General features: G+C 42.0%; 1 long non-coding RNA gene across 1 annotated transcript; it reads right to left on the bottom strand.

Annotated features, from left to right (window-relative positions):
* Window positions 1–31,899: 31,899 nt before the first annotated feature.
* On the bottom strand, window positions 31,900–53,276 carry LOC122457839. The gene is made up of 3 exons (XR_006277514.1): window positions 53,267–53,276; window positions 48,013–48,022; window positions 31,900–32,123 (listed from the first exon to the last, which is right to left on the bottom strand). It is a non-coding gene; the product is annotated as an uncharacterized LOC122457839 (long non-coding RNA).
* Between the last annotated feature and the right edge of the window lie 18,813 nt (window positions 53,277–72,089).

Genomic DNA, 72,089 nt, shown 5'->3' with positions numbered 1-72,089 from the left:
GAGCATCTCAGAAATTTTGGCTTCTGATGCCTTTTTAAAAATTATAATTGTCTGCAGAGGGACAGCATTTTTAAAGAATAACTAGAGACCGGAAACTCAAGTTCTTACTTCTCCCTTATAGCCTGCAAGAGTGAAAAAAAGCACTTGCTGAACAACCAAAACATAACTTGTTTGTTGTTAATAATTTACTGAGCACCAGTGGCAAACTCAGCACAGTGCAAAGATGGATGTACAAATTGTATTCTTGGTTATCTGGATATAAATCTGGACTAACTCGGTTGGCTTCAGTGGAGTTATCTGGATTTACACTTAAGAGCTTTGCTGGATCAGGGCTGGAATGCTCAGCCCTTTGCAGGATTAAGTTTATAGAGTGCTTTTTATCTGTATATCTCAAAGTGCTTTATAAAAGAGGGAGAGTGTCATTACCTGCATTCAACAGAAAAAGCAAGTGCTGTGAATTGTCTTGCTGAAGACTACACAGCATGCCTGTAGCTGAGCCACAAACAGAATCCAGGTTTCCTGACTCCGACTCCCTTGGCCTCTCCATTGGCTTATGCTACCTTCATTTATGCCTGTACAGCCATATTGTCTCCAGATTTATCTTGAGTAATATTTGTGCATTCCATTGCTTTCAGTGTATTTACACAATTGGAACTGATAGAACTTGATTTATAGTTGTGTTTGATGAACAAGAAAGAATAGAATCCAACATCCTCTCCCCGAGTGTTGGGGCTCTGTGGGGCTAACAGGAGTAAAAAAAAAAATGAAAACATTTTTATTACTCAAGCCAGCAGACATGACTGAATACAAGCCAGAAGCAGATCCATTGAGTAATAATATTCTGGATGAAATTCTGGCCCATTGCAATCAACAGGAGCTTTACCATTGACTTCAATGGGGCCAAGATTTCACCCTCCATTTTTCACATAGTCACAATGCAGAGCAGAACTTTACTCAAAACAATGAGATACACTACCATGGGCATTGGCTGATTTGGCGTGTCGTGTAATCAGAACATTACCTTGCTATTTACCATCAGTGTTATCAGAGAGATTTCAAATATATCTATAATATTAATGGATTTATATACAAATGTGTACAAATCAAGTATTCACATCACCCCAACAGGTACTTTAAATTAGATTGTGAATTTAGCAGGAATGTGTAATGCAGAAGACAAAATAGTAAAAAAAAAAAATTCCAGCAAACCATTGATGCTGTGGCTTGGTTAAGCAGCATAACTATCTTAAAAATACATATACCAGCTGACAATAATTATGGAAAGACGAAAATGTGCAAGTACTGTTTGTATTTGGTAGCTCAGTAATATTAGGATCAGTTCTTCCAACTAGGTATCCAATTAGGATAGGTCTGAAGATAATTTTGTTGGTCCCAAGTGTTCCATACATGTAAAGGCTGAAAATTTCAAAGCTACCCAAGAGATTTGGTTATCTAATTTCTATCAAAATTAATGTGAACCAGGCATCCAAACCTCCTTGGAGACTTTGAATCTCTTAACCAAATGTTCATTTCTTAAGCCTATACTCAGGCAAAGCAGAGATGGGACAATATGACCTAGTGGATAGAGACTGAGACTGGCACTTAGGAGGCTTATCTTCTATTCCTGGCTCAGCAACTGGCCTGCTGGGTGACCTTGAGCAACTCGCATCCCCTCCCTGTGCCTCCATTCTTCCATCTGTAAAACTGGGATAATGATGCTTCTCTTCTTTGTAAAGCACTTTGAGACCTACTGATGAAAAGATAAGGGCTAATTATTATTATGATTTACACTTCTTCAGAAAAGGGACAAAATGATACAACCAATTGTCTTGAAAGTGAATTGTGTAACTGCTGCATTTTGTGTAAACAATGCCTTATGGACAGTTCAAAGTACAGAGACATCATTGTTAAAAAGTTATTACAGTACATACTGCAAATATCATGAGAATACCAGACCTTGAGAGGGAAAATAGCAGATATATGTGGCATTTGCAGTACACTTGATGGCTAGGGTGGTACAATTGCTACTTGTGAACCTTAAAGCAGGTACTATACAAGCACCGTTCAGAGATTCCACAGTCAGAAGGGACCACTGTGATCATCTAGTCTGATCTTGTATCTAACACAGGCCATAGAACTTCCCAAAAATAATTCCTAGAGCAAGATGGCCATATTTGTTAAATGTAATGGCAAACTTGTTAGATTGTTCCTTTGCAGCAACTTGAATATATCAGACAGTGGGAAAACACAAATATCTCAGTATTTCTATGTGTACTTATATTTTGACTGGGTATTTTTGGCTCATAAAGCTATTTATTAGGACAGAAGTAACACACGATCTGTTTTTTTCATGGTGTCCCACTATCCAAAAGTGAAGAGTCCCTGATATGCTAAAAAGTCTGTGAAAATTACAAACTAATAATGCAGCAGGACAACTGCAAGAATTTGCACACTCCCCTAAAGATTAATTATTGCTGCAATAATCACATGCTGTTTCTATTGAAACGAGTAAGAGTTAAACATATACATGAAAAGGAAACCGATTTGTGAATGATTAAGGTGAATCAGGCTCAAAGAACAATTTTCACCTACATTTCTGAACGTGATACATATCAATGGTAGAACAATGAAAAAAAGAAAAGAGGTGAATGATTAAATGAAACAGCTTCATTTTTACTGTTGGAAATAAAAGAGAAGACTCCTGTATCTTCCTTTCATATTTTTCTACTCAACAAGGGGTTTTGATGTAAAACTCATATTACAATGGTTTCTATCCAGCCAAAGATACACTACATACAAGAGGGACTATTATAAAACCATTAAGTCAGCAGTTGATGTTTCACATAGTAAGGACTGATGAAGTGTGGCAGAAGAATAACTTGCATAGTATCATAATAATTTTAGAGGTATTAGCTAACTCTGTTGAGTTATACAGTTGTAGTTCTCAGTGATGAAACTTTAAAAAGAAGCAATTTGTCATTTTCAGGAAGACAATGTAAGGGCATTTAAAGCATTTGGAAACAATGCTGTGGCCTGGATGCCAAAGGATATGAGCTCAGATCCCCAGAGAAGATGTCAGTGGAGCTATGCCAGTTTTCACCAGCTATTGGCCCCTCTGTATTACAGTCCCATTTCAGCAAAGCACTTTAAGCACATCTTAAAGTTAAGCATATGGTTCAGTGCCTTGCTGAACGTGCATAAACTTAATTTGATGAGTATGTGCTTAAGTGATTTGCTGGCTCAGGGTCTATAGTGAGAATATTCTGGGCAGGAAAAGTAAGAAAGTGTGACTAGGACATTTTATGAAATGGCCTTTTCTTCCTTTTTTTTTTCTATTGCTATTGCTGCAAGACTGAACTTTTCAAGTTTTTCTTACATAGATCTCAAAGCACTTTGGACATGTTGATGCACATTATTATCCACATTTTACTATATAAATATTCTTTGCTAAGGTATGAAAAATAGTGAGATATTCACTCAGTTTTTAAAACAAATCTATATTGATGGAGATGAATGACATCTATCTTATTAAAACGCACCACTTATAGAAAAAAGATACTGCATGAGCTAAGGATGGAGTGGTATCAAGCCTGAACTTTAATTTTTTACTTCTCTTGGTTTGTTTCACATCTAAAACACCATTTAAATTCAATGTATTTATCTTTCTCTTTGTGGATCAGCCAAATCTTGGACAGTGGTGGGCCAGTTCTTCTCAATTACACTAATATAAATGATGCAGTGATGTGTACGATATAAAGAAGCTATTTATACAACACAGAGACACACACATAGTAAAAGCACATCTCTGTGAAACCTCAGGGGAGATACATGGGTGTAAACTGATACCAGCAAAACAGAGTTCAGTCTAGGGTCTCTATTGTAAATCTGAAAATCTACAGGAGGCGATTTCAGTACTCTCCTTAATATCAGGATTTTTGTTAAGAGTAAACTCAGTAGTTAGACGTTTATGAGCAGATTTTGATCTTAGTTATACCAGATGACATCCAGAATAAGGACCCAATCCTGGTTCCTTTGAATCAATGAGAGATTTGCTTTGACTCCAGCATAAGCAGCATATGGTCATTACACCACTGACATTGGTGGAGTCACTCTGCATTTACACTCATGTAACTAAGACCATAATTTGGTTTTACCATTCCAGAGGTGAAAATCCCTAGAAAATCTGAATATCACAGAAAGATATAGAATCCTGAGCTACCTAAGAAATGGTTCCATTTGAATGAAAACTCAGGGTGAATTCCAAGAACTTTCAGTGAAATCATATTTTTTGAACTCTCAGAATTGCAAATTTAGAGCCCAATCCTGCTCTCACTGAAGTCAGTGGGAGTTTTGCCACTAAATACAAAGGGCCAGATTTACCAAAAGCTCGGTGTCTACACACTGCCACAAGAGCAGCACAGAGACCGAATCATGCCTTGGTGAGGCACGATTCCCTCCCTGTGCGTTTTGCTCCACAAGGGCAGTAGGGTGCTGCTGGTCAATACCTGTAATAAATGACTATAATTATTAGCTGCTTCAGGCTACAATCTACACCAGGCTGCTGCTCTAACCTTGTCACTTTGCACATTATAAATACTGGTAGAATTGCCAATTAAGGTTGCCTGACACTTCCCATTATAATACACTGTTTTCAGTTGCTTATAACTTCGTAGAACTCTAACCATAAAGAGAGTGGCACTTGTCCTCCATCCACCTTTTAAAAAATCACTCACAATGGGGCACCCTATTTCTGATCAATTGCTATATGCCAGGTTGAGGTATCACCAGGGGCAGCTGTCCATCACTGTCTCTTATGCTCCCACTGAGGAAGCTACAGATGCTCAAAAAGACTAATTCTATCAGCAGCTTGCAGAACAGACACAATCTGTTCTGCTGCACAACAAACTTACTATATTTGAAGATATGAATGCTGCAACTTGTCCCAGTTTGAAACTATTCTTGGGCCACTTTGCTTTGGAACAATAAATGACAGCCTTGTGAGATTGCTTTCCTTTTGTGCTTCTCACAACATTACCATCACTGGCAGTTGGTTTAGGTGCTTGGATATCAATCAGGAAACCTGGATATCTTACAATGGCTGGACGAGGAAGGAGCTAGACCATATATTGGTCCAGACTCATAGTATAGTAAGGTCATACTGAATGACATAGAGAATTAGGCATATATATTGTATTGCATATATATTGTATCATATTGTATATGTACAATATTGTATATGTATTGTATATATATATGTATCATACTGAATATACATAGAGAGTTAAGCATATATATTATATACTGAAAATATATTGTAAAGTCTGCATAAGGCAGAGTTGACAAAAATGGTTTCTGCCAGACAGAGGATGTTTATTCACCTATCCCTTTGTCAGCAGAGAGGACTGTAAGTCAACACAATGGGTGCACATCTATGTACAAAGCCAACAGAGACATGTGAATGCAATAAGGAAGAGCACAAAGGAAAAAACAAGCAATGGAGTGTGTGTGGGGGGGGGGTGGGGGGGGGGGTGATATTGCCTCTGAGTAGAGACAATGAACTTTGGGTGATTTAAGGAGCAGGCAAAGAGGACACACCCTTATCCTGCACCCAGTAAAAGGCAACACATTTACATTCTTGAAAATGGGGTCACAACCAACCTTGGCTGAAACACGGCACAGGACATTTGGTGTGAGATAGACTTCTTTGGACAGGTTAGCCTGTTACATTTAGTCTTAACAACTTTAGTCCTATGACTTCAGCAGGAGGATGTGAAGGCAGCACGGAGCCAGCACACCAGGTAATAAACCACAGGGGTTAGCCTGACTCTGGGGACAAAACAATGAACTTTGGGGATGTCAGAAGAAGGCAAAGGGACACGTCTTTATCCTTCACTGAGGAAGCCAGAAGGACAGCACTTTTTGCACAAAAGGAGGATCTCAGCCATGTTGGTTGGAAATACTGGGAGATTGCGCTAGGTGAGGTGAGCTACTTTAGACAAGGGTTTAGCCTGTTAATGTTAAGTTTAGATTCTAAGTAGGGTGTTATACTTTTTGTTTTATATGTAACCATTTTGTGTTTCCACTTGTCTTCCTTCTTTCTTCCTATCTTTAAATCTTAATTGTTTTCACTATAAATAGATCTCTGTGCTGTGATGTTAAATTAGAGCTGCTCCTCAGTTGAATGAAACAAACTGGTGTGTTTACACTGTTCCTTTGTAGACAGCTTACCTGGTAAGTTCTGCGATTGTCCCATGGATAAGGGGCTGGATGCTACAGGGGGATGCTTCAAAGGGGTTCAGGGGCTGGGGTGCATCTACTGTTTACCTGCAAGGCAAAGTGAGGACTAGCATAGCCCAGAGGAGATTGTTTGGGTAGCTAACAGACTGTCTCCCAGCTAGGCACAAGCAAGTCTCTCTTGTTGGAGGTAGGGGGGTAACAAGGTAGCTCACAGTCCTGGATACCCTGAGAACTGTCACATCTGAGCAGTGTTTGCCAGTGAAAAATGAGCTGCAGAGCTGATCACCAACTGGTCAGGGACTCCATGGAAAAGATAAAGCCCCAGGCTTTATTATCTTTTACAGTTAAGTTCTATAGGGCTAGAAGGGGACAATGTCTCTCTCCCTGGGTGCATCCCTGGCCTATCTATCTCTCTCCCATGCCCATTCAGCCTCTGCTCCCTCACTCTGCATCACTGTTACACCTGTGGTGCACTCTCTGAGGAGTCTGGGGGAAGGGACAGTACAATAAAGGTGGTTGATTCCTACTTCCATCTGAGCATGGGAAGTGTGTGAGTGGAGGGATCATTCCATATGTGGATATGAGAGGACGATGCAGGCCAGCAGGAGGATGAACCATCGCCACAGAGGTGAGCACCTTAGGGCTGGGGAATGCTCGGAATCCAGGGCTGAATGTTATGGCTTGAGCCCATCTCTGTGAATCGTGGCTGGCCCTTGAGTGATGGGAAGGATGCAAGCAACCTTTTGCACTTGTGCCCCTCATTCAGGGGCCAGCTACCATTGCACTCCTGAGCCCATAGATCACTGTTGTCTAGTGTCCTCCTGGGGCACAAAAACCACTCTCAAAAGGGAGAGGGAGGCAGGCTTATGGCCCCACTCTATTCTGCTCCACTCAGCAGAGCTGGCTGGCCAGGGAGGGGTACAAGTACAGCACTCTCCTTGGGGATGTGCTGTGGCTGCATTGCCCAAGAGTTGCAAGGGGCATTGTGCCTCCCTGGGTTACCCTGGGAGCAAGGAGGCTGCATTGGCACAGATTTATTGGTACAATCTGGCCTGTAGCTGATGACAGGAAATCAAGTCAGCCCTGCCAACTGCACTCAGTTATTGCTGTACTTCTTTTTTTTATAGATTGCTCCTGTAGAAGCCACCACGGTCCAGCCATTGCTCGCTAGATTTATTCTGTTTTCATTGTGCCTGTAAAACTTGAACTGGGAGTTCTGCCCTGCCAGCCCACTGGGCTCCCTGGGATCACCTGGAACGTGACCTAGGGCAGAATTTTGCTCTTTGTTTTAAGGGTCGGGTGAACCACCAGCTGTTAGGTTTCAGAGTAGCAGCCGTGTTAGTCTGTATTCGCAAAAAGAAAAGGAGTACCTGTGGCACCTTAGAGACTAACAAATTTATTAGAGCATAAGCTTTCGTGAGCTACAGCTCACTTCATCGGATGCATTTGGTGGAAAAAGCAGAGGAGAGATTTATATACACACACACAGAGAACATGAAACAATGGGTTTATCATACACACTGTAAGGAGAGTGATCACTTAAGATAAGCCATCACCATCAGCAGGGCGGGGAAAGGAGGAAAACCTTTCATGGTGACAAGCAAGGTAGGCTAATTCCAGCAGTTAACAAGAATATCAGAGGAACAGTGGGGGGTGGGGTGGGGGGGAGAAATACCATGGGGAAATAGTTTTACTTTGTGTAATGACTCATCCATTCCCAGTCTCTATTCAAGCCTAAGTTAATTGTATCCAGTTTGCAAATTAATTCCAATTCAGCAGTCTCTCGTTGGAGTCTGTTTTTGAAGCTTTTTTGTTGAAGTATAGCCACTCTTAGGTCTGTGATCGAGTGACCAGAGAGATTGAAGTGTTCTCCAACTGGTTTTTGAATGTTATAATTCTTGACGTCTGATTTGTGTCCATTCATTCTTTTACGTAGAGACTGTCCAGTTTGGCCAATGTACATGGCAGAGGGGCATTGCTGGCACATGATGGCATATATCACATTGGTAGATGCGCAGGTGAACGAGCCTCTGATAGTGTGGCTGATGTGATTAGGCCCTATGATGGTATCCCCTGAATAGATATGTGGACAGAGTTGGCAACGGGCTTTGTTGCAAGGATAGGTTCCTGGGTTAGTGGTTCTGTTGTGTGGTGTGTGGTTGCTGGTGAGTATTTGCTTCAGATTGGGGGGCTGTCTGTAAGCAAGGACTGGTCTGTCTCCCAAGATCTGTGAGAGTGATGGGTCGTCCTTCAGGATAACAACACCAGCTGTTGGGGTTCAAAGTTGCACAAGCTGATTAGAGAGAGGAGTGCTGCCCCCAGGGCAAGGGGAAGTGTTGTATGCAGCACAATGTTTTATTTTTATGAGTTCCAGTGACCGTTATTCACAAGTGGCCTAGCCAGCAGTAACCTCTCCTTTATCTTGTGTCTTTGGATGATGCAGAGGAAGCAAAAAGTAGGGCTGGGATGGATTCATCCGATGCAGAAAATCTCTGATTTGTTTGTTATGAGATGTCAGAGGGGGCTGCAAATCGCCCACTTAATCAACATGTTGGTGCAGTAAGGTGTCAAAGCAGCAAATATTTCAACTGTATTTTCAGCCTCTCCAAATTAAATAAACGTGTCTCCTGAATCTAAGTGCAGAATCATTTCCCTCCAGGTGCAACATTTTCATTCAGCTAATAAGTTGAAAAGCCCCAAACATGCAGAGTAGTGCCACTGGAGAAAACATGACTACACGTGGAACAAGATACTACTTGTGAGTATGTGTGACTGAATCTGGCCCACAGCTTGTGTTGGGGACAAGATAGGGGAGCAGACCATAAGGGCTGAGACAGAAGTACTAGTAAAATATTTGCATTATGTTTTTATGTTAAAATAGTTTTCATCATGGAGGGTTGAGTACCACTGAGAAGGGGGATGGAGGGAGATACAGCCTTCTATTATCCATAAGAATAATGTATATCTTGCTCTCACTCTTCCCTGTTCCACACAGCAGGTGTGAGACACCCTGGCTTTTGTTTCCCATGCTCAGCTGTGTACTACACTAGAGACTGAGCTGGAAAGCATTGTTTGTTTTATCTTCAGCATTACATGCCGATCCCTGCAGGAAACATTGTATAATCTCGTGTTCTCACATGCCCCCTCCTGCACCACCTCATCAACAATTAGCATACTGTAGCTTCAAAGGAATAAAAAGAGACCCAACACCTAGGAGTGACATCCTTTAAAGCAAAGGTGACAATGTGTGTAGGTCTGGATGCAAAATTACGATCTGAGTGGTACTGGAACAGCTTTTTAGCTCTTCGTTCTGTAGCATCTCTGGGTGCAGGCAAGAAACACTTGCAAGAATACCACACCATTCTACACCTTTGCTTGCGAATGTATGTTAGGTGCATCTGGCTGATGGTTTCTCATCCAGTGTTGGAATTCAGCTGCCAGCACTTGGAATGGGGAGGGAGCCTGACAGTCACGCATAAGGACAGAATTCTATTACCTCTGTGCTTGACTTCCAACCCCTGGAGCAAGGCCAAGCCAATGCATGAGGAAATCAGTGCTGATGAAACATTTTTTTCCAGCAAAAATTTCTGCAGATGTTTTTTTTAAAAAAAAACTTAAAAGTTTTACTCAACAAAAGAACAAAAGAAAAAAAAACATGGTGGTCTGAGCTCACCGAGCAAAAGCCATGCTCCGGTTGAAGCTGTACTTGTGCAAAATAACCTTATTAATGGAGTCTGCTCTGTGGCCATGTCATGTGCATGTTCTCTCAATAGCACAGGAGAAAAAGAAGATCAGCTTTAAACCTGAAGGAACAATTTGGTAAAATGTAATTGGTTTAAAGTTAGCATGTTTCTTGTGTCTATGGATCTTTACTCTTCATTATATGAAGAAACCAGATGGGCACTGCTGGGTTGCAAATAAACCATGTTTACTAACTGTACACACCTATGTCAAGCCTAGCTGCACACATACTGCCACTCTGACTGATTTGGTGGCTTCTAAATCTTAGAACACAGTGAGAGCCACTAGACGGCTCCCAAATTATTTAAAGAGAGATTATTCTATTCCTATCTACTACAATGTTCTTAGCTATTATCTTAAATTCAGCACAGGGGTAGAGAGCCAACCATACTAACCTGAATTCCCAAATCATTTTATCCAGAGAACTGGCTAATTTCTAGGGGGTTATTTTTGTATCCACTAAGACAGAGGATCTCAATCCTTTCCATACCAAGACTCCCTTTTCTATCATGGGGTCTCTCAGCTTCCACTCCTCTAGTTTGGTACTAGCTGGGAAGCCCTTTCTTATTTAGAAATATGGGAAAAGGAGGGACGTCACAATCCCCTGACACTTGTCTGAATAAAGCAGACAAATCTGCAATCTGTTTATGGATAACTTCTGAACAGGAAAAAAAAGAAGGCCTAAATTCTTAAAGAATTATTGATTATGAATTATGACCACCAGGTATAGATTGATGACATTATTGCCTTGTTGTAAATGCAACTTTCTATTTGTTTAAATAAAAGAAGCTGTTCAAATGAATTAAGATAGTAACCCCAAGTGCTTAAACATCATAAAACAGACTCCTCAAATCTGAGATTGGCTTAAAAAGTTGAGGGTTCTTTTCCTGTGGCTTCTGCCTTTGGGGTCAAGTTTACAAGATTTTTTTCTCAAACAAGGAGGACCAGAAATTTACTTTCTAGAGGAATACAATCTGAGATTGTCGCATAATCACATGACTCCCGGATCTGGAGCTTTAAGAAAAATATCAAATATCATGAGACTTGTGAGAGTTGGAAACACTGTAAGTATTAAGCAGCTGACTCTTAAAGAGCACTTTACCTCTGAAAACACATGGGCAAACATTAATTATGTCTCACAACCAAGAGGTTAAATGGCTTGCCCAAGATCACAGATTGAGTCGGTGTTAGAGACATCAGTCTTTGATTCATATGTCTCTCCTAACAAAGAGAAGTTTAAAGGGTTACTTGATTACAGTCTATAAGCATCTACATGGGGAACAAACATTTAATAAAGGGCTCTTCAGTCTAGCAGGGAAAGGTATAACACAATCCAATGGCTGGGAACTGAAGGTAGGCAAATTCAGACTGGAAGTAAGGTGTACATTTTTAACAGTAAAAAGAAAAGGAGTACTTGTGGCACCTTAGAGACTAACAAATTTATTTGAGCATAAGCTTTCGTGAGCTAGAGAGTTGTAGCTCACGAAAGCTTATATTCAAATAAATTTGTTAGTCTCTAAGGTGCCACAAGTACTCCTTTTCTTTTTGTGAATACAGACTAACATAGCTGCTACTCTGAAATCTGCCATTTTTAACAGTGACGGTAATTAACCATTGGAACAATTTATAGATTCATAGATTCATAGATACTAAGGTCAGAAGGGACCACTCTGATCATCTAGTCTGACCTCCTGCACAGCGCAGGCCACAGAATGTCACCCACCCACTCGTATGAAAAACCTCACCTCATGTCTGAGCTATTGAAGTCCTCAAATCATGGTTCAAAACTTCAAGGAGCAGAGAAGCCTCCCTCCAGTCAACCATGCCCCATGCTACAGAGGAAGGCAAAAAAACCTCCAGGGCCTCTCCAATCTGCCCTGGAGGAAAACTCCCTCCTGACCCCAAACATGGCAATCAGCCAAACCCTGAGCACATGGGCAAGATTCACCAGCCAGATACCCAGGAAAGAGTTTTCTATAGTAAATCAGATCCCATCCATCTAATATCCCATCTCAGGGGATTTGGCCTATTTACCCTGAATATTTAAAGATCAATTACTTACCAAAATCCCATTATCCCATCATACCATCTCCTCCATAAACTTATCAAGTAGAATCTTAAAACCAGATAGATCTTTTGCCCCCACTGCTTCCCTTGGAAGGTTATTCCAAAACTTCACTCCTCTGATGGTTAAAAACCTTCGTCTGATTTCAAGTCTAAACTTCCTGGTGGCCAGTTTATACCCATTTGTTCTTGTGTCCACATTGGTGCTGAGCTGAAATAATTCCTCTCCCTCTCCTATATTTATCCCTCTGATATATTTATAGAGAGCAATCATATCTCCCCTCAACCTTCTTTTAGTTAGGCTAAACAAGCCCAGCTCCTTAAGTCTCCTTTCATAAGACAAGTTTTCCATTCCTCGGATCATCCTAGTAGCCCTTCTCTGTACCTGCTCCAGTTTGAATTCATCCTTTTTAAACATGGGAGACCAGAACCGCACACAGTATTCTAGGTGAGGTCTCACCAGTGCCTTGTATATCGGTACTAAAACCTCCTTATCCCTACTGGAAATGCCTCTCCTGCTGCATCCCAAAACTGCATTAGCTTTTTTCACAGCCATATCACATTGGCAGCTCATAGTCATCCTATGATCAACCAATATTCCAAGGTCCTTCTCCTCTTCCGTTACTTCTAATTGATGCGTCCCCAACTTATAACTAAAATTCTTGTTATTAATCCCTAAATGCATAACCTTACACTTCTCACTATTAAATTTCATCCTATTACTATTACTCCAGTTTACAAGGTCATCCAGATCCTCCTGTATAATATCCCGATCCTTCTCTGAATTGGAAATACCTCCCAGCTTTGTATCATCTGCAAACTTTATTAGCACACTCCCACTTTTTGTGCCAAGGTCAGTAACAAAAAGATTAAATAAGATTGGTCCCAAAACCGATCCCTGAGGAACTCCACTGGTAACCTCCCTCCAACCTGACAGTTCGCCTTTCAGTAGGACCCGCTGCAGTCTCCCCTTTAACCAATTCCTTATCCACCTTCTGATGTTCATATTGATCCCCATCTTCTCCAATTTAACTAATAATTCCCCATGTGGCACGGTATCAAATGCCTTACTGAAATCTAGGTAAATTAGATCCACTGCATTTCCTTTATCTAAAAAATCTGTTACTTTTTCAAAAAAGGAGATTAGATTGGTTTGGCACGATCTACCTTTTGTAAAACCATGTTGTATTTTGTCCCATTTACCATTGACTTCAATGTCCTTAACTAATTTCTCCTTCAAATTTTTTTCCAGGACCTTGCATACTACAGATGTCAAACTAACTGGCCTGTAGTTACCCGGATCACTTTTTTTTTCCTTTCTTAAAAATAGGAACTATATTAGCAATTCTCCAATCATTCGGTACTACTCCTGAGTTTACAGATTCATTAAAAATTCTTGCTAATGGGCTTGCAATTTCAGGTGCCAATTCCTTTAATATTCTTGGATGAAGATTATCTGGGCCCCCCGATTTAGTCCCATTAAGCTGTTTCAGTTTTGCTTCTACGTCTGATATGTTAATATCTACCTCTATATCCTCCTTCCCATTTGTCATGCTAATTTACCGAGGGTCATGGTGGATTCTCCATCACTGACCATTTTAAAATCAAAATTGGATGTTTTTCTAAAAGATCTGCTTTAGGAATTATTTTGGGGAAGTTCTATAGCCTGTGATACACAGAAGGTCAGACTAGATGATCACAATGATCCCTTCTGACCTTGGAATCTATGAATTTGTCTCCTGCTCTAACCCTTAGAAAACATTCCCTCCCAATAGATTTGTTTATCCCCTGTCCGCTGTCCTGCTTATGCCTTCTTTGCTTTCAAATATAGGGTAAAAATACTCTCCTCTCATAGTGAAAAGCAGAGTTTTGCCTTTCACCATCACTGCCTGCCTGCTTTCAAAGTACAACTGCACCTATTCTCTTCCTGGAGCTGTAATATTCTAATACTCTATTTAAAATAAAATCCCCCAGGAAAATAAAGACCCTGGAAAACAATGAGTGCCTGTGTGTTTGGGTGAGTGAGTGTGTTGAACTTCCACAGCTGTTATTCTGCCCTCTGCTGTCTGCTTTATCCTGTATCATGTTGACATTTTTTCTCTCAAGCAAAGCAAATGATGTCTCTCTTGACAGCACAATCCATTGAAAAGCTGTCAACAGAGAAAGATAGAGAAGAAGAGGGCATGTTTCATATTCAAAGGGACTAAAGTAGTTGCCAAGCTTTGACTCTCAGCTTGAATGTGGTATATACATGTATGTATGTGAATTTAGTGGTAGTGGAAGACAGTAGATTGACAGCTCTGGATAAAGATACCCTCTGTTTACATAAAGAAATGCAAAGCTGGCAATGACAGAGCAAGATCTCCCCCACACTGCAGTTGTTAATATACCTCAACCCTGATCTGAACAAACCACCTCAAACCCTTATAGAAAAGACCTATTGAATGATATAGGGATGAAACCAACAGCGTTCTACAGAAATGTAATAGTTTCTATTGCAATTCCATAGATTACAGTGCCCTATATGTTTGGCTAATGCCTATTACATGGGGGACACTACCACAATATAAATGATGAACAAAAAAACTACTTTAAGGGAGTATTATTAAGGTTGCAAAGTCAAGGCCTCAAAATTTAGGAAATGCCAGAACCTTAATTCAGCCCCCTTTATGTGCATGCATTATGATACTGGCTTTAATTACATTACCATGTTCTATTTTTTTCACAGGACCCCCCTGTCACATCCAGTGCCCAGGATGGACAGTGCTCAATTAATGAGCAGCTATTAGATAGCTTGTTTTCTCCTCATTGCTCAGCGTGTGGCCTCAGGCCTTATTTACTGCACATTATCCAAACCCTGCTCTGAAGACAGAATTATTAATTTCCTCATTGGCTATTCTGTGGCACTCACCACTGCAGCATCTGAGGTCTGCACAAATGTTAATTAACTTATTTTCACAACACCCCTGTAAAGTGAGTGGTGATATTATCCCTGTTTTACAGATGGGGAGCTGAGGCATGGAGAGATTAAGGTTAAAAATGTCCACTAATTTTGGGGGCCAAATTTGAGGACCTGATTTTTTAGAGAATTTAGCATGATATAGCACTTAGCATTTCATATGGGTATGTTTACACAGCAAAAAAGATATGTTCTTAACTTAAATTTGCTAATCCACATTAGCTAACTTGGGTTAAAATGGCAGTTAAATCATAAAAAAGAAAAGGAGTACTTGTGGCACCTTAGAGACTAACAAATTTATTTGAGCATAAGCTTTCGTGAGCTACAGCTCACTTCATCGGATGCATTCGGTGGAAAATACAGTGGGGAGATTTATATACACACACAGAGAACATGAAACAATGGGTTTTATCATACACACTGTAAGGAGAGTGATCACTTAAGATGAGCTATTACCAGCAGGAAGGAGGCGGGAAAGGAGGAAAACTTTTTGTGGTGATAATCAAGGTGGGCCATTTCCAGCAGTTAACAAGAACATCTGAGGAACAGTAGGGGGTGGGGTGGGGGGAGAAATAACATGGGGAAATAGTTTTACTTTATGTAATGACTTATCCACTGTCGATCCATTGTCTACAGCCAAGCTCTACGATATAACCGCATTTGCTCCAACCCCTCAGACAGAGACAAACATTTACAAGATCTCTATCATGCATTCTTACAACTACAGTACCCACCTGCTGAAGTGAAGAAACAGATTGACAGAGCCAGAAGAGTACCCAGAAGTCACCTACTACAGGACAGACCCAACAAAGAAAATAACAGAACGCCACTAGCCATCACCCTCAGCCCCCAACTAAAACCTCTCCAATGCATCATCAAGGATCTACAACCTATCCTGAAGGACGACCCATCACTCTCACAGATCTTGGGAGACAGGCCAGTCCTTGCTTACAGACAGCCCCCCAATATGAAGCAAATACTCACCAGCAACCACACACCACACAACAGAACCACTAACCCAGGAACCTATCCTTGCAACAAAGCCCGTTGCCAACTCTGTCCACATATCTATTCAGGGGACACCATCATAGGGCCTAATCACATCAGCCACACTATCAGAGGCTCATTCACCTGCGCATCTACCAATGTGATATATGCCATCATGTGCCAGCAATGCCCCTCTGCCATGTACATTGGTCAAACTGGACAGTCTCTACGTAAAAGAATAAATGGACACAAATCAGATGTCAAGAATTATAACATTCAAAAACCAGTCGGAGAACACTTCAATCTCTCCGGTCACACAATTACAGACCTGCGAGTAGCTATCCTTCAACAAAAAAAACTTCAAAAACAGACTCCAATGAAAGACTGCTGAATTGGAATTAATTTGCAAACTGGATACAATTAACTTAGACTTGAATAGAGACTGGGAGTGGATGAGTCATTACATAAAGTAGAACTATTTCCCCATGTTATTTCTCCCCCACCCCACCCTCTACTGTTCTTCAGACCTTCTTGTTAACTGCTGGAAATGGCCCACCTTGATTATCACCACAAAAAGTTTTCCTCCTTTCCCCTCCTCCTTCCTGCTGGTAATAGCTCATCTTAAGTGATCACTCTCCTTACAGTGTGTTTGATAAAACCCATTGTTTCATGTTCTCTGTGTGTGTATATAAATCTCCCCACTGTATTTTCCACCGAATGCATCCGATGAAGTGAGCTGTAGCTCACGAAAGCTAATGCTCAAATAAATTTGTTAGTCTCTAGAGTGCCACAAGTACTCCTTTTCTTTTTTGTGAATACAGACTAACACAGCTGCTACTTTGAAACCAGTTAAATCATAGCAACTCAGCTTTTAACGCAGGTTAGCAGTTCAAACTCAACACCAGAGTGCCCTATAGTCTCCCCCTCGCACTGACTAATCATCCAATTTCAGTGTTCTCCTCTGCAACTGATCGCCAGTCCCCCCTCCATTTCCCTCAGATCATCCCTTTGCCCAGCCAGTCCACACCTCCTCTTCTAGTCCCACTGGTCCCAGTTTCACTCTTTACCCTTCCAACCTAATCTCACCAGGCTTTAGGCCCTAATCTACTCCTTAATCTCCTCCGCATCTCTTCTGCATTCAATTTAGGTGGCTTCTTCCACCATGCAGCCTGAATACCAGCATTGGGTGTCCTAGAGGGCACAAGAGAGACAGGCTCCCTGCTCTCAGTTCTGATGTCTTGTCCCATCCCATCTGGGAGTGGCCATTACAGGGTAAGTCTGCTGTCACCTCTGCAGCCCTGGGCTGGAGTATGCTCATATGCTCTGTGGTGATGACATATGCACTCTGGTCAGCATGAGGAGCTGTGAAGGGCTGTTGCATGCCCACTGAAGATAGAATCTTCATAGATTTTAGCAGCTAAACTTTATGAAGTCTTTACTGAGCATGAGCAAACTGACATTTCCCCCAAGTTTATAATTTGTCCAAATATGAGCATATTTTCACAGGAATAGCAAAAGATAACTGCCTGACACAAAATCAACCCTATCCCAAATTTCAAGTCCCTGCTCCAAAGGGAGAAACAAGAGTATCTCAAAAAAACAGTCCTAAGATTTTTTTTTTAACATTGCATTTTTCCCAAGCGTCATTCTCAGAAATGGCTGGACCAATTTGGTTGAAGCATCTTCTTCATCTCTTTCTCCCCCCCCCCTTTTTTTTTTTAAATATCAACCTAAGGCAGACACCAGGCATAGAATATTTCAACTCAAATCATTAAAGTCTGGCAAAGTTATAGGCAATTGAAAACAGACTCCTATAGTAGGTTGTATCAGGTAACCTTAATAATAGCTGGTGCTACCAGCCCCACCTATAATAATACATTAACCTCTATAGGACTTTTCCATAAGGGAAGAGTGAGAGACTGGAACTCACATGGCTTTTCCTTCATTGTCTTTGCTGTGGAGACAGTTAGTAGTGTATCAAATAGTACCACTTGTGGCAGTGGCGGTTGTGATGTGAATGGCTGCCCATGGGAAACAGAATCCAGACCAACAAACTCACTTTACATCACAGCCATTGACCAGCCATCACGTGGCCAGCTTTCGACAGTGAGACTCTGCCTTCAATAAAGGGGCTTTAGGATTGTGCAGTATACTCTCCTTCCTTGTGGCTGGCCTGTGTGTGTGTGGGGGGGGGAGAGGGATGGAATGACCCACCTTACTCTCCACCAACTTTGGGGTGACATCCATCCCCAGTGGTATACACAGGGAGCAGATCATGCACTCCCACAAATAGAGGTGAGGCTCCTTGTACCATTCTTTCTACTCCCACTTCTGCACGTGCACAAGCGCTAAGGGAATTTTGGCCCTGAAGTAATAACTTAAAGCCTATACCAGCCTGGGCTGGATTTGAATGGGAAACAGAAGTCAAAGGCTCTGTCATATCTCAACCCCCTGAGCCAGCCACTCTCCTTAATAAACCATTTCTGGAAAACATTAACAAAATGAAAGAAATGAGAACTTTGCCGCTATGCAATTTAAAAATGCTTGGCTCTGGTTTGATGGGGTATGTCTCAAGGTGTTTTTTATAGCATTTGAAATGGAGAATGGGTTTATGTGCAGGAGTCATGAGGTTTCAGGGCAAATTCTAAAGCAATTAAGAAGATTCTATGACCAGTATATTAGGGCTAAATGTTTAGCTACTCACTATCTGACTCAGTATTCCAGATCATTGAGAAAATATGTAGCTATGAATTAATAGTAAAATAAGTAAGTGGGTCCCTCTAATTGAATGCTATAAACAAGATAAAAGACACAATTCTCAACTTATTTATCCCATTGTAAATGCAGAATAATGGAGTTACACTGAATTTTCACTGGGGCATCTAAGATCAGAAATCAGGTTTCAGAGTAGCAGACGTGTTAGTCTGTATTCGCAAAAAAGAAAAGGAGTACTTGTGGCACCTTAGAGACTAACAAATTTATTTGAGCATAAGCTTTCGTGAGCTACAGCTCACTTCATCGGATGCATCTGATGATGTGAGCTGTAGCTCACGAAAGCTTATGCTCAAATAAATTTGTTAGTCTCTAAGGTGCCACAAGTACTCCTTTTCTTTTTTGAGATCAGAAAGTGGACAAAGAGACCCATCTGGCAAAATTCCTTAAGAATTTAATAGGGATGAACCCAATAGGGATCCACAGACATTTAATAGGACTCTATAGAAATTGCTCTAAAGACCTGTGCCATTTCCTATGACATCCCTTCTATAAGACTTTTAAACTGTCCAATAGAATTCTATAGTAGGGATTTAGAGCCTGATCAAAACCCCGTTGAAGTCACTGGGAGGTTTTATATTGACTCCAATGGTCTGTGGGTAAAATGCATAATTTTCTATTAATTTCTATAGAATAGATCATAAAATGTATATTGAGGTTATAGTTTTGTGCTAATTCCAAATGCCAAACTCTTCTATAGAATATAGAGAGCTTTTCAAAGGAGGTCAGCATCTGTATCCTCATTCTACAGATGGGGAAACTGAGACACAGAGAAGCAGAGAGAATTGCCCATGTACCCTTACCCTTCTCCTCATCCCTCCATCCCTACTCCCCACAAACTCTTATGGCTGGATGCAAAAACAATGCCTGTTTTAAAATAACCTGGGGATTATCAATTAGCTGTTCATTACTTGACAAAGAAGCTTGGCTGGCCTTTTGTTTCCCAAAGGAAACCTCACATAATTTCCTGAATAGGTTGGCTGGCTGGTTATGGCAAAGAAATGAATTCACTGTGATTGAACTCACCATAAATTAGAGCGTGGAGTGCAGGACTAAATGCAGTCTTTGTAATGGAAAGGGTGTCCTACACAAAACCATAGACAGCTAGCTGTCTGCCATTAATACCTGCTCTGACTCCCTTGAGCTATATGAATTGATGCAGCATATATCTTATTTTGTGGCACACAAATCCTTCCATCGCACCTGGCCATGAGGGGCCAAATCTGTCATTCAAATCACTTGTGGTTTTCTCTGAGGATGGACTGAGCAAAAACCATGGGCTAGATGGTGCCCTAAGTACCATTGGGCATATCAGAGAGGGTGGGAGGGGGCCGCAAGTAGTGAGGAGGCAGCTGGGGTCAGGGACTGGTCACCCTCCAAGCCGAGAGTGGCAGCAGAGGTTGGTAACGGAGCCTCAAGACTGCAGTGCCTGCCCTCTCCAGGGTGGGTGAGTGTGTGAAAAGCCAAATGCATCCCAGTTCACCCTCTTCCCCAGCTCAAAATCCCTCCTCCACAATGGGGCAGAAATAGCCGCTGTGCAGGTACACTGTACAGCATGCCCCCCTTGGATGGGTCCATGGTGTTCAGCCCCCAGCCTTTCAAGCAGCAGATCCACAACAGTCCAACCGAATGCATCTCTAACTATGCTTGCACTATGTGTGTTGCACCCCCTCTGGGGGCTGCCCCACATATATCAGACTGTTACCCTTACCAACCATGCAAGCATCCGATGTAAATGCATCCGATGAAGTGAGATGTAGCTCACGAAAGCTTATGCTCTAATAAATTTGTTAGTCTCTAAGGTGCCACAAGTACTCCTTTTCTTTTTTTTAACCATGCATGCGTTAGTCAAGTGTTCCTTTAGTTCAAATGGTAGAGTTCTGTGCAGTAGTAGTGATGGGCCCCGATTAGGTTGCCACCCATCTGTTTTTTACCCAGACAGTCTAGGTTTCAGCTTGTGAGTCTGGGTGCCATTTGATAAGCCCTGATGTCCATTTTTTTTAACTGAGGTGGTGGGGGCGGGGAACAGGTAGAGCAGGGGCAGGGCCTTGCGGGGAAGAGGTGGAGAATGTGGCAGGGCCTTAGGGGAAGGAGGCAGAGTAGGGGCAGGGCCTTGGGAGGTAGAGGGGGAGCAGGGGGCAGGAACTCAGGGTCCAGTTACCTGCCATTAAAAAGGTGGAAACCCTATCCCTGATTCAAACCCCAGTGATGACCAGGTCCAGGAGGATAACATATGATGGGCTTTCCATGTCTCAGGATCAGGATTTGCACCCAAGTTACTAAGCTTCAAAGTGATCTTTCTACTTATTTTAGTGGAGAGGACAAATGAGAAGTGTGATCTTATTGATAAGACAATGGACTGGCAGTTAGGAGATCTGGCTTCTGTTCCCATCTGTGCCCTAGACTTCCTGTGTGAACTTAGGCAAGTCATTTAGGGCCAGATTTGTAAAGGTACTGAAGTGCCTAAATCAATGGGAGCTAGGGACCTAAATACCAATAAAAATCTGTCCCTTAATGTCTCTGCCATTCAGTTCCTTGTCTGTAAAATGGGGATAATTATACTTCCTTTGTCTATTTAGACTGTAAACTCTTTAAGACAGGCATGTCTCTATGTGTTCATATAGCTCCTAACACAGTGAGATCCTTGACCTTGGACACTCTAGTGAAACAAATAATTAATAAATTAGGTCATTTCCAATTACTTATGCATACAAACCTGAAGTATTTCCTAATAAAATCAATCCAATTAAAAAAGTATCATCTCCCTTCTCTTCCAAGAGATATTTCTAACAGGGCTTTCGCTGTTATCAGATGTGTGAAACAACGTTGCTGCATATTTTTACACATAGTTGATTACTTAACCATCTGTTCTTTCTGACAAACAAGGTGGTGGTGGTCGGGAGAGGGCGGAGAAGGGGAGAAAATGGCAATATTATTGTGCTCAATTTCTAGCCCATCCGTTAATTTTGGATATGAGCCATAAGCCCCGGAGTGGTTTTCATTCTAGTAGTACATGCACTGAACAAAGTCCGTAGATTGTACAATCCCCTTACTGAAGAATTTTTTTTCCCTATCAGAAAAATGGAAATATACAACCCCATTTCATTAGCGTTATCTGAATGTCAAAATAATATTTTTTTTGGCAATGGAGGGGAGGAGTAGGGTAAGGAGGAGAATTTTGTAGGTAGAACATTATGTTCTGTAGATAAAAATCAGTGATTTAGTAGCTCATATTTAAAAATATTCACACTTAATTTAACTCTGTTCAGTCTCCAGAATGATAATGAGTGTGCAGGTATGGGGAAGATAAATTCAGTCATCTGAATGGGCAGATTTGTCACTGTTCAGCTTGTGGGAATTTATTTTTGAAAAAGGGACATCAGAAAAGGTGGCTCAGATTTTATTATTAGCTTGATTTGGAAGTGCCCTTTGTGGCTCAAATTTATTTTCACAACAGATTTTTGAAAGGACTTAATTAAACAATGTAGTGAAAATATCAATTGTAAAATTATAGATTTTTAATGATTATTAAAATCTTGAAAATTTTTCTTGAAAGTTTAGCAACCTACAGACAAAATCTACCTCCCCTTTACCTTGAAGAGTAATGCCTAGGAACAACCTGTTTTATAACCTACTGCTATTTTAAACACCAAGAGGAAAAAAACTCAGATGCCCTTGGCAAGAGAGGAAACAGAATTTTATAAATTCCAGGCATATGCATAAAATAGCCCTAAACTGGCACAAATATACATCAGTAAGCCATATTAATGTTACCAGATACTAGCATGCACAACCAACACAGAAGGCCATACATTTGAAATAAACTTTTTTTATTTGCACATAAATGACAATCACCATCTTGGCTAACAGTAGGGACTCCGGAACTGAAGACTTGAGCCACTATAGTACAAACTAAAGAGACAGCTGTCACATTTCAGGCCAACTACACCTGTATTTTTCACTCATGGTCAAGAAAGAGAACCCACTCTAGGTTCCTGGCTACTCAGCTGTCACCTCTCTTGAGCAGAGACCCATGTTTATCTCCCTCCTGGCTGGGTTTTTTCCAGGCTGCCCAGTTCCCTTCCTAAGCCAGACTGCTTTGCTTTCTCCTCAGAGGCTGTAAAGAGCATAACTATAAGTTACCACACAATCCTTCCTAAGCAAGCACATTTATTTTTAAGGCGAAAGCATTGCAGAAAAAAATATTAAAAACAATAAAAGAACCGAAACTCATGCTAATAAGCTTACCAGACACAGGGCTGTGATGTCTATGTATGAAATGCCCCAGGACCAGTTGTGCCCACAGGATGATTCTGTCCAGTCTTTGTATGAACATGGGGACACCATTTTGTAGACCAAAATGTCATGTACTGCGCAGCATGCCCTGGAACAGACTGTGAGGTCATGCCTTGCATACAAGTCTAGGATTTCATGCCTTACTAAAAATGTCATGGCACGCCACTGACCAGAGATCACCCCCAGCTCCAACAAGGGCTTCAAACACCACCCAGGCATTCTTTTGGAGTTACAAGTTCAAAACAGCTAGCTCAAAACAAGCACCACCATGAATCTGCGAGTCCCTCTGTTATGAAGCTCAGGGTTTTGATCTTCAGATTCCAGGAATAGGTAATCAGCTGACAATGGGTTTCTCCTCAAGGTGTAGCTTCCAAAAGTTGGGTCCAAAAGTGGGCATTTGCATTCACCTCCTTGTAAGTATTTCCCAGGAAACCCTCTCAACTTTGTCCCAAAAGTTCCTTGTTGTCTGGCACATTATTTAAGACACTCCTATGAAGCTCATAAAATGTTCCATGGTTTACATTGGTACATACAATCCCACAATAAGACACACATTTTGCATTTATAACACAATGGACTCTGAAGTTACCTAAAGTTAATTAAATAAGATCTCCCAAAGGTACTACAGGAAATTGCCATATCTGTCACAGCATCCTCTGCAACTGGTAAACTTCCATCCTCTGTGGATGGGGCTCAGAAGGTGCACATAGCACACACTGACCAGGGAATTACACATAGGCCAGGTCTATACTACCAGTTTCTGCTAGCTTAGCTACATCAGTCAGGGAAATGAAGAGGTGTGATCCCTGACCAATACAGCTGTGGCATTAAAAGTCCCTTGTGTAGATACAGCTAACCCTGTGCTTTGGGTTGTTTGGGTGGGGTTGCAATAAGCTATGCTGGCAAAAGCTGAGCTTTGTCAGTATAAGCTACAACAATGGTGGGAGTTTTTTGCTGGTACGGTACACTAGCAAAGCTCTCCTAGTGTAGATCTGACCACTGATATTACCTATAAAAAAACTATGGCCTGGTCTACACTATAAAGTTAGGTTGACATAAGTTGCCTTGTATCAACTTTTTTGTGCTTGTGTTTACATTCAAATTGGTCTCTGGCCAACATAATAGCAACACAATAAAACAACCTCCCTGAATGGCTTAGAGCCATGGCTGGCCTTCTGAGGTCAATGCAGTATGAGTGTAGACACTGCATGACTTTTGTCAATCCTAATTCAGCAACTGTTCTACAATGCCCCATTTCTGCAACAGTGACCACTCCAGTCATAATTTAAAACTCCACTGCACAGGGGTCAGAGCAACCAGAAGCCATTCTGTCCCCCTTTTGATCCCGCTGCATACTTTTGAAATATATTTTTCTGATTGCCCATGGCATGGGCACCCAGCAGTTCACCTTTGTTGTGTGCAACTGGCCAACTGGCTATGCTGGCTCCACACACACACAGATGTACTAGACATGTTTCTGTCTGGAATAAACAAGAAGTATTCCCGGGCCTGGGGAGAAGAGGCTGTATAAGCATAGCTATGAACAAGCTGTAGAAATGTAGACATCTGTGAGCAGATTGCAGGGATGATGCAGGCAAAGGTGTATGATATGGACCAACAGCAATGCTGCATGAAAGCAAAGGAGTTTTGCCTGAAATACACAAAGCCAGAGAACTCAAAAACAGATCAATAAAACCATTATAACAATGGTTATAACCTGTTTAGGAAAGATTGAGTGGGGGGAGGGGGAATGGCACTCTATGTCAAAAATGGCATTACCTGTTTCTGACTCACTGATAACTCAGAAGAAAATGATCTTCAATGCATATGGATCAATGTCCTAACAGATAAACCACAAGATGGGGTACTAGCTGGTGTCTGCTGCAGACCACCAAATCACATGAGTGAACAGGATGACCGCCTCCTTGTGCACCGACCCCTAGACTGCATAGGAAAAAAGTTGTGTGATCATGGAGTACTTCAGTCTGAGTGACGTATGCTGGAGGTACTGAAACATCCTTGGAATTGCTGAACATTATAGATGACAATTTCCTAACTCAAAAAGTGTTGCAGCCAATGCAGGGGGAATTCTATATTAGATCTTGTCCTAACAGATAAACAGGAACTCATCACAGAACTAAGGTCTAAAAGTAGCTTAGATACAAGTGATCATGATTTGATCACATGTATAAGGTACAAGCAGAATAAAGTCCAGACCAGTAATATATATACTTGGTTCTTTAAAAGGGCCAACATCACACAGCTTAAAACAATTATGAGCCAAATCAGATGACAGGAAGAATTTAATCAGAAAAATGTGGATGATAACTGGGATTCATTTAAGAATTCCTTACTAGCTGCCCCAAAAGCCACAGTCCATAATCAAGGAAGAAGGCTGTGCTGGTGAAAAAAAAGACCTGGTTTATAGGGGAACTGAAGGCAGCTGTAATAAATAAATAATAGATCACAAATGGAAGTAAGTGGAAATGAATAGTAATGAATATAAATAAGAAGTTAGGAATTGTAGACAATTTATAAAGTAAGCCAAAGAACACAAGGAAAAATTGATGGCCAGCATTAATAAGGACAATAAGAAGGAGTTTTTAAAATATATTAGGAACAAAAAAGAACCCTGACAATGATTTTGGTTCATTACTAGATGTGCTGAGGTGCTCCAAAGCATAAGTGTCAATAGGCATTTCTTATTAAAAAGGCTTATGGGAATAAGGGAAGAGAGTTTTGAAACCTATCTTTCCCTTTCCCTTGTGACTGTAAATCCAGTGGTACACCTGTCTGTTTGTATCAGCAGTGCCCGGTGTGGTGGTCCTGAGGGGTGCTCCCTCCATGCCCACAGAATGCCTGACTTGAGGAGGAGGAGAAAGAAGAGGACTAGGGAGGACATGTTTTGTGAGATCCTGCAATCCAGTGCTGCATTGGACCATGAACAAAGGGCTTGGAGGGCTAATATTACCAACAGCATGGAGAAAGACAGAGGACAGGAAAAAAGACCTAGGAATCCCAATAGGACAAGGAGTGGGAAATGCACCAGGACATAATGGTTCTCAGGCCTTAAACCCAAATGCTGCGGACCCTGGTTGACCTACAGAGGGGTGAACAGTGAGGTGACAAATTTTGCAGATAATACAAAATTAAGATAGTTAAGTCCAAAGGTGACTGTGAAGAGTTGCAAAGGGATCTCAAAAAGGTATAAGTGGGTTCAAAAAAGAATTAGGTAAGTTCATGGAGGATTCCATCAATTGCTATTAGCCAAGACAGTCAGGGATTCAACTCTATGCTTCTGGTGAACCTAAACCTCTGACTCCTAGAAGCTGGGACTGGATGATGGAATGGATCACCTGATAAATTGCCCTGTTCTGTTCATTTCCCCTGAATGGTCAGTTTCAGAAACAGGATACTGGGCTAGATGGACCATTGGTCTTACCTGGTATGGCTGTTCTTATCTTCTGATAATATAGTGAGTAAACCTGGCCAGAATCCCTTCAATCTACCAAAAGCACATTCAACATTCATGCGGCACTTGCTGAGCTTTCCTTGGTGCTGATGAGGTGTCCAGTGTCCAGATTCAATAAGCCAGGGGAGCAAGGAGTAAAAGCCTGTGTCTCACAGAATCACTATTGACATTTCAGTATCACCAGTGGTAATCCACTGGTCAGGAAAGAATTTCCCTGCTTGCAGCTCTATGAACAGTCCTTTGTTTTCAAAGATGCAGGTGTCATGCCCCTTTCCTGACCAACCCACACTGATATTGGTGAAGCATCCCTGATGATCCATCAAGGCTTGTATAACCATAGAAAAGCTGCCCTTTCTGGTGATGTACTCTGTGGCAAGGTGGGGTAGTGCCAAAATAGGGATAGTGCAAAGCTCAATGGGCTCCATGCTTCTGTCAGAGATGGCAGACACCAAAAAGTGCTGAGCGGGTGTATGGGATTTTTAAATAAAGGCACACAAATTATGGGATAGGGATGACATCATGGGATTGAGAAAGTTGCATGCTGGGAACTAGATCCCTAGCTCTTAGAGATCCCTGGGTTAGTCATTACAATCCCACAACACATTGTGACAATTTCCCCAAAGATATTGTGCTGGACAGCAGTGCGTGGTACACTGGGATGCCTAGCTGTGGTACATTGCACTTGACATTGAAATAAGTACTCCTTGTGAGTACAGGTAGTGATAATACAAGCAGCCACGTCGGCACATGCTAGAGGAATATACCAACTTGGTCAGCTGTACACTGGCGTAACTTTCATTGACCTAAGTTTGTAATGTAAACATGGGTCATGTTACAAATACCTGGAGTGCATTTAATTCCAAGGCTAGAAGCTATTGCCTGTTGGGGTTACTTTGATCTCACCTTTCTGAATACAAAAGATCAGATTTTCAATTGTCATGGTGTTTAGATGCAGGAATGAGGAACTTTCTGTGGTTCTGACAGCACTGTCCATACACTGCTAAGGGGGAAATATAACTTTTATTTCTGCAGGTGTGGAATATCCCCTGGCAGTGGAACCAATGTGGTTCTGGATGGCAGGAGACAGGATCTGTAGAGGGTGTGCATGTTTATGTGTAGAACAGAGCCCATGGTGTGGGGCATCGGTACTTGCGATGAGAAAGGTACGAAGGGGCCAGAAGAGCTATCTTTACTTGAATCATCAGGTTCTTTTTCCCCTACAGCAGGCGCAGGGATGGGTCTGTTAGCCCAGCCCCAGGCTAGAATTGCAATTAAGCCTCTACATTAGGACTCAGAAGGGCTGGGTCCAATTCCCTGTTCTACCATTGGCAAGTCATTTAATCTCTTTGTACCTCAATTCCCTATCTATAAAACGGAGATGATAACACATCTATTCCCCCATCACTGCTCTGCCTTGTCTATTTAGACTGTAAGTTCTTGGGACAGGGACTGTTTCTTATTCCATGTAAGTATCATGCCTTACATGATGGGGTGATGCCCTCAGCAGGTACTGGTACGTGCTGCCTTAATATAAATAACAAAGCATGTATTTTGGTGGAGTGTGGAGTTTGATCTGAGCCAGGTGGGCAATTCAGGTTATTGAGTTTTGCATGGCTGGAAAGTGTGTGTGTTGGGGGACCCATCACTCAGCTCATACTTTATACCATACTGCATCTGACTTTCATGAAAATGTTAGACAGCACTCAGAAGACTGAGTAGCAGTGTCCTCCTCTCAGGATCACCACTCAGCCAAAGAGCATTTTACCTGGTGACCTCATTCTTGCATCTTGTGATTCATTGTTTGAGTGCATTATCACTGGCTATCCTGTTGGGGATGGAGTTCTTTGGGAAGTTTAGGTCCCGGTACACATTTACTAACTAGGCCTGGAAGTAAGTATGTGCCGAATTAGACCCGTTGAGAGCATTTCTCTTCACTTGCTCTGTAGTTAAGCTAAACATCTTGATACAACAGTTGTTACTTTTCCAATTCACTTCTGCATTATGTAATGCTATTACCTCAATCACAGCATCAATACATATATACAGGGATATTTCTACAATATCCTGTCCTGGGTTGTACATTACTTTGAGTAGTTCTGCATGCATTTGCTAATGAAGTTTTCTTTTTCTTTTAATCTAAAAAAGGATGCATGCTGTATGGGATTTTTATGGCTTTCTTCTGTGGACAAATAAATATTTTTCATATGTGTAGTATGGGCTAAATTCTGATGTCTTTACTCAACTAAAGTGCTATCTTACTTCATGAGTAGACTCACTGATTGCAAAAGGGATGTTCTGCCTGATGTGAGGAATGGTATTTTGATCCTCTGTGTTGAATAAATAATAAAATGCACTTGCATTTCTCTTTAAGATATAGAGCTATATGGTGATATGTCAAATATATTTAGTATCGTTAATTTTTCTTGATGCTTAACATACAAAGACAATATTTTTAAACATAGTCTAATTAGAGCTGTGCAAATAATGGATTTTTCAGTTTGCTGGCAATTAAAAACAAACAAACAAAAACCAAAACCTCAACTAAATCTTTCATGTTGAACTGAACACAAACATTTTTGAAATTTTCAAAAAGCTGAACATTTTGTTTTTGGAAACAAAGGCTTTTTTGGTTCAAATGAAACCTTTTGTTTCGATTTCAGCATTCTTCAAGTTTTTTGAAATATAAAATTAAGGGAAATGTCTAAACAAAAAGTCCTTTTGGACCAAAACAACAAAAACAAAAATGTTTCATTTGGAAGTATAGAAATGAACTGTTTGGAGTTTGAGGCATTTTTTTAAACAAAGAAGGTGGCAAAACTAACACATTCATGAAACGTTTCGATGTCAAAAAGTGTCAAGTGCATTATTTTGTCAAAAAAAATTCATTCAAAAATGTCACTCAGCACTAATTTCAATGTAAACATCATATTTACATGTTTGCAAGAGAATGTATAAACACAGGCCAGATCTCCCTAGGAAGACACACAGAGTGTGCTCAACATTTGGCCAGATCAGACCTTATGTGGAAACCAAGATCCTTAGCTAGTATGGATCAAAAGAGCTCCACTGATTCCATGGAGCTATCAGAACTGACATGAGCTAAGGATTTAGCTCTCCCTATTTTATATAATGCCCTATGTGTACTCTATATACAGTCTAGTAATACATATATGCACTGTTCTGGAGGCACTGGTTACTGCTCCATAGATAAAGTTTGCACTGAAAACTGGGATTTTTTGTTATATATGAAAAATACAGGGGATCTGCCCAAGATTACACCATTTACTCTTTTGGCACAGACTGAATTTTCTGATTATTTACAAGTGAATCTATTATTAAGTTTATGAGTTAAAAATTAAAAAACTAGTCTTTTGAGACATTTAGTACCAGGGGATCAGAGCTTCTTTAGGTCACCAATGATCTCAGCTCTGGTATGGACTATATAGACACAAAACTTCTTGGGGTGATTTTAACCCTAAATCACCAATACGTCCTCTTAATCTTAACTGCAAACATAGCTTTTTGTCTGTTAATAGATGAGTTATTTGGTATTTCTGAGGGGAAGTGGAAATCATAAGATTTTAATAGCATGAAGTGTGCAAAATGTGCTGAGCTATTTTAGGTCAACTATAGGAGATTTCCATGACAGTTGGGAGAAAAGGGATTAAAGAGTGCCTGTGGCCAACCTGGCTGTGGACAGTGCTAGCTGTAAGTTACTTTCTTTTTCTAAGGACTTGTCTACAGTATCCGCCGCATCGGCGGGCAGAGATCGATCCGGGGGGGGGTCAATTTATTGCGTCTAGTCTAGATGCGATAAATCAACCGCTGAGCGCTCTCCCGTCGACTCCACTACACCACCAGAATGAGGAGCACAAGCGGAGTCGACAGGAGAGCATCAGCTGTCGACTTACTGCAGTGAAGACACCCGCAGTAAGTAGATCTAAGTACGTCAACTTCAACTACGCTATTCACGTAGCTGAAGTTGCGTATCTTAGATCAACCCCGTGCGGTAGTGTAGACGAGCCCTAAGTGTGAGTGGGTGACAGTGCCCTCTAGCAGACGGCCCACAGACTGGATAAAGGGTGCACTACTGTGGCTGGCTCAGAGCATTTTCTGTTGGCTCATGTGATAGACATCTGTGGGGATTTTTTTTTTAAATGAAGGGCTAGGTATGTCATCCCAGCTCCCTATGTGTGTGTGTTTTACTTAGTACTTGTGTGTTTGTCTGCAGCAAAAGGCATAGTAGTGCTGGGCTGCCCATTCTGCAGGCACTGTGTCTGCCTAAGGAATAAAGCCCCCAAGAGCATTCCTGAACAATCCCAGCCACAAGGTTGTGGTTTAAAGCCACAACTGAGCCCTAGACTTTACCATATTTTGGATCAATACTGTATAGAGATTGCAGGGCTCATGCATAAATGCAGATTGTATTTTCTAGGGGGATCCGTGCCATTTAACAACAAAATTAAATAAGACGGAAATGTGAAAAATAAGGTTTAAGTCACTAATGGGAAAACACTGCTGTCCTTCTGCTTATTACAGGGCAACAAACTCTGCCACAAAATAAACGCTGCCTCCTAACAAGCTAATATTTAATCAGCAGGATGAGCTGTTTTGCGAAAAGTGAATGTGGTGCCTCAATTCTTCATTTGTGTTTTGGTTTGTTGGGTGCTGTTAAAAAGACAAAGTGCAGAGCCAAAGATATTCAAAGTGTTCTGACCTCCCAACCTGAGAAGCAGTGTGACTTGCACAGCTTGCCACCATATTGTCTGTGACCCTACGCCCTCACTCTCCAAGAATGGGAAAGAAAATGTGTGGGTGGCAGTCATATTGCCCTTCTTTTTAAACACTGGAATGAAAATATGCCCAATTCATACAGAGGTAAAGTGGCAAATGGGGCATTTGGGTCTAGACCTAATTGCATAATAAACCTATAGAAGAGAGACATTTGCATGAGGATTTTCCTACATCATAATGGGACTGTCATTACATTGAGTTTATCTAGATCAGGAATAAAATGAGGCCTCAATATACAGCTGTGACATGATGTTATATATTTGGAGTCTGCAACATATGTATGCATCTCTGACTTATATCCTCTCTTTTCTCCACTTGAATTTCTTTACTCTTTAATTTTGCGATAATGATTTACCCATAGTAATTATAGCAAGCCAGTCACAACAGTGTACAGCAGTGGTTCTCAACCAGGGGTACGCATACTACTGGAGGTACACAGTGGTCTTCCGGGGGTGTATCAACTCATCTAGATATTTGCCTAGTTTTACAAAAGGCTACATAAAAAGCACTAGCAATATCAGCACAAACTAAAATTTCATACGACTTGTTTATACTGCTCTATATACTATGTACTGAAATGTAAGTGCAATATATTTATTCCAATTGATTTATTTTATAACTGTAAGGTAAAAATGAGAAAGTCAGCAATTTTTCAGTAATAGTGTTGTATGCTGTGACCATTTTGTAGTTTTATGTCTGATTTCCTAAGCAAGCAGTTTTTAAGTGAGGTGAAACTTGGGGGTACGCAAGACAAATCAGACTCCTGAAAGGGATACAGTAGTCTGGAAAGGTTGAAAGCCACTGGCGTATAGTGAGAATCATATAAAAACAACTGGATAGAGTAAAGCACATCAATATAAATTGTAAGCAGAATCTGAATGAGCTCTCCTCTGACAGCTCATTGGGGAGGGGGAGAGACTTCAGGAGCAAACTGAATTTACATGATACATAAGTATCCAGCAGACTGGAGCTGTGTTGCTCAAATTGATCAACTTTGGTTGGTCTATAAATCACTTTAATATTGAATGAAAGGGTAGTGAAATGTTATCAATGTTGTTATCTTTCTTGTATGAGAAGAAGGGAGCAGAACTGTGATTAATCTGTCCCGTATGAGGGGGTCACCCTCAGCTGAAAGGAATTCCCTAAGCCAGGGGCTCTTATGCCAGACTCCTGTGAAAGTAAGAGGGGTAGAGACAGGTGTCCCAGTTAGGAGATGAGGCATCTCTCTAGGGTCTCTGGTGTGGTTTAACCTGTTCCTTCTCACTGTTCAAATGTAGAGTTAAATAGGCTCTACTAGGAGTCTTTTGTTATGTTAAGTGCTTCTTAGAGCTGAAAATACTTGTGGGTGCAGAGCATTTCTGCCCAGCTTGCTTCACTAAGAGCTGATAATCACTAAGAGTTGGGTGGACTCTCAAGAGACTGACCTGCAGAGGTCACAATAGAGAGGCAGGTGACTGGCGAGCAGATGGTTGGCGAGTCGGCGAGCAGAATGAGAGGTGGCTAGAAGAAAGGAACTGTGGCTGGCAGGGTGGCCAGCCAGAGCAAGTGCTCAGATGGCGGAGCAATGCAAGATGCCTTCTTCCCCCTGTGGGAGGTGAACTCACACAGATGCACCTTTGAACCCTGGGTCCTCACTGACCAAGAACAACCACTGTGAGTGGGGTATGGTGAGGGAGCTGAAAGGGGCATGGTGAAGGAACTTTTGTTTGTAGAGCTCAGGAACATGAGGTGGAAGGCATTGCCCACACACTCTAGGGTGGGTGTCCTGCTCACAGTTTTACGATTATGAATCCTGCTTGTGGCATTTTCCCTAATTAATGCTGGGTGACTTTCCTCCTTTCATTAAAAGTTTCTTTTCTACAGTCAGACTCTGTGCTTGCAAGTGCAGACGTATTGCCACTCAGGGGCACCCAGGGGTGGTGTGTAATTTTCCCAGGCTACTGGGTGAGGGCTCGAGCTGGTTCTGTGTTGTATTGTTGAAAGGGAACCCCTAGATATTGAACCTGGCCCTGGTTGCTGTCGGTGCCACCTGGCAGGAGGGTTACAAAATTACTTTTAATAGCTAGAAAAAAAATCACTTAAATTAGAGATGAAAGAGATCTTGAGTCATCTTCTGCACCCTACCCAAAGCAGGGAAATGCCTTTCAGATTATTACCAGATTCTGCTCCAATCTAGTCTTGATCTTTTTCAATATTTGGGAATGGAAATTTTAAGAATGGCATGTATAAAATGTGTGTGCATAATTAGCTCATCCAGTTGCTGTGATAAAATATGGAAGCAGAGCAGCTGTGCAAACAGGTATGGACACAATTCTAAAAGCCCATCTTACTTGAGAATTTTACCAAATTGACAGCCACGGGGAGCTCTGGCCACACAAGATGTACAGCATAGGAAGCGGCAGCACAAGCTTTCCTATACTGCCCTTCTGTGCACCTTAGTTGACCTGGAGGGAGCCATGGTGCAGGGTGAGTAGTGCTTCCTGTTCACTCCATTATCTAATCGTTGGTATTCTGAGACGTCTAGCTTGTGCTAATTGTGGTAGTGGTTTTCTAATGTTGATATTTCTTCACTAAAAGTGGGACTGATACCAATACTTCATCTAATGTATGTCATGAGCTTTCCTGTGGTAGCAGGTCACTATGGATCTAGACTGGGCTTCAGCCAGTGATATAGAGGCGAACATTTATTTCTAGGCCCCCATCACCATTGCCTTGAGTTATTCCATCCCTCTCTGCCTTGGTTTTAAATTACCAAACTGAAGGGGCTTCCCATTCGTTCTTTCAGAGGTTGCCCCAGGGTAAAGAACTGCTTTCTAATATGCATCTTTAAATGTCCCTCTGGTCAGTCCTGTCCCATTAGTCCTATTTATGGCCAGTTGGATTGGCATAAACAGTTCTTACAAGTGCAATAGCTGAACCTGAATGGGATGGGCACCATAAGCATATCATACCAGGGCTCCATTTTTTTTTATCTTGCCTATCTGATCACTTCCAGATAAAGATGAAGGTGTTCTTACAGTCTAAACCTTCAAATGGTCTGGGACCCGGTTAACTATTGATCCTGGTTGGTGGATTCTCTTCACTGGGTTGTTTGAGATTTGCTGCGCCACTCTGGTTGTCAGTTCCTGGAGTTTATAGTTATGTAGCTAATTTATGATGATTTTGCTGTATTAGTCAAAGAATTTCCTACCCCAGGTGGTAGGTGCCCCCGACAAATTATTACATGCCACATTCTGCTGCCTTTATTCACCTGAGTAATACCTTCCTTGTGGAGAGTAAGATACTGCTCAACATGAGTATGAGTAGCAGAATCTAGCTTTTAAGATGCAGTCCAACAAAGATACAAACAATGGTATTGAGCAGTACCAAATCAGCAACATTTCTGAGCATGAGAGGTCAGTCCATAAAACTGAAAGGTTTTGTAGGTTCCTTCACAAACGTAATCCCCCTGCATAAGGAATCACACCCCCACCTGAATCCTGCACCTCCCCTGCAGCAGTAATGACTCTAGGGCACTTTAACTTGATAGTTCTCATCTGAAGGGACAAGATGGGAGAGGATATGTCTTCTCTTGGTCCAACTTCTGATGGTAAGAGAGTATGGGCTTGTCTACATGTACAATGCTGCAGCAGCACGGCTGTACCTCTGTAGCGCTTTAATGAAGATGCTACTATGCTGACAGGAGAGCTTCTCCCATTGGTGTAGTTAATTCACCTCTGCTAGAGGCGGTAGTTATGTTGACGGAAGAAGCTCTCCCGTTGACATAGCCCTGTCTACACTGGGGGTTAGGTCGGTAGAACTGTGTTGCTCAGGCACGTAGATTTTACACCCCAATCGCTGTAGTTATACCACTGTAAGTTTGTGGTGTAGACCTAGACAAAGGCTTTCAAGCCATGAAAAGCTCTTCTTCGTGTCTAAGAAAAGTACTCAGAGAGTCACAGCTAAATGCAAAGTGGAACAAATTGTTTAGCATAAGTTGTCCCATATTTCAAAGGACAATTCAAGGTGGAGAAGTCTGTTAACATCCCTCCAGTCATAGGGGGAAAGAAAAGAGAGGGAGGAAAGGGGTGGTTACTGGATCTAGGAAGGTAGGTGTGATGATTTGTGGATTTCTTGTATATAATTGTCTGTAGGGTACCATTGTTGAAGCTGATTGTGGTACCCAGGAAGTTGATGCACCCCAAACACACCAAGAAAACTGTTATCTCCAGCTAGGCATTCAGATACTACAAAATATGCTCCAAGGAGAAAGTCTGGGATATATACCTTAACACATTCAAAACCGCCTTCACCAAACAAGAATACTCCACCAGAGATGTCGATTGCATCATGGAATGGGTCACCCAAATACCCAAAGACAGCCTGCTTCAATACAGAAATAAACCCCCCTCTGACCATATACCCCCTAACTATCACATAACACCCCACACTGGAACCTATATGGGGTATCATCAAACAACTACAACCCATATTCAATGGGGATCACATCCTGAAAGAGATCTTTCCTGAACCCCCTCTTCTGGCCTTCAAACAACCCGCCAACCTCTCCAAGCTCATCATCAGAAGCAAACTCCCCACAGACAAAAAGAAAAGGAGTACTCGTGGCACCTTAGAGACTAACAAATTCATTAGAGTATAAGCTTTCGTGAGCTACAGCTCACTTCATCGGATGCATTTGGTGGAAAAAACAGAGGGGAGATTTATATACACACACAGAGAACATGAAACAATGGGTTTATCATACACACTGTAAGGAGAGTGATCACTTAAGATAAGCCATCACCAGCAGCGGGGGGGGGAGGGGGAGGAGGAAAACCTTTCATGGTGACAAGCAAGGTAGGCTATTTCCAGCAGTTAACAAGAATATCTGAGGAACAGTGGGGGGTGGGGTGGGGTGGGGGGGAGAAATAACATGGGGAAATAGTTTTACTTTGTATAATGACTCATCCATTCCCAGTCTCTATTCAAGCCTAAGTTAATTGTATCCAGTTTGCAAATTAATTCCAATTCAGCAGTCTCTCCTTGGAGTCTGTTTTTGAAGCTTTTTTGTTGAAGTATTGCCACTCTTAGGTCTGTAATCGAGTAACCAAAGAGATTGAAGTGTTCTCCAACTGGTTTTTGAATGTTATAATTCTTGACGTCTGATTTGTGTCCATTCATTCTTTTACGTAGAGACTGTCCAGTTTGGCCAATGTACATGGCAGAGGGGCATTGCTGGCACATGATGGCATATATCACATTGGTAGATGTGCAGGTGAACGAGCCTCTGATAGTGTGGCTGATGTGATTAGGCCCTATGATGGTATCCCCTGAATAGATATGTGGACAGAGTTGGCAACGGGCTTTGTTGCAAGGATAGGTTCCTGGGTTAGTGGTTCTGTTGTGTGGTGTGTGGTTGCTGGTGAGTATTTGCTTCATATTGGGGGGCTGTCTGTAAGCAAGGACTGGCCTGTCTCCCAAGATCTGTGAGAGTGATGGTTCATCCTTCAGGATAGGTTGTAGATCCTTGATGATGCGTTGGAGAGGTTTTAGTTGGGGGCTGAAGGTGATGGCTAGTGGCGTTCTGTTATTTTCTTTGTTGGGCCTGTCCTGTAGTAGGTGACTTCTGGGTACTCTTCTGGCTCTGTCAATCTGTTTCTTCACTTCAGCAGGTGGGTATTGTAGGAATGAATGATAGAGATCTTGTAGGTGTTTGTCTCTGTCTGAGGGGTTGGAGCAAATGCGGTTATATCGTAGAGCTTGGCTGTAGACAATGGATCGAGTGGTATGATCTGGATGAAAGCTAGAGGCATGTAGGTAGGAATAGCGGTCAGTAGGTTTCCGATATAGGGTGGTGTTTATGTGACCATCGCTTATTAGCACCGTAGTGTCCAGGAAGTGGATCTCTTGTGTGGACTGGTCCAGGCTGAGGTTGATGGTGGGATGGAAATTGTTGAAATCATGGTGGAATTCCTCAAGGGCTTCTTTTCCATGGGTCCAGATGATGAAGATATCATCAATGTAGCGCAAGTAGAGTAGGGGCATTAGGGGACGAGAGCTGAGGAAGCGTTGTTCAGCCATAAAAATGCAGGACCACCAGATCAACAGATGCAAAACCTGAAGACATATCTTCATGGCTACAATGATCAACACACCTTTCAAGATCCATGGGTCCTACACATGCCTATCATAATATGTTGTGTACCTCATCGAGTGCTCTAAATGCCCCAATAACAACTATGTGGATGAAACCGGACAATGACTATGCTCTCGAATAAACTCACACAGGAAAATGATAAAAGACAAAAACACTCTATCACCTCTGGGTGAACACTTTTCACAAAACGATCACTCTATATCTGACCTATCAGTCCTCATCCTCAAAGGAAACCTGCATAACACTTTGACAAGACGAGCCAGGGAGCTTTAATTCACAACTTTGCTAAACACTAAAAATCATGGACTGAATAGAGACGCTAGAGTTATGGCTTATTACAACAACCCACAAATAACCCAGCAGCTGTCATTGCCCCTGCTTTTTTTCCTTGCTATGGCTGGAGGGATGTTAACAGACTATAGTGACCTGGCTGAAGGCCTGAACTGTGAAGGAGCACACTATGTCCCAAAGAAAGAGAGAGACCATATGGACAGGAACTGATAGAAGGGTCTTTGGACCTGTGAAGAGCTAATAATAGAATCTCAGGGTTGGAAGGGACCTCAGGAGGTCATCTAGTCCAACCTCCTGCTCAAAGCAGGACCAATCCCCAGTTTTTGCCCCAGATCCCTAAATGGCCCCCTCAAGGATTGAATTTACAACCCTGGGTTTAGCAGGCCAATGCTCAAACCACTGAGCTATCCCTCCCCCCATCCCCAGAGCAACCATGAGGAGGTGCCCTAGAGGGGGATGGATCCCATGACACACGTATGTAGACTTTTATATATTCCCAGGTTTCAGAGTAGCAGCCGTGTTAGTCTGTATTCGCAAAAAGAAAAGGAGTACTTGTGGCACCTTAGAGACTAACAAATTTATTAGAGCATAAGCTTTCGTGAGCTACAGCTCACTTCATATATTCCCAATCACTGTTTAATCAGTTACACCCCATTCCCCCAGTGAGCTTTGCATGGGTAGCTCCTTGTGCTCAGAAGAAGCTCCATTGACACTGAAGTTAAACTACTGCTCCTTAATCAAGTCACCTCGAGGAATGTTTAAAAAAAATAAGAAATTGCTGTGAACAGTTGTTTTATTCATCAAACAAACAAATGAAGCTGTAACAAGACAGCCACCTCACACATGCTCCCTTGTGGCCTGGGGTGGCTCTGCAGCACTCTGACCCAGTTTCCTCCATCTGCAGGATCCTCAAACGCCACACTCACAGGCTTCTCACGGTTCAAACATCCCTCTTTAGGGCCTGAGTTTATTAACATGAAAGTTCAAAACAAAACTTAAAGTCCCAAAATCAAATCTACAAAGGTCCGCTCAATTCCCTGCTTTTAGCAGGGCCGCGCCCCCCAGCCAGAGTGTCCTTTTCAGGTCCAGACCCTTCTCCTAGGCAAAGGTCTCCTGCAGAAGTCTCCTGCTCACTGCAGCTGTTCTACAGTCTCCACCACAGCTTCTTCTCCCCCTCTCTTTTTAGAGACTGGCTCTTTATAAATTCCAGTTGCTCTCTATCAGGCCCTATCACAAGATTATTAATGAGGCCCAGGTGGGCTAGACCAGTTCCTGCTTTAAGGGCCCAGTCCACCCTGTGACAGACCATATACAAGGGGGGAGGGATAGCTCAGTGGCTTGAGCATTGGCCTACTAACCCAGCGTTGTGAGTTCAATCCTTGAGGGGGCCATTTAGGGATCTGGGCCAAAAATTGGGGATTGGTCCTGCTTTGAGTGGGCAGTTGGACTAGATGATCTCCTGAGGTTCCTTCCAACTCTGATAATCTATGATTATAGATCTGTGCCTAGAAAACATGTTTGTTACTTAGACGTCAGGGGTGGTAGAACTGGGGAGGGGGCCCATCCACTTTTTGCCATGGGCCTGAGCTCCTGTCCCTCCTCTTCCCCCCTCCCCCCGAGGCCCCACTCCTAAGGCTGGCCCACGTATGAGCATCCTGGAGAGCCAGGGCAGCTGTGGGGAGTCACAGACCCTCCACCTGCCCAGGGTGGGGGGCTCCAAGAACAGCCCCTGGCCCGTGTCCCGGCCCCCTGGATCCCCCACCCAGGGCAGATGGAGGGTTTGCGGCTCCCCACAGCTGCCCAGGCAGCTCTTGCCATGGCTGGGCTGTGGCTCTTTAGCCCCCGAGGCCCCAGCCCCAGGCCAGGCTGGAAGCCAGAGCTGGGTCAGGGTAAGAGCTGTGCAAGCCACTGTGGGGAGCCACGGACCCTCCACCTTCCCTGGATGGGGAGCCCAGGGGCAGGGACACGGGTCAGGGGCTGCTCTTGGATCCCCCCACCCCAGGCAGGTGGAGGGGCCCCGGCTCCCTGGCCAGGCTCCAGCTTCTAGTTTGGCTGAGAGGGACCTCAGGGGCAAGAGCAGGGGCAGGGGTGGGGACACGTGGTGGTGGGGCTTCATGCCCCCCCACTTTTAGGAAGAATCCATCATCCTTGGTGGGTGTCACATTATCCAAAAGGCAGGGGTGAAATCTTGGCTCCATTGAATTCCATAGCAAAATGGCCACATTTTCACTCTAGTGCCACTCTGCTGGTGAATACCCATGCACTATAAAAAACCATTTATTGAGGGGATTACTGCAGTACCCACGGGAAAACAGCTCAGTTGTTCTGGTAACTAGTTGTCACTGTTTGATGGCAGCATAAATGGAAACATCAAGCGCACTGCAATTGTCATGTACAGGAACTCCTCACTTAAAGTCGTCCCGGTTAACGTTGTGTCGTTGTTACACTGCTGATCAATTAGGGAACGTGCTCGTTTAAAGTTGCGCCATGCTCCCTTCTAACGGTATTTGGCAGCTGCCTGCTTTGTCCACTGCTTGCAGAAAGAGCAGCCCATTGCAGCGACACCCCCCCATCAGCCTCCCTACAGCTCCCCTAAGTTCTCTGTGCGGCAGCCACCCAGCAGGCTAGCAACTGCGGGCAGTTCAGCTGTCCCTCCCCCCACAGCCCTGTGCTGCTCCTGCCCTCTGCCTTGGAGCTGCTCCCAGGAGCCTCCTGCTTGCTGTTCGGGGGAGGGGAAGAGGGGTGCTAATGTCAGGGTGTCCCCCTCCCCCCACTCCTGTACCCTATCTCCACAGAGCGCGGGGGGGGGGAACAACACGACAGGGCTCAGGATGGAGGGAGTTTGCTGGCAACAGCTGCTGTCTCAACTTGCTGATCTACTTAAAAAGGCAGTGTACTACAGTGGGGTCAGCGTACTTAAAGGGGCAATGCGCCCCCCTCTCTCTCTCTCTCTCTCTCACACACACACACACACACACAGTGTGTCTCTGTCTCTCTCTGCCATGCTGTCTCCCCTCCCTCCATTCTTGCTGCTTTGCAGAGCATGAAGCTACATTAACAGCAATGGGTTAACCCTTGAGGGCTCAGCTGAGTGCTAGTTCATTTAGCAGTAAGGCATCCCCTGGGAAATATCCCACCCACTTCCACCCTCTGACTTCACCACCTCAACCAAGCTTCACAATCATCATTGCTATGTACAGTATTAAGTTGTTTAAAACTTACTGTGTGTGTGTGTGTGTGTATGTCTTTTGTCTGGGGAAAAAAAATTCCCTGGAACCTCCCCCCGCAATTTACATTAATTCTTATGGGGAAATTGGATTCGCTTAACATCATTTCACTTAAAGTAGCATTTTTCAGGAACATAACTACAACGTTAAGTGAGGAGTTACTGTATTAGCATAACAAAAGATGTCACCCACTTCAGATTTGAGATTTCTGCAAAGCACAATCAAACATCTTGTGGAACTGCTCAAAGACTCTTTCTTGTCTAATATAATTCTCAAATAATGGTTGACTTGAAATTTGATTTCATTCAGAGAATACTTTGAAATGTTATCCAAAGAAGATCTCTATTTATGTAGGGCCAAGAAAAATGTAAATACTGAGAAGCTTCCCTTAAAACATTATCTTAACATTGCTTTTAAAACTCACAGCACACCCTCACTTGGGTCTGGATCTCCAGGAAAATGAGAAGTCAAAAAGGGAGTTTATGAGAAAGTTCATTTAAAGGTTAAGAAACATTGACTAGACCAGGCCATGGGGTTCACAGTTCCATTAATCAAAGTGAATTTAAGGTCCTGATCCAAAGTCCATTGAGCCTGAGGCTACTGAACTGAATTAAAGCACAAACTTTTCAAACTCAGGTTCAGCTGTAAGAAATCAAAACCAGACCAGAAGAACCAGAAACGACAGAAGAGCATTGCCTATGAGAGTGCAACTTGAAGGAGGCAACATGGTGTGTAAAACTGTAAGGAAGGGCTGGGAATCAGACTAAGCTAAAATGATCTCTTAAGCTCTTCTGGTCAGGGATTATCTTTTGCCATGTGCATGTGCAGCACCTAGCATAATGGGGCTTTGAACTTGCTTTGGACCTCTGGGAGCTACTTGAATGCAAGTAATGAAATTAATCAGCGAATGTTGGTAAGAAATTTCTGTTATCATTAGAAAGGGAACTAATTTAGTACACCTCCTAAGCATGGTACAGTGACAAAAACGATGGCAGAGCTACTGTTTAGACCTCAAAGTAATTGACAATGTTGATAATTCTTGCTGAACTGCCGAACTGATTTTTTAAACAAGTGAGCTATGCAGCTGCACAATATACATGCAATTGCATGGGTGATTTTCACATTCCGTTATTCAGTTGCATATGTATATCTGATAACTGCACATCTAATGGACCACGATCAGCCTCGCTCATGATTTGAGGTCAAAATTTTGTTAAATGTGTATGCAAATTAGGGATCTGATCTAAAGCCCACTAAAGACAATGGGAGTTTTTCCATGTAGTTCAGTGGGTTTTGCATAAGGCCCTAAATACATAATTATGCCTAACTGGTTTAAAAATCAAATCTTGAGTGTAAGTGATGAACCTTGCAATTAGTGGAGAGTGAGCACAGCTAGCAAGAATATGCATTTGTAATCTGGGTTCTCCAAATTCAATATCATATTCAGAGCAGGTTTCTAATATTGCTGGAGGTTTGGAGATTTAAATATTCATTTGCAGTGACCTCCCATTGGCAGGCATAATTTGTGGCTACAGTTTTTTCATTTGCAGTTGAATTGCTGGCACAGATCTCAAGTGTTGGGCCTCTAATTGCTTGACTGGCTATGTCTACACTACCACTTATGTCAGTATAATTTATGTTGCTCAGGGGTGTGAATAAGCCACCCTCCTGCGCGACATAATTTACACCGACCTAAGTGCTGGTGTGGACAGTGCTATGTTGGCAGGAGAGCTTCCCACCAACATAGCACCTGTTGGGGTGGATTAATTAAGTCAATGGAAGAGTTCTTTCCTGTCAGCTTAATGTGGCTATGCTAGAGAGCTTACGCAGTGCAGCTGCACCGTTGTGAGTTCTCTAGGGTAGCCATAGCCTGAGAGCACAAATGAGCTAGTTAGAGGCGCAAGTGCTCAGAATTTCTCTTATAATTCATTATGCGGGTGTGAAAACTGGAAAGCTGGCAGGTGTGAATTGCTCTGTCAAATAGATATGCGGCATTCAGCCTTTCTGCAAGCTTACCCCATAATAACTGACATGGTGTCTTAACTGGCCCCCAAAATGTGGCTTCATAATAATAACTCAAAAATGGTTTTAATGTTCCCTTGAAAGAGAGTATCACGGGTCAGAGGACAATGATCTTTACTGATGCCTGTGAGCACAACAAGAAATGAACCACAAAACCAAGGATACACCTGACATACATTCATGATATTTTCATCCTCTGGACAGTCGGCTTAAACTTCTTCAGAGATTTCCACCACAACTTCAACAACAACCGTCCATCCATTAAACTCTCTGGCACACTCCCACATGAGAACCAACTTCCTGGACACCCCACAATCAGCTACAGCAATGGAACCCTATAGATAAGTATATACAAGAAACCCATGGATCACCACACTAGCCTTCATAGATCCAGTAACCACCCCAAACACACCAAGAAATCTGTTATCTATAGCCAGGCACTCAGATACTGCAGAATATGATCCGAAAAGAAAGTCCAGGATATACATCTTAACACATTTAAAACTGCCTTCACCAAATAAGGACATTCCACCAGAGAAGTAGATTGCATCATGGAATGGGCCACTCAAATATCCTGAGAGAACCTTCTTCAATACAGAAATAAAGCCCCCTCTGACTGCATGTCCCTCATTGTTACCTACCACCCCTGACTAGAACCCATATGGGGTATCATCAAACAAGTACAACTCATACTCATGGGGACCCCATCCTGAAAGAAATCTTTCCTGAACTCCCACTTCTGGGCTTCAGACAACCCCCCAACCTCTCCAAGTTTATCATGAGAAGCAAGCTCTCCACAGACCAGGACACGGCAACTCAAAGCAGCACCAGACCCTGCCAGAACAACAAATGCAAAATCTGCAGACATATGTTCACTGCTATAACAATCAGTACTCCCCCAAAATTCATCTTTCAAGATCCATGGATCCTACACATGCCTATCACAACATGTGGTATACCTCATCCATGCACTAACAACAACTGTCTGGGTGAAACCAGACCATCACTCTCGAATGAATTTACACAGGAAAATGATAAAAGACAAAAACACACTATCTCCTGTGGGTGATGACTTTTCACAAAGCGATCACTCTATATCTGACTTATCACTCCTCATCCTCAAAGGAAACCTGCACAACACTTTGAAAAGACGAGCCTGGGATTTTAAATTCATTACTCTGCTAGACACTAAAAATCATGGACTGAAGAGAGACACTGGATTTATAGTTTATTACAACAATCTGTAACCACTAATCCCCCTTTTTTGTCTATGATTGCAGAATGGTCCCTTACAATATGTGCTAACTACTTTTGCTAAAAAATCTGTTCCACCTTCTATTGCTGTGAGGCTGGGTGTACCTTCCCCAGACCTGAAGAAAGTTTCTATGTGGCTTGAAAGCTTGTCTCTCTCACCACCGTAATGGGTCAGATTCTCAGTTACACTAAGGCCCCCTTACCTTACTATATAAAAGGAACTTGGTATACATGAGAATTAGGCTCCAGACTTATCCCAAATTAGCACTATTGTGGCAACCCTCCATTCATCACTGGGAGGACAGTGTATGAATTCACAATTCCACATGGAATCATAGAATAGAATATCAGGGTTGGAAGGGACCTCAGGAGGTCATTTAGTCTAACCCCCTGCTCAAAGCAGGACCAACACCCAACTAAATCATTCCAACCAGGGCTTTGTCAAGCCTGACCTTAAAAAATTCTAAGGAAGGAGATTCCACCACCTCTCTAGGTAACACATTCCAGTGCTTCACAACCCTCCTAGTGAAAAAGGTTTTCCTAATATCCAACCTAAACCTCCCCCACTGCAACTTGAGACCATTACTCCTTGTTGTGTCATCTGCTACCACTAAGACCAGTCTAGATCCATCCTCTTTGGAACTTCCTTTCAGGTAGTTGAAAGCAGCTATCAAATCCCCCCTCATTCTTCTCTTCTGCAGACTAAACAATCCAGTTCCCTCAGCCTCTCCTCATAAGTCATGTGTTCCAGTCCCCTAATAATTTTTGTTGCCCTCTGCTGGATGTTTTCCAATTTTTTCACTTGTAGTGTGGGGCCCAAAACTGGACACAATACTCCAGATGAGGCCTCATCAATGTCTAATAGAGGGGAACGATCACATCCCTCGATCTGCTGGCAATGCCCCTACTTATACATCCCAAAATGCCATTGACCTTTTTGGCAACAAGGGCACACTGTTGACCCATATCCAGCTTCCTAAGTAACCCTTAGGTCCTTTTCTGCAGAACTGCTGCCTAGCCATTCGGTCCCTAGTCTGTAGCGGTGCATGGAATTCTTCCATCCTAAGTGCAGGACTCTGCACTTGTCCTTGTTGAACCTCATCAGATTTCTTTTGCGCCAATCCTCTAATTTGTTTAGATTCCTCTGTATCCTATCCCTACCCTCCAGAGTATCTACCTCTCCACCCAGTTTAGCGTCATCTGCAAACTTGCTGAGGGTGCAATCCACGCCATCCTCCAGATCATTGATGAAGATATTGAACAAAATCGGCCAGAGGACCAATCCTTGGGACACTCCACTTGATACCGGCTGCCAACTAGACATGGAGCCATTGATCACTACCCATTGAGCCCGACAATCTAGCCAGCTTTTTATCCACCGTATAGTCCATTCATTCAGCCCATACTTCTTTAACTTGCTGGCATGTGGACAGTATTGTTGGACTTTAGTTGTGGGAGAGAAATATAAACAGCTGTTTGAGTTAGTTGAAGTTACTTGATGTTTTTGTACTATGTACACTTCTGGTTTGAGAGCAGCAAGCTCATTTTACATACTAACTTGGATATCCATAACACAGTAAAATCTTTCAGGGGAAAAATGCTCTAACTGAATATGTTCAATTGCATGCATTAAAATTATTGCCATTTGCACAACTGTGCATATGCAATTATGAAAAATTGGTCCTCAGACACTACCAGCTTGGGCTGGCTGAGAAATGGTGACATAATGCAGAGTGGAAAAGCACTGCACCGCATCTCAGCCCCATATGCCAGTCAATCTCTACAACATTACATGGAGTAGTAAATCAGACTTGGAGAAGAGTTTGGGAAGGGAAACCTAGTTAAAATGTTTGAGGTAAATACTCAAACTGGTGCGTGGGAGTTGCAGACACGAATTCTGTTATAAGCTAGCATGATTTGTGCGCATAACTCCCATGCCCCATTTACAAAGTTAACCCCAGTGAATCTGTAATGCTTAAAACAAAATTCAAAGGTACATTATTTATACATTCAAAATATTTTACATATAAGATATACACACGCATACATTTAACATTTAAATTCTGTCTCACTTGCTAGATGCGCTGGTTTTGGTAACAGGTTTGGTCTTTTGTTAGACCAATATTCCCAGGGATATTCTGTTGCACCTCATCATTCTGGAATTTTTCACCTGTCCTGTCTCAAACTGGCATTTCATTTAAAAGTGTGACCTCTAATTTAGGCTTTGGGATGTCTCATGTAGTGAGTGTTATCCTCATTAGTAACGGTCTGCAAGATCAGGCCAATAGTGTGATGGCAATTCACAGTATGTCCCTGAGCCTGGAATGAATTCCTTGTGGGCAGACCTCTGCACTCAGTAGTCAACAGGGCTCTGCAGGAGCTCGAGCTGCTGCCAACCTGGAACTCACTGGAAGTTCAGGGCAAACAATTGCTACTGAGCATACTGCTCATTGCCATGACTAGTCCCATTGGTTTGAGAGCCAAATACCCACTGGAGTATTAAGAGTTTGCCGGCTGAGTCTGTGATATTACAAAATTGGAAGAACTTAAGTCTTAGAGGATTTGCATTTTAATGGTTGTCTGTATATTGCAGGGGTGGCCAAACTGTGGTTCGCAAGCTACATGCGGCTCTTTTATAGTTAAAAGTGCGGCTTCACATGCCCCCCACCCTCATTCTCCACCTACCAGACTGCGGGGGAGCTTGGGACATCTGCCTTGCAGTGGGGTGGTGGGGTAGGGGCTTCTGCCGAGAGGGGAAGGGGGTCTCAGGGCTTCAGTCCCATTGGGCTCGCCTGCCAGGGCTCTGGCTTGAGCAGGAGCAGGGCTGATGCCCCAAGCCTGGCAGGTGCCTCCTGCGGGGCTGAAACCCCGAGCCCCAGCAGGCGCTGCCTGGTTCTTGAACTTTTGAAGTTTGTCATATGCGGCTTGGCAAGTCAGTACGGTTGGCCACCCCTGGTATTCTGTAAGCTAAGTCTGCCCAGGACATATGAAAGGGCTGTGTGTATAAGGTTTGGTCTTAGGCCTACTCTGGATGCATATTATTATTGCCACTTCTGGAGACCGGGCTGTGCCCCTTCCCCCATATTGGCTAAAATATGCCCAGATGGCATTACTATTATTAGCAGCCACTTCTCTTGCTAACTTCCTTATTTTTTTTATCATTACAGTTTTCAGTGCTAAGAAGCATGGCTACATTTTTTATGGATCAATAAAGAGGAAAAAAATATAGCAACAGCTCTCTTTGGAGTAATGCATTCATGGTGCATGGCATTCCATATGATATGGCCATTTCTCTTTGTCATCTCTACCCAGGGTCAGATTTAAACTCGGTGACCTTCTCTGCTTCTGTGGAATGATTTATTTTTTTTAATTTAACAATCTGTGTTCTTGACTTCCAAACAGGAATCCAATCTGGTAAAGGGATATCGGTATCAATTCGCATGCAAGTAACATTCACATGCAAGCAAACTGAAATTCCAAAAATCTCCTCTGTTTCTTATACACAAAGACAGTGTAGGATTAGATTGAGATTCCTACACATTTTATTTCACATAGTTTTCTTAATTAAAATAATCTAAATACATTGCTTTACAAAAAACTATAGTATATTCAAGAAGTCAATTTACTGCTTGCATATACTGATATATAGGATCCTTTCTGCAAAGCATCCCATAGCTCTTTACAATCTCATGAGAAAGCAAAGTAGCAAAAGAATCCAGTGATGAAAATCTCTGTGCCAGACTCTCAACAGAAGAAGGACCTGATCAAGACTTCCTGATTCTAGACACCATTAATGACAGCTTCTTGGCGCAGCTAGTGCTAGAACCCACAAGGGGAGAGGCAATTCTTGATTTAGTCCTAAATGGAGCACAGGATCTGGTCCGAGAGGTGAATATAGCTGAACTACTGACCATAATATAATTAAATTTAACATCCTTTGTGGGGGAAGGGGAATGCCAAAGAAGTCCACCACAGTAACATTTAACTTCAAAAGGGGAACTACACAAAAATGAGGAAGCTAGTTAAATGGAAATTAAAAGGAACGGTCACTGGAGTGAAATGCCTGCAAGGAAACTTTTTTAAAATACCACAACAGAGACTCAAATTAAATGTATACCCCAAATTAAAAAGAATAGTAAGAGGACCAAAAAATTCCACCCTTACTAAAACAGCAGAGTAAAAAGAATTCATTAGAACTAAAAAGGTGTCCTTTAAAAATTGGAAGTCAAATTCTACTGAGGAAAATATAAAGGAGCATAAATTCTGGCATGTCAAGTGTAAAAGTATAATGAAGCAGGCCAAAAAGAATATGAAGATCAACTAGTAAAAGAGTAAAAAACTAATAGCAAAAAATAATAATAATAATAATAATAATAATAAATAAATAAATAAAGAACATCAGAAGCAGGAAGCCTGCCAAAAAATCAGTGGGGCCACTGGATGATCAATGCGGTAAAGGAGTACTCAAGAAAGCAGGCCACTGCGGAGAAACTAAATTAATTCTTTGCATTGGTCTTCAACTGCAGAGGATGTGCAAGAGATTACCACACCCGAGTCATTCTTTTTAGGTGACAAATCTAAGAAACTGTCCCAGATTGTGGTGTCAATAGAGGAGGTTTTGGAACAAACTGATAAATTAAACAGTAATAAGTCACCAGGACCAGATGGTATTCACCCAAGAGTTCTGAAGGAACTCAAATATGAAATTGCGGAACGCCTAACTGTGGTATGTGATCTATCACTTAAATCAGCTTCTGTACCAGATGACTGGAGCATAGCTAATGTGATGCCAATTTTTAAAAAGCCTCCAGAAGTGTTTCTGGCAATTACAAGCTAGTAAACCTAACTTCAGTACCAGAAAAATTGGTTGAAAATATAGTTAAGAATAGAATTATCAGACACATAGATGAAAACAATTTGTTGAGAAAGAGTCAACATGGCTTTTGTAAAGGAAATCATGCCTCACCAATCTATTAGAATTCTCTGATGGGTTCAACAAACATGGTGGATATGGGTGATACAGTGGATATAATGTACATGACTTTCAGAAAGTCTTTTGCAAGGTCCCTCACCAAAGCTGTTAAGCAAACTAAGCAGTCATGGGATAAGAGTGAAGGTCTGTTCATGGATCAGTAAATTTTAAAGGCAGGAAACAAAAAGAAGGAATAAATGGTCAGTTTTCAGAAGGACAGAGATAAATAGCAGTATCCCCCAGGAATCTGTACTGGGACCAGTGACTAATTTTTTAAAAGTTTGTTAAAGTAGGGTGGAGAATATGATGCCCTGTCTCCTTATATTTTTGAGCACTCCCCTCTCCCCAGTGAAAAGCCTCACTCTCCTGGTGGTTTCAGTTTTACTGCCTGAAAAAACAAGCTACCACCACAGCTGACACCTGTATTTCTGTCAATGTCCTCTGTGTCCATGTCTATGTTCTTCTCTGCTGGGCCCAATATAACAGCGTGGGTATAGAAAAATCTATCGGATACTCTAACCGGGCAATGATCCCAATGTGACAGCATGGTTGGAGCAAAATGCACTCTGCCCATCCTTCCCTGTCTCAAACCTCGTCTTACTGCCCTGCTATACCCCTACACAAGGGGATGCAAGGCAGGTGGAATTGGTGTTGGCTGCAATGAATCTTTACTTGTTGAAGCTATCTCCTACAGGAGATTAGGACAAAAGAAGACAGGGCAGGCTACAGAATCTGGTCCAAGGTCTGGATCTGAATTGCCAACAAGGGCCTTTTTTAGTCAGAATGCTCTATCCTTGGCACCTAGGATTACAAGCAACTGAAAGGTATACGGGATTCAGGAACAAACACTTTGTCCATACAGGGCCCCATTCTGCATTCCTTATGCACCCCAAACTTTCATTGATTTCAGTAGGTGTTTTGGAACGAATGCTGCAGAGGAAGAGAAAAACCTTGCTCATACATAGCACACCCAATCAATCGGGCAGGTATGGAATGCATAACAGCCCAGCATGCAGTTCCCTCCCTGATACAAAAGTTTGATTATCTGTCTTATATTACCTTGCATAGAGAGTGTTTAATAGTCTTAGCATTAGCCAATGAATTTTTTAGTCCAGCCACAGAATTTGTAGCTGTGATGAAGGCCATCGAAAGCCACATAATAATTTGGAATTCAGGGCCCAGTTTAATTGGCAAGTAAGCCAATTTTTTTCAAGGATTTGAGGGTTGTGAGAATAATAGGTGGAAAAGATTAGCATCAGATATAATTCCACAATTAATCCTGCACTAAAATGCAGATGATAGGTATTAAGAGGTCAACTTCAGAGACTAGACAAAGAATCACACTAATTTCAACTGGTTGAAATAGAAGGATGAACTGGAATATCTACATCTCACTGGGAGAATACAGATCATAAGACACAAAGTGTCCCACAGGCAAAAATATGAGAATGCTTCTATTTACCCAAAACCAATGAAAGGCAACACTTTTAAAACTAATAGAAGGTAAATCCCCTTTTACAAACTGTGTGATAATAACCTGTGGAACTCACCCGCACAAGATATCATGGTCCAAGATCTTAATAGGAAAAAGAATTAGACAGGTATACGGAAAGCTACAGCCACAGTTACGTTACAGAGGATAAAATGTATAGGGGCTATAAATCCTCAAGCTTCAGGGCATAAGCCAACCGTTGATCATGGAGGGTAGGAAGAAATTTTACTTTGGGCATATTATTTCATAATTGTCCCCTGTGGAAGAACCAGCACCTTTCACTAAAATATCTCCTGCTGGCCATTGTCTTTGAGACAAGATATTTGATTACAGAGAAGGGTGGTCTCATTATTATGGCAATTTCAATGTTTCTTTATTTCGAGACAGAAAAAAAACTATCTGATCACTTAGTCTCTCATCATTCAACAGTAGGATATAATCCATTCTGCTTTTCCAATGGATATCAGGTATCCTACTGATAGCCATGTGAAGGTATGAAACAATGGACCTGATCCCAATCTCACAACAGTTTTAGACCTATTTTATTCTGGAAGATCAGAACTGAGCATAAGGGCACTGTCTCAAGGAGCTAACAGTATACATTAAATTGCAAACACAAAACAATGACAGACCATGCCACAGTGGGTGGAAAAGTGTAAATGTGTGTGTATGTGAACACAATACGACGGAAATCTGGTCTTGAGCAAGCAGACATTCTCATGGTGAGTACATTGTACACAGTGGCCCAACCAGGAAGGAAGGATGGTCTTGTGGTTAGGATGCTGGAGCAGGACTCCAGAGATCTGGGTTTAATTCCCAGATCTGCTATAGATTCTCTCTATGACATTGGGCAAGTCACTTACTGTCCCTTTGCTTTAGTTCCCCAGCTGTGAAACTGGGGATAATAATACTTCCTTTCTCCCACTCTTGTCTCTAGGTATATTTAAACTGTGAGCGCTCTGGGACAGGAGCTTTCTCTTAGTACTTGTATGAACAGTACCTACCACAATGAGACCTCAGCTGAGGCCTTTCCGCGCTATTGTAGTACTAATAATTCACCCATTATGGAACTCTCCTGAAATTAACAGAAGTGGAGTGCCCAGCACATTGTGCATGCTACCATCAACAAATAAAATAATGATATGCTAGAGGTGAATTGGTCCAGTTGTGTACTTCACACCTCTAGCTTAGTTATGAAGAATTCAGCTCTTTTTATTACATAATGTAAATGTCTCTCTTTGAAGGATTAAAGACTCAAAGTGCTTATGGCAGAAGTGCTTTTTAAAGATGGATTTGAATCAGCACAGGTTTGTTGAGTGACAATATTGCTGTTGAAGGGAACAGGACCAGAAAAGGAGTCATCCAGTTGGTAATGAAGAGCCAGAAAAACTACTCTATTTAAAAAAAAAAATGCAGATTGAATATCAAGCAGCAAGATTAGCTATCACTTCTGTAGGCTTAGAAGGAACTGGCAGATAAATCTGACTACCATCTGCACACTTATGACAGTTGAGCCTATACGGATGATATCAGCCAGCAGAAGCATTAAACGGAAAGAAAACTGGATCTCCAGGAGCTATATCAGGGCTGAGCCAGAAAATAAATTCTTTAAGATTACAGATTGCATCCACTGAGCAAAGGAAGATTTGAATCAACTATAGAGCAATGTTTGAAAATCAAATTTAAAACCTTCTAGCTCCTCACCGTATAAGATGATGCTGAAATTTAAAGAAGCACAAAAGCAAAGATGAGACCCCAGAAGGCCATTTTCATTTTGGCTGCATGACCCGGGATAAGGATGATTCCAGAACAGGACTATCAAACCACTGGAGAAGAGACCACCTCTGAAAGAATCCCTCTCAGATTTTTTCTAAGTCCAGTGCAGAGTGTTCAGGACTTTGGGAATTTAGTCATTGCTGTGTCTCTGACCTTGCTCCCCACCTGTTCCTGTGCCTCCATTTCCATTTCACCTGCGGCTACTCCTCCGTGCAGATTTCTCTCTACATGGGAGAGGCATCAGAGATTACATTCCTGCCAAAGCCCTTAGGTCCTCTGACTCCCTCCCTTCTCCAACCGCTCCCCACTGTGGGAGATAGAGCCCCCTCCTCATAGCTCCTTTTCCAGCTCCTGCTGAGTCTCTCAACATGGGGAACGGTGGTCAAGGGTGAGGACCTGTAAGGATAGACTGGTGACCAATTGGCGGGGGAAAGGGAGGAGGTTGGGCATCTTTAATCTCTCTACCCACCCACACATCAGCTGTAGTTTAGAGCAGTGTCTGGCAGGCAGGAGGTGAAAAGGAAATAAATCTTGATGGTAAGCCAAGAAAAAACATTGATACCTTCTGGGAAGCCAGAGAGTCTGAGAGGAGGGCAGAAAGCTGGAGTCTCCTGCTGCACTTTGAGGAATGGGCAGCAGGCTTAGGAGGAGGAGATGAAGAGAAGCAGCCCACCAAGAAAGCAAGAGTGGAGGCCTCAGGAGTAATGGGAAACACAGCTGACAGCAAAGGATGCTTCAACTTCAATGGTGTTAAAATCTTCCACAAGCTGTAACTGTATTTCCCCACGTGAAGAAGAGACATGACACGGAATTTCATTTGTTTCCACTAGTGCCAATCTTCCTATGAACTTTGACTCACACTGTTTTCAAAAACTGCTGGGAAAAAATGAGAACACAATAAACAAAATCGTCTGCCTGCTCAGATGAGACATGTACCTCCTTCATTCACAGTGCCTGCAGGAATATCTAAAGCACTACATTGTGTACAGTAGCACAAAGCCTTAGGATGCGAGCAATGAAAATGTCAGCAATGTTTGTTTCTTGAAGGCAAGTCAATACCTTGTGGTAGCACAGTATCCCAGAGTAAAAAGCTGCCCTGTAGGGTGGTATGGCAGGTAGGTGTTCTAAATTTAAGTGGGATGGCTATTGTGCTCCTTTGTATGCTTATAACCAGCATGCTCTTCTCTCTCACACATATCGCATAACAGTACTGGTGCCTGAGATCCAACATGAAGCTTGTATATAATTTCCTCACAGTAAGTGTTAACTATGGCACTTGGAAAGTGTCAGAACAGCAGCCCTGAAGCCTGAAATGTATATGTAATCACATAACAGGCAGCACAGGCTTCCTCATGCTGATCACAATTACCTCCATTACCTTTCGGGACTGAATTTCTAGTTCAGTCTCTGCCCACTTCGGTCATTAGCCTCTCTACTGAGACTACCCAAATTTCCAGTTAATGTTACCAAGTGATGCTTATATGATGCAGATGTTTATCTACTGTGAATTGAACTAAGAACTACCAAGCTCATTTTACCGAATGAGTCACCAAATACCATAATCCAGTATGAGCTTTCAACCATATCTGATATAGGTTTGATTTGATCTTGGGGTAAAATTCTTCCGTAGACGTGAAAGGCTCCATATCTCATTATATTTTCCCTGATAATTCCCTATAATAGTGTCCATTGCTGAGTTCTTTTCTTGGTGCTTTTCATGCCAGATCTGTGAAAGTCTTACCCCATATTTAGCCTTCAGGCCTTTATTCCTTGAAAAAACATCTTGTAAAAGCACAAATTTCACTCGAGCTGCCGTCAGTGCTTCTAGCACTGGACAAAACTTCCATTTTTCAAGCATAGCATGCAATTTGTTATTCTGGGCTGGGGTAGTTATTTTATGTTGTATATAATTACTCATACTTAGTAATTTCATATAATAGGAGTGCACTAGGGAAAAGGTAGTAATTAAAGAGGCACAAGGAAGGCCAGAGATAGTGGCACCTGAAGCAACAATTTATGCTGAGAGTGAGGCACACATTTTGGAGCACAGCTTTCTACTGTGTTATCACACACTGTGAATATAGGAAGGGGAAGAATAAAAAAGAAAGGACATAAGAACAGTGGCAAGCTGCCTAACTAATAAAGTACAGGAGAGAAGTGAAATAAAAGGACCTTTTCTGCAGCATCACAGAGGAGACCAACTGCTAATGGAAATGAAGCTATTGTTACAAACGTTATTAAATGTGGCCATATGGTGTGTTACATTGCAGGGAAGCATAGAGTCACAGACCACAAGCAGCATGATCCTCTGAATCATATGCATAGTAAGCTCTGACTTCCCCCTAACTTTTATCACACAATGCCATATTCTCTTAAAGGGGTCCCGGTCCATTACCAGTGAACATAACAAGAACAAGGCTATGACTATTTCTGTTGGGAAGTAGTGTTTTAAAGTCTGAAAGTACGGACAGATTACTGATCATCAACCACATCTGGGTGTTAGCTATGACACTCAGGTAGCCGTCTGATGCTATGAGAGGCCAGAATTTGTGTGCTCGGTCCATCATCTAGGGCAGTGTTTTTTCAGGGAAACATCTGCAGTTGGTCTCTTTTTTGCTCTAAAAGAGGAACTTTTGTCTCCATATCATTTTAGCCCTGTTCCCTAGATCCAGTGTTTCCCAAACTTGGGACACCGCATTTTCAGGGAAAGCCCCTAGCGGGCCAGGCTGGTTTGTTTACCTGCCGTGTCCGCAGGTTCGGCCGACTGCAGCTCCCACTGGCCACGGTTCACTGTGCCCAGCCCAGGGGGGCTGCAGGAAGCGGCGCGGGCCGAGGGACTTACTGGACATCGCTTCCCGCAGCTCCCGTTGGCTGGACACAGCAAACTGCAGCCAGTGGGAGCCGCAATCGGCCGAACCTGCAAACGCGGCAGGTAAACAAACCAGCCCGGCTCACCAGGGGCTTTCCCTGAACAAGCGGTGTCCCAAGTTTGGGAAACACTGATCTAGGGAACAGGGCTAAAATGATATGGAGACAAAAGGTTCCTCTTTCAGAACAAAAAAGAGACCAACTGCAGATCTTTCTTTCTTTCTTTCTTCTTTCTTTCTTTCTTTCTTCTTTCTTTCTTTCTTCTTCTTTCTCTTTCTTCTCCTTTTTTTTCTTTTTTTTTTTTTTTTTCTTCTTTTTTTCCTTTTTTTGTTTTCTTTTTTTCTTTTTTTTTTTTTTTTATTTTTTTTTCTTTTTTTTTTTTTTTTTTCTTTTTTTTTTTTTTTTTTTTTTTTTTTTTTTTCCCTTTTTTTTTTTTTTTTTTTTTTCTTCTTCTTCTTTAGCAATGCAGCAGGATGCAGAAATGATGAGGGATAGTAGCTGCATTGAAAGTAAGAAATGTGTCAGGATGAAAAATTTGTAAACTTTGATGTCATATTTTTTCATCAAAATGTTGACAAAAAGAGGAAAATTGTGAAAATTTCACATCCTTTTCCCTGGTGGTTTTTGATCAGCTAGGCAGCTGATAGAAATTTGTAATCAACATTTTGAATATCAATGAAAAAGGTTTCAGAGTAGCAGCCGTGTTAGTCTGTATTCGCAAAAAGAAAAGGAGTACTTGTGACACCTTAGAGACTAACAAATTTATTTGAGCATAAGCTTTCGTGAGCTACAACTCACTTCATCGGATGCATTCAGTCTCTAAGGTGCCACAAGTACTCCTTTTCTTTTTAATGAAAAAAGGAAACATTTTTGAATTTTTTTTCTGGTCAAAATTCCCTGTTAGATTAACTATGATAATAAGAGGATCTAGAGTACCACTGAGATGGAAAACAGCTGGGTAACAATCTCTCCATTTGACAGGATTCAGAGTGGTAGCCATGTTTGTCTGTATCAGTAAAACCAACAAGGAGTCCTTGTGGCATCTTAGAGACTAACAAATTTATTTGTGCATAAGCTTTCGTGGGCTAAAACCCACTTCATCAGATGCATGGAATGGAAAATACAGAGACAGGTTTTAATACACAGCACATAAAAAGATGGGAGTTGCCTTACCAAGGGGGGGGGTGAGTGCTAACGAGCCAATTCAATTAAGGTGAAAGTGGGCTATTCTCAACAGTTGACTTTTGTAGTGCTAGTGAGTTCAATGTAATCAAGGTTGCTCATTTCAAACAGTTGACAAGAAGGCCAAGTATCAGCAGCATTAGTTTTTGTAGTGACCCATCCACTCCAAGTCTTTATTCGGGCCTAATTTGATGGTGTCCAGTTTGCAAATTAATTCCAGTTGTGCAGTTTCTCGTTGGAGTCTGTTTTTGAAGTTTTTTTGTTGAAGAATTGCCACTTTTAAGTCTGTTATTGAGTGTCCATGGAGACTGAAGTGTTGTTCTCCTACTGGTTTTTGAATGTTATAATTCTTGATGTCAGATTTGTGTCCATTTATTCTTTTGGGTAGAGACTCCGGTTTGTCCAATGTATATGGCAGAGGGGCATTGCTGGCACATGATGGCATATATCACGTTGGTAGATGTGCAGGTGAATGAGCCCCTGATGGTGTGGCTGATGTGCTTAGGTCCTGTGATGGTGTCCCTTGAATAGGTATGCAGACAGAGTTGGCACCGGGTTGTTTCACTATTGAAACTGACTGTTCTATTCAGGTTCTTACACCAGTCCCATCAACATGGTATCAATTTAAGAGCAATGCAAAGAACTGTCTGGCTTCAGGAGGCCAAAATGAGCCACTGCACTCATAAGAATTCGATTGCCAAAGGGGAACATTAGTAAAACCTCAGTCCACACAGCAGCATAGGCTGCTCTGCCCAAGGTATTTTTCATTTTAATATGATAAATATTGGGCCAGATGCTTGACCATGTGAAATTTTGTTTGCTTCAGCAGAGCGAACTTGAGGCCGGTTTAAATGGCCAGTTTTATTCCCTTTGAATAGAGGGATCCTGCAGCTGCAAAAAACAATAAAATGCATGTAATTACTTATTGGTTGTATTGGAGTAGTGTGTAGGAATCCAAGACATGAACCAGGACTACATTGTGTTAAGTGCTGTAGAAACACAGAACAAAAGGTAGGTCCCAGAGCTTATAATTGAATATAGTCTTACAACTAATATAACAGAATCTAAAAGCATTAGGCACTACCCAGCAAATCATGTGTCACTGTTATCCCAGTAACACCCATTCAGTCCCTTTCAAATCAACATTTTTGAATGTATTTTCTAGGAAGTTTTCCACTGTATCATAATAGTTAAATGAACTATCAAAAGGGGAATACCAAGAATGGAGCAAAGCAAGCAGCCAAAACACCCTGTAGGCAAGCAACAGGTTTTAATTTTTTAACACACCCAGTTCCCTGGTGTCTCTCAAATGGTGTGAGGAGTGAATCCATCCTATAGTCTCAATACTAAATGAATAGCAATGAGAGACATGTCATTCTCTTTACCCTTAGCAGCACACTTCCACCACTGTTTCCTTTTGAATGCTGTCCATCGCACCTGATATATAATCTGAGGTGCTCATGAGTAGAGCTGGTTGGGAACTTTACAACAAAACATTTTTGGTTGGAAAATGCCAATTCGTTGAAAAGGTTTCTCAGGTTTTGCATGGAATTTCTGGAGAAGAGCGCAAGACAGACAGAGCACGCTGAAAGAACTACTAACCTGGTAGTTAGGACACTCAACTGTGATGTTGGAGTCCCAGAAACAGAAGGGCAAAGCCTGGTGAGGCTAACAATACCCTTTTTGCTCAGGATCGTCCGATTTTCTTCCTGTGAGATCTAGTGAAAGGGGAAGAGGTTTCTTTATAACACAGAGAACAGTGTAAAGCTGTTAGGGTGACCAGATGTCCCGATTTTATAAGGACAGTCACAATTTTGAGGTCTTCTTCTTATATAGGCTCTTCTCAGGGTTCCCTTCCCACTCTGACCTCTAGGGTACAGACATGGGGACCCGCATGAAAGACCCCCTAAGCTTATTGCTACCAGCTTAGGTTAAAAACTCCCCAAGGCACAAATTCTCCCTTTACCTTGGATTAGGTAACGCTGCCACTACCAAGTGATTTAGACAAACTCAGGGAAAGGACCACTTGGAGTTCATCCCCCTAATATCCCCCAAGCCCCCACATCCCCTTTCCTGGGGAGGCTTGAGAATAAACAAGATGAGCACAGACCAACCTTGGGTTTTTTAGGACACTAACAAAAAAAACAATCTGATTCTAAAAGAAACAGAACTTTATTAGAAAGAAAAAAGGTAAAAAAAGAAGCACCTCTTAAAATTAGAATGGAAGATAATCTTACAGGGCAATCACATTCAAAAACACAGAGGATTTCCCTCTGGGCCAAACCTTAAAGTTACAAAAAGAAAACCAGGAATACATCTTCCTCTCAGCACAGAGAACATCACAAGCCAAAACAAAAATAAGCTAATGCATTCCCTTGCTAGTACTTACTTATTCTAATGGAGTTGGATTGCTTGCTTCCTTCCGATCTGTATTCGGCAAGCACACAGAGCAGACCGACAAAACCTTTCCCCCCCCCCGCCAGATTTGAAAGTATCTTGCCCCCTTATTGGTCCTTTTGGTCAGGTGCCAGCCAGGTTACCTAAGCTTCTTAACCCTTTACAGGTAAAAGGATTTTGTGCCTCTGGCCAGGAGGGATTTTATAGTACTGTATACAGGAAGGTTGTTACCCTTCCCTTAATATTTATGACCCAATTTTGGGGTCTTTTTCTTGTATAGACTCCTATTACCTCCCACCCCTGTCCTGATTTTTCACATTTGCTGTCTGGTCACCGGTAAACACTGTTGCAAAAAATGCAAACATCATTGTGGGATGTGTTAGCAGGAGTATTATAAGCAAGACAGGAGAAATAATTTTTCCACTTTACTCCACACTGATTAGGCCTCAACTGGAGTATTGTGTCCAGTTCTGGGCGCCACATTTCAGGAAAGATATGGACAAATTGGAGAAAATCCAGAGAAGAGCAAACAAAATGATTAAAGGTCTAGAAACATGACCGATGAGGGAAGATTGAAAAAAATTGGGTTGTTTAGTCTGGAGAAGGGAAGACTGAGAGGGGACATGAGAACAGTTTTTCAAGTACATAAGAGGTTGTTACAAAGAGGAGAGAGAAAAATTATTCTTCTTAACCTATGAGGATAGGACAAGAAGCAATGGGCTCAAATTGCAGCAAGGGTGGTTTAGGTTGGACATTAGGAAAAAACTTCCTAACTGTCAGGGTGGTTAAGCACTGGAATAAATTGCTTAGGGAGGTTGTAGAATCTCCATCATTGGGATTTTTAAGAGCAGGTTGGACAAACACCTGTCAGAGATGGTCTAGATAATACTTAGTCCTGCCTTGAATTTAGGGGTCGGGACTAGATGACCTCTTGATGTTCCTTCCGGTTCTATGATTCTATAATAGAGATCAAGTCATGCTGTTGTCTATAAATACTAGGCCCTCAGTTACACTAAGGGTACTTCAGTAAAAATACCCAGCTCTTATATCATGTTTTTCTTCTGTGGATTTCAAAGCCTTTTACAAAGGAGAGTCAGTATCATGATTCCCATTTTACAGATGGGGAAGCGGAGGCACAGAGAGTGGAAGTGAATTGCCCAAGGTCACCAGCAGACCAATTCAAAGCTAGGAATAGAGTCCATCTATCCTGAGACTCAGGCCTGTGCTCTATCCACTACACCTCCGCACTGTAATCATGTGAAAGCATCTTGAAGTGGGAATATCTTACATTTATACTCACTTTAAGGCCACTTGAGATGGCTGGAATGGTGCAAAGTGGTCTAAGTTTAAATCATAATCAAGGGTCTAAAGAGCGATTTGACAGCAAAAGGGGTGTTGCTATGATATTCAGTCTTAAGCAGACATGCCTATAGTCTTTCTCTATCACCAAGCAGGCTCAAGTGCTTCTCTTCTGTTATTGCTATTCTTTGAAGCTGCAGCTGCCAGCTCAAAACACTTGTTTTCATTTTCAGGATGCATTTTGGGCTGTAGCAAGGCATAGTCTTCATAGGGCAGAAGTGCTTGAGCTAGCCCTGGCTCCCTGCCAAGAGCTGGAGTCTCATTTCAATAAAAATGAGTTTTGTTTAATAGGAAGGTGATTTGCTTTGATAGTCTATGCTTCTATAGGTCAGCATCTGCTAATAAACTGCATTTATATACATCTGCAAATAAAAGAGGCATTTTATTTATTTAATTCAGCCACTTGAGAGCCAACACATAAAACAAGACATATTTACCATGTGGCTTTGAGTTGTATGACAAATGGGCACATAATTAATATTTAGGGCCTGATTCACAGTTACCCTAATGCTGCTTTACACTGTTCTGACAGCATAAAGGGGCCTTGAAATGGATATAGTGTAAATGTATGTCCATTTATAAATGTAAATGTATTGCTCCCACTTTAAGGCCTCTTTACAATGAGTGGTGTAAAGGGACTGTGTTGTAAAGGAGAATCAGACACCTGGGGTAAAATTTTCATAAGTGCCTAAGTGACTTAGAAGCCTACATCCTGTTTAGTTGATTAGAGAATTGGACTGGGAACTTAGGAGACGATTCTATTCTTAGCTCTGCCACTGTCCTTGAGCAAGTCATTTAATCTCTTTTTGCCTCAGTTTCTCCATCTGTAAAATGGGGATAAAGATACTTACCTCCTTTCTAAAATGCTCTGAAATCTACTGATGAAAAGAGCTAAATATTTTTATAAGGCCCATTGACTTTCAGTAAGCCTTAGATGCAGTGATGAGCTGCCAAAATCTTAACAACAGGTTCCCTCCTCACCCCACGAGGGGGTTGTTGTCTACCCTGGGACTCCTGCCCCATCCAACCCCCCGTGTTCCTTGACGCCACCCCCCAGTCCCATCCACCCCACTCCCCTGTCCCCTGACTGCCCCCAGAACTGGGCAGGAGGGTCTCGTGGGCTACTGTAGTGGGTGCCCACCCCACCCCACCCCTAAGAGCCAGAGGCACCAGCCGGGGGGCAAGGTGGGGAGTCCCAGAGGTGTTTACCTGGGGCAGCTCCCAGGAAGCATCCAACAGGTCCCTCAGGCTGGAGAACCCCTGGGGAAAATTTGGTGGGTGTAGAGCATCCCCACCGGCAGCTCCCTGCCCTACACCCAGCCCTAGCTCACCTCCGCTCCGCCTCCTCCCCCTCCCCTGAATGCACCGCCCCGCTCTGCTTCTCCGCCCCCCAGCTTCCCGCTAATCAGCTGTTCGGCGGGAAGCCGGGGAGGGCTGAGAAGCAGGCCGCGGCTTCACACTCAGGCCGAGGGTGGCGGAGGTGAGCTGGGGCAGGGAACGTTTCCCCGCTGCGGTGCGGGCAGCCATCCTCGCACCCCCACTGCCCCAGCTCACCTCCGCCTCCCTGGGCCTGAGCGGGAAGCCGGGGTGGCCTGCTTCTCAACCCGTCCCAGCTTCCCACACGAACAGCTGATTCGCGGAAGCCTGGGGTGGGGGGCAGAGAAGCAGAGCCGGGTGGCGCATTCAGGGGAGGAGGCAGAGGCGGAACGGAGGTGAGCTGGGGCCCGGGGGGGGGGGGGGGTGGGGAGCTGCCGGTGGGTGCTCTGCACCCACCAAATTTTCCCCTTGGGTGCTCCAGGGCTGGAGCACCCATGGAGTTGGTGCCTAAGGTGCCACTTTTGGCCGGTTAAATTTAGAAGCCCTTTTAGAACCATTCTCCCCGCGGAACAACCGGTTCTAAAGGGCTTCTAAATTTAACAACTGGTTCTAGCGAACCGGTGGGAATTGGCTCCAGCTCACCACTGCTTAGATGCCTAAGTCACATTTAAAGTGATATTTAGGGCTCATCTACATGGCGGTTACTGCAGAGCAAGCCAGGATGTGAAATCTAACAACACCAGTTTATTGTGCACTAACTTACCATGTGGACACTGCTACAACACAGTAAAAGTCCCTTATGCTCCTAAATCACATAGGAGCTTAGGAAAATATTACTCTTAGTCTTTAATTCTGAACACACAAGATTGTTAAACAAGCAATAAAGACATATTCTCAGTTATATGTGAATTTCCACTATTGTATCTTAAAGGTTTTATGATGGTAATTTTGCTTTAGACCTTATGGGTGAAAGATAGACTTAAATGATGGGAGCTTTCAAGGTGTCCTTACATGATATTACTTGAACAATTTTTTGTTTCTTTATTCTTTTACTGAAGAAATGTTTAAAGAGTAAAACTCTCAAGAATTTAACTTGCAAGACGTAACTAGCTCAAGAATCAAACCTTTTAAATTCATTTAAGATTTTTTTTTTAAAAAAAAGCTAACAAAATGAGAGACACCATGGCCTAGTCTTTTTAGACTCCTTCATCTCAAAGTAACTTCAAGAAAAAAATCATTTCAAAATATGGTGTAGCTTCATAATGCAGCTACAGTGCAGAAGTATTATATAATGTAATTTCTAATAAGATTTACTGGTTTAATTGCCGGGCACTTTTCATACCTCTAAAACAAACTGTGAAGCATAAAGATGTATTTAAGCATGCTGAATTTTTAAATATGTGTCAGGACTAGAACTGTGCATAAGCTGGCAGTTAGCCTGCATGGGGATTCACACAAACATTGTCTTTGGTTTTCTTCTTCTTGGATTCAAACCTGAGTTTTGCTTTGTGTTTCAGGTTCAATGAAGCCCAAATCTCAGAGCAAACTCACTGAAAACCTCCCTTGCATGAAATCCTGGCTCCAGTGAAATCAATAGCAAAGCCTCCCCTTCATGTCTGTGGGGCCAGGATTTCCTCCCCAGTCTTCTTTACCTTTCACTTCAGTCTGAAGAAAAATGTCAAATTTTGCTTGATTTTTACCCAAACCCATGGACAGAGAACTTTGATCTAGGTTGAATTAAAGTTATTTACAAGGAGAGCTGGTCAAAACTTCCCGGCAGAACATTTTTCCCAGTGGAAAATGCTATTCATAAAAACTGAAACTATCCGTGAAAAATGTGTTGCTTTCAATGACATTTTGTTTCAGGTTTTTTTTGAAGTGTTTCAGTAAAGTCCTTCCCAGATGAAACCTTCTGATTGTTTCACTTCAAAAGGATTTTTCCGTTCAATATTTATTTCTTTTACATTGTATTATAAACTAGAATATGATATAAAAAAGAGAGTCAAAGTTGGAACAAAATTGTTTTGATTTGATCAACGGAGAACAGAATTGACTAGCCCCAAATGACAATTTCAAAATTTTGTTTCATAGGAAATGTTAACGTTTTCATTTTCATTCTGATCTGGAACAAAAACAAATTTGAAATGTCAGAATTTCCCACAGAATGGAAATTCTAGTTTCAACCAGCTGTATTAATATGGCACCACATGTAGGCTTGGCAGTTTACAAATGTGAGGACAATTCCCTGCCTGAAAAAACCTTCAATTTTAAAAGAAAGCGGGGTGGTTGGGATGCACAGAAAGTATGTGACAGTGCGGTGTTTCTTTTTCTAAATGGTCATTATCTAATTTAGTTACCTTTTCTAGAGGAGAGGTCTTGAGTTTTATAGGCCGAAAAAAAGGGAGAATTTTAATGAGGATTTGAAGGAAGAAAGAGAGAGGTCATGGCAGACTAGGACAGGAAGAAATTCACAAACATGGTGAGCTGCATGAAGATGTGGATATGACAGTAGCAGAAGGTCACCTTATATTTGCCTGAAAACTGGACTCAAGTTCACAATATTTTGGGGGATGAAATTACCGCTGTGCAAAGACCAGTAAGTCTATTTTCCAGAAAATTAATATAGACCTGAAACACGTTTCTTACCCCCCCCCTTTTCAGTTCACTGAAAATTTTTTATTTTAAAATTGACCTGATTATTTAAATTAGCCAGCGAACCAAAAAAAATCAGTTATTTGCACATTTTCTGTCTGTTTAGGCTCAAATTAATCTGTCATTTTAATCTCCTTATATCTTCGGTATGCTTCTGTGAGGTGCTAAGTACTCTCAGCACCCCCTGATAGTGGGAATTCAGATGGCTCAACACATTGCAGAATCCAGCCCTGTGTAAGGGAGGCCAAGCAGAGCAGGTGCTGTAATATTCCCAACATGTCCTCCTCACAGGGAAGACCCCAGAGATACATAGCTTTCACAGTATTCCCCAGAGACCTTGTAGTTTTTACTTCACATAGCCATGCTGAAGTTCAGCACAGGGAATATAGCTTTAATTTTTCTCACACTTGAGAGCTACAGCCCTGATAATCTCTCTGGATGTGTGTGTCTGATCTTGCTGGGCTGAGGGTACTTGACTGACTAGTTCTCTCTTATGGTAGAATTGACTGCCCCAGGCTGCTTAAAATAAACTTCTAATTTAATGAGATGACTGGATCTGGGGGTGAAACTTGACACTCAAATTGGGTAGAGAAGGGGAGAACTTGAGCCGGATCCTCAGTCAGTAGTAAATCAGTGTAGCTACACTGACTTCAGTAGTAAATGGTTAAATGTAATGTAAATCCAGAAACACATTTAAAACGGTAAATCTACTGAACTGAGGGGCCTGTATACTTTCCACCTAAGCTTTTAGCAAATCTCTTTCAAGCTTCTTTTCTTATTCCTTTAAAAAAAATGTAATTTGTACTGGCTCCTGGGACAGCCCTTTCTGAAAAGTAGTAACCCATGTGCTCTCCGCCTGTACAAAATATGCAGAGGGGAACAAATAAACACACAATCTCTGTGACTCTAGACCCTTGGCATCCCAGATATTTTCCCCACAGGCTGTGTCATTAGCACTAATGGCATGCTCTGAACCCCAGAAAAGCCATGTCAGTTTTCACTGAGCAGGTACTTGTGTGTGGAATGGATGTTCTTGCAAATTTTCTTGGAAATTTGTAAATTATGTTCCAATTCATTGAGATACAGAAGCAATGCCTAACTTTAACCAAACTGATGTCACTAGGACTATGAATCTGCTTACAGTTAGGTACATGATCATCAATGATTTAATTAATGGCGTAGAGAGGACACTTATAAAGTTTGTGGACTGATACCAAGGTGAGAGGGGTTGCAAGTGCGTTGGAGGATAGGATAAAAATTCAAAATGATCTGGAAAAACTGGAAGAAATTGTCTGAAGTAAATAGGATGAAATTAAATTAGGACAAATGCAAAGTACTCCATTTAGGAAGGAACAATCAGTTGCACACATACAAAATGGGAAATGACCGCCTAGGAAGGAGTATTGTGGAAAGGGATCTGGGGGTCATAGTGGACCACAAGCTAAATATGAGTCAGCAGTGTAACGCTGTTGCAAAAAAAAAAAAAAAATCATTGTGGGATGGATTAGCAGGAGTGTTGTATGCAAGACACGAGAAGTAATTGTTCCGCTCTACTCCGCGCTGATTAGGCCTCAACTGGAGTATTGTGTCCAGTTCTGGGTGCCACATTTCAGGAAGGATGTTGACAAATTGAGAAAGTCCAGAGAAGAGCAACAAAAACGATTAAGGTCTAGAAAACATGACCTATGAGGGAAGATTGAAAAAAATTGGGTTTGTTTAGTCTGGAGAAGGGAAGACTGAGAGGGGGACATGAGAACCATTTTCAAGTACATAAAATGTTGTTAAAAGGAAGAGGGAGAAGAATTATTCTTCTTAACCTCTGAGAACAGGACAAGAAGCAATTGGCTTAAATTGCAGCAAGGGAGGTTTAGGTTTGACATTAGGAAAAGCTTCCTAACTGTCAGGGTGGTTAATCATTGGAATAAAATGCCTAGGGAGGTTGCGAAATCTGCATCACTGGAGATTTTTAAGAGCAGCTTAGACAAACACCTGTCAGGAATGGTCTAAATAATACTTAATCCTGCCACGAATGCAGGGGACTGGACTAGATGACCTCTCGAGGTCCCTTCCAGTTCTATGATTCTATGATTAAGCACCATGCTTAAACCAGACCTTTGCACTGCACAATGAAGTTTTCTCCTACATTTAAAACACTATGCACAATACATATACCCTCTCCCAAGGGATGCTTTGTATTTATAATAATGTCAAGCTCCTTTTCTATGCATGCAGTGTTGTTGCAGCTGAAGCCGTGTCAGTCCCAGGATATTAGAGAGACATGGTGGGTGAGGTAATATCTTTATTGGACCCACTTCTGGTGGTGAGAGAGACAAGCTTCCAAGCTGAAATAGAGCTCTTCTTCAGCTTGTCTCTATACCAGCAGAAGTGGGTCCAATAAAAGATATACCTTAACCCCATCTTGTCTCTCTAAGCTAGAGCTTTTCATGAGTAGACCCCAAAAGTACTTAATGAAGGTCAGTAACATTATCCCCATTTTAATAGATGGAGAAATGCAGGCACAGAGAGGGAGCATAACTTACCCTAGTTCTCACAAGAGGTGAGGTGGTATAGCTGAGCACTAGAACCTGAGTCTCTAAGTCCTGTGTAAATGCATGAGCCATTAGGCCCCAATTCCCATAGGCACCAAATTGTCAATCCTTCAAGGTGCTTTAGTCACTCTCCTCACCCATTGTTTTAAAACTTTGCATAATGAGAGGTTTCAGAGTAGCAGCCATGTTAGTCTGTATTCACAAAAAGAAAAGGAGTACTTTTTGGCATTCTTAGAGACTAACAAATTTATTTGAGCAAAGCTATGCTCAATAAATTTGTTAGTCTCTAAGGTGCCACAAGTACACCTTTTCTTTTGTTTTAAACCGAAGTTCAGTTTACTTAGCTTGTGTGCTCTTTTCATTATGTATATGTACAGTGCCTAGCACAATAGGGCTGTGCTCCCTGACAGGGGCTTGTAGGTGTCACAGCAACACAAATCATAACAATAAAGGGTTGTTCAACTTTTTAGAATATCTTATCTCCGTCTATTGTATCCACCGTGTAATGTTCTGAAGTCGAAAATTCATTAGGCGCCACATTAAATGTTGGAAATGCTAATGGGATTAACCTTCAAAACTAATTATTGAAAGGATCAGCAAACGGCAGCCTGCATCACTACTCTATAGCAACATGCCAGAGCTCTGACATCAGGCGTTGGTGCTTGTAATGAAGATTTCAACACATATGGTTATGTTTATAAATCATATTATACAGCTATAGAACTGAAGGGTTGTTTATTCTAATTTTATACCCTTTTTATGTAGAAGTCTATTGATTGTGGGAAACTTTTTTTAGGAATTTATTCCTTATCATAAATGTCTTCTCTGCTGTATAAAGAAAGCAGTACTTGTGGCACCTTAGAGACTAACAAATTTTTTGAGCTGTAGCTCACGAAAGCTTATGCTCTAATAAATTTGTTTAGTCTCTAAGGTGCCACAAGTACTGCTTTTCTTTTTGCGAATACGACTAACACGGCTGCTACTCTGAAACTTCTCTGCTGTATATAACCCCCAAAGAGATAAGATATGAAAATCAATGTATTTGAAATAGTGGTAGTGAGTTGGCCCCTCCCTTCAAGGGACGGGGTGAAAAAACATGGCAGACTTCACGACTGATCTAAAGACTCATGAGACAAATTCCCCACTGGCATAAAAAGGTGAACCTCTATTGACTTCAATAATATTGCACTTGTTTCATCGACACCTGAGTGAGGAATGTAGAGGAGGAAATCTGTCACAGAGATCTGACTTGATTGCCTGCCTCAAGATGACAGGTTTTAAAGTAGCAGCCATGTTAATCTGTATTCGCAAAAAGAAAAGGAGTACTTGTGGCACCTTAGAGACTAACAAATTTATTTGAGCATAAGCTTTCGTGAGCTACAGCTAGCTCACGAAAGCTTATGCTCAAATAAATTTGTTAGTCTCTAAGGTGCCACAAGTACTCCTTTTCGAAAGCTTATGCTCAAATAAATTTGTTAGTCTCTAAGGTGCCACAAGTACTCCTTTTCTTTTGCCTCAAGATGCTATATTATCCAGAAGACTGTCCTTCCGCTCTATACTGCTGCTGCATCTGCGGTGCAGTTCAGTTATTAAAACACCTGTGATTTACAAAAGCATATAGACCCTATTAGAATTTCCTTCAGGGAGCATTTACAGAAATGTTAATTTCAAACCAGCTATATCCAAGCTGCTAACACCCACGTTGTCAAAGATTTAAATAATCTCACAGATGGAGACCCATCTCCCTCTTAGAGGTAGACTATAAAATCATCACCAAGATATAATTGCTGAGTACTGTTATGATTATTGTTATTTTTATTGTAGTATATAGAAGACCCATTCATTGCATTAGGCATTGTGCATACAGATAGTGAGGATCAGACCTCAAAGAGCTATAGTCTAAATAGACAAGGCCCGACAAAAGGACAAAAGAAGTATTATTATCCCTGTTTACAGATGGGAAACTGAGGCACAGAGAGGTTAAATCTAATTTTTGTGACATCTCTTAATCCCTTATCAGGAACTCTGCACCTACCTGAGTAAGTCTGAGGCCAGGCAGATGGTGAAGGACCAGTCAGGAGTCAATCTCTTCCTGTTCCTTATTTCCTTACCCAGTATCTACTCCTAATACATCACAACAAACTTCTTCAAGTCTCTAGACACAGGTATGTCCAGGTTCATTTGGAGAGAGAGCAAAAAAAAGCAGAATCAACCCCAAATTTCTTCAGGCTAGCAAGGAAATCTCAAATTTCCCACACACTTTCAGGCAGCATCTAACATCTAACAGATGCAAATATTCTGAGAAAGCACCAACATTGTGAAATATAGGACTAATATATAGGGCTAGAAATGCAGATAACTCTGTCACAAGCTACAAGCTCAGTTTGCGCTATTATTGGTACAGCTGGGCAGTCTTTGGTTCTCTGGCAGTTCCAAAAAAATTGAAAAAAAAAGGTTTAGTCCAAACCAAAAAGTGCTGAAAATTTCAACAATTCAATCGCATCCATTTTGGGTCAAGTAAAATATTTAGTTTGATCTGAAACATTTTCTTTCTGGGTATTTTAAAGGGCTAGAGTCAGAAAAAGCAGGGACAGGAGATCTAATCTGATTTTTTTTTTTAAAAGGCTAAATCTATTTAGTGAATTCATGTCAAATTTTCAAATATTTTCAGATTAACTGAAATTGCATTTTTAGCAAATAAAGTATTCATCTGAAAATTTAACCTTGCTTTACTATCAGAGCATTAAAAATCCACATTATTAATAATGAGAGCATATACATTTTTGCAAAATAGAAGTACAATTAAATAAACTTGGCTTTCTGATCCATCAGGGATAGTATACACCAGGCCTTGACTTCAGTACGTTTCAGTGAGGACACATAGAAATCAGAGCATTTAATTACCTTTCAGATGTTTCCAAATAAAATAAATGGCTATTGAATTTCACCTTCAGTTTAAGTTCCTCCTCAAATGCTATGAAATTTTAATTAAAATGAACTGTTTTTTCCATTTAGTGATTATTTTAGCTTGATTTTTTCCCTTATTCTTAGAACTGAATAAAGATGCTAATTGAGCATTAGTTTGTAATAACAGCTGACAGGCCCCGAGGGCCCATTCTGCAAACTAATTGCATATGGATGCAGAACAAACCATATGCCAGCTTGGGGAAACCAATCTCTGCCACCAGAAGCGATCAGCTATATTCATAACATCTTGTTTGCACACAACTGGGAGATTTCTGCTGATATTCCTATTATTCAGGCACTTCACACTAATATTTTTCAGACTCTTATTGTTCACTCCGTCCCAATGCTTTCACGGGAATTTTTGTGGCACCTTAGAGACTAACAATTTATTAGAGCATAAGCTTCGTGAGCTACAGCTCACTTCATCGGATGCATTTGGTGGGAAAAAAAAAAGTTTTTTTTGTTTTTGTTTTTTTCCCCACCAAATGCATCCGATGAAGTGAGCTGTAGCTCACGAAAGCTTATGCTCCAATAAATTTGTTAGTCTCTAAGGTGCCACAAGTACTCCTTTTCTTTTTGCGAATACAGACTAACACGGCTGCTACTCTGAAACGGGAAGTTTTGCCACTGACTTCCTGTAAGTAAGTCCAGACTCTCTGCTAGCAGTCTATGCTACTTTATCCTATCTCAGAATCTAAGGACAATGTGTCTGCTAGCTGCCTGCTAGTGGGGAGTTATCTCTGTCTCTTGACTGTATTATAGCCTAAAAGGGCTACAGAAGTCTTTGAAGTCTGAATAAGAGTTAATGTTTCCTTAGGGCACCTTAGGGCATGAAAACATTAATCAAGTCAAGTGGTCACCAGACTCTTTCACTTTCCTAACCAATGTTAAGGAAAGGATTGGAGGTATTTTTATCTACATTTTAATGCAGATTTTCAGCTGGGATTGAGGAGAAGACAGCATCAGGTGAGTAGGGAGCTTCTCCATGGCCCACGAGTAAATGGTCTGTGGACTATAGTCTGGGAACCTCTGACTCCTTCCTTAGAGGTTTTTAAGGTCAGGCTTGACAAAGCCCTGGCTAGGATGATTTAACTGGGACTTGGTCCTGCTTTGAGCAGGGGGTTGGACTAGATGACCTTCTGGGGTCCCTTCCAACCCTGATATTCTATGATTCTATGATTCTATGACTCAACAGCTGCTTCTCAGACTGAAAACTTTTCCTCTTGTGACTATCAAAATAGGTGATTCATTGTCACTGTAACATGCACTGAAGAAGAGAAAATCCATCCATGCCCTCTTCTTAGCCATGCCCTTAGCCCAGCAGCTGGTGTGGGTTGGGTTGAGGTAGAAACTGTCACACTGATTCCACACCAACAGAGGATAATTCTCCCTTAGGGTGATGCTGCTGCTGTCAGTTAGGCAGCAGCTCTAGGATGGCGTTGGACTGTTGGAATAATGCAAAGTAGCCCCTGTACACCTGAAGATCAGGGCCATTGTTTCTAATTATGAATTGAGCTACTCAAACTCTTATCTCTGTCTCTGATCCTGCAAACACTTAAGCACATGCATGGCTTTATTTGTGTGAGCAAAGTTATGCACATACTTAGTGTTTGCAAGATCAGGGCCAAATCCTGCTCACACAGAAGCCAGTGGCAAAAGTATCATTAAATGGGAGCAGTACTGGACCCTTTAGTTTATTCTCTCTCCAAACAGTCTCATCACATATCCTAGATTATAATTACAAGAAATAGACATGTAAGACCCGTGGCCTGAAACCCCAGAGAGAAGGGAGATCACTATAGACACTTGTTGGTGAACAGAGAGAAGAGCAGCCCAAAACAGCTTGAGAACTCCAGATAGACAGGAGCTTCATAGGGTAGGAAACTCTCTGCTGGCAGCCATTGGTGAGCAAGGAAAAATGACTGACTGGGTCATGCTTCGTTTGCATGTCAGTTCTGTTGCAGTTTGGGATATTTTGGTTAAAATATAATTAAATTTTGAGATTGGGGATAACAAAATACTTTTATCATGGTCTGGAAATGAAAGAACCAGAGAACTGTACCAAACGTGCCTGGGTGAGGCATCACCCTGACCGAGACTACAATCAGGCACAGTTAGGTAAGGCAGCCTGGACAGCCCTGAAGAGAGAGGGGAAAGAAATTTACTCACACTTTCTTCTAGGAGTGCTTCTCTGGCAACAAGGAGAGCTCCTTATACTGCTGATTACTGTGAAGATCCAGCATGGAAACAGTGGACAGAGCAGAACTGAAGTATCTTCAAGATGTATCTTCAGTGCAAAAGCAGTG

The sequence above is a fragment of the Dermochelys coriacea genome, chromosome 1 (genome assembly GCF_009764565.3).
Source record: "Dermochelys coriacea isolate rDerCor1 chromosome 1, rDerCor1.pri.v4, whole genome shotgun sequence".
NCBI classification, from domain to species: Eukaryota; Metazoa; Chordata; order Testudines; family Dermochelyidae; genus Dermochelys; species Dermochelys coriacea.
The sequence above is the reverse complement of the archived record's forward strand: the minus strand, read 5'-3'. Positions and strand labels throughout refer to the sequence as shown.